Source organism: Microcaecilia unicolor, chromosome 1 (assembly GCF_901765095.1).
Source record: "Microcaecilia unicolor chromosome 1, aMicUni1.1, whole genome shotgun sequence".
NCBI lineage: Eukaryota > Metazoa > Chordata > Amphibia > Gymnophiona > Siphonopidae > Microcaecilia > Microcaecilia unicolor.
In genome coordinates, this window is record NC_044031.1 from 513,070,399 (window position 1) to 513,142,487 (window position 72,089).

The following is a 72,089-nucleotide window of genomic DNA, read 5'->3' on the forward strand; positions in this document are numbered from 1 at the left end:
GCAAGGGGCAGATTCAGGGGGGGGGGGGTGCAAAAAGTATAGAACAAAACAAATAATTTGTAATAAGAAAATGGGAAGATGTACGATGGGATTAAATGTTTCTTATTCGAGGATCTTGGAGACAAGGGTGGTCTCAGGTGCCCTATTAATGCTGTTTTCAGAGAGGAAAATGGACTTGTGAAATAAAACAAAACTGAATTCCACTCCAGTACTTAGGTTGAGTTGTGCTTTCTTTTACAATTCAGGTTTTTCAAGTCATCTACAAAGACAGGCATTTAAAAAAATCATTGTAAAGGCTTTTCATTTCAAAGCGAATTTCTCTGCAGACACAGAATGATAAACCCTAGGAAAATTAAGCAATTAGGGAATTATTCTTCTGGGAAACCTTGGCAGGTTTGGGATTCATAAAACGTATAGTTAATGGGAAACAGAGAACTTGTGAAGCCCACTTCTTATCTTACAATTCAACAATCTTTATTGATGTGAGAGGCAGCACTGGCAAACACACTTCACAGATGAATGTTCAAAAGTGGTACAGTAGGCAGACTTCAGACAACTCCTTCTATTTAAACCCTGCTATTCTTCCAACTGGTATCATTCTGTACCTCTAAGATCACCCAGGAGTTCAGGAAGAAGGATTATTTGCTTCAGATATTTCCAGATGCAGCTTTCACCACACAGTTATACAGGCAACAATTTCTTCAGTCGAAACCATGAGTGCCTGCAATAGCGGCAAGTTTCTTTCTAAGATTTCCATGTAAATGTCTGATAAAAATTTCTGATTTAAGTTATACTTTCTTTGATCCTACTCAATTGGAGTGGTTTTCGATAGATAAAGAAGTAAAATGATTACCTAGTATTATTGAAGTTGTGAGTTAGGTGAGAAATTGTAAATGAAAAAAAATATATATAATTATATAGGTGCAAATGTAGCTAAGTATTTTTGCTTACATTGCATTTTTCATTTTTTTTCTTATTGTCCATGACCTGGACTTGTTTCTTTTGCATATATGGATAAGTAATTTTGAAAAAAAAAAACTATAATTAAGTAAGTACATAAGTAATGCCACACTGGGAAAAGACCAAGGATCCATCGAGCCCAGCATCACCCAGGAGCAGGCAGGTTTTTAAGTCTTTCAAGACAGGTGCGGTGTCATTACATAGAAAAGTATCAAGCAAAACGATATGAAATTATCAGAGAATATAATCAGTGAGGTAGGCTATGCTCTCATTCTACACCATTCTTAGCTCAGTTTCCATATTTGACCAAAATAAGGTGGAAAATATCTGAATAGCTATGGACAATATTCTCTAACCAACTGGTTTTGATTAGCAGAACATAGAGATGGAGGGAGAAGCCAAATATGCAAGAACATTTTATAATCTTTCTTGAGAGCAGTTGGCAGCCTTTCCAGGTAGGTCATGTCTGAAAATCTCTTTGCAAACACTCCTGAAAAATAAATAGGTTGTCCAGCAATAGGAAGACTGATGAAAACAGTTCAATATGGTTAGCCACAGAAAATGTAAAAACGTCTGAACAGTAGAAAGCACTTTAAATGCCTGAGCTCCAAACAGACAGTAAAAAGGTGTTATTGTGCCTACGGTTAAACTTGTCCACCCAGCTAAGATGTGCAATAAAATCCGAGTAAAATACCGTATTTTTCGGACTATAAGATGCACTTTTTTCCCCCAAAATTTGGGAGGAAAATGGGGGGTGCGTCTTATAGTCCGAAGGTAGCGTTTTTGGACCTCCGTCCCATACTTACACGATTCCATGTTCCCTGGTGGTCTAGTGACGTCGGGGCAGGAAAGAGCCCCCTCTTTCCTGCCCATCGCGCTGCTCTCCATGCTCCTCAATGCTTTCTGACGGTCTCGGCGAGCCCCGACGTCACTAGACCACCAGGGAACATGGAATCGTGTAAGTACGGGACGGAGGTCCAAAACTCGGACAAGACGCACCGGAGCACCTAGGTTTTAGAGGAGGGAAAAAGGAAATTTTTTTTTTTCCTATTTCCCTCCTCTAAAACCTAGGTGCGTCTTATGGTCCGGTGCGTCTTATAGTCCGAAAAATACGGTAGTTCTTGAAAAGTGTTGGCTTTGATCAGCTTAATACTGGCAAACTTTGCACTGGTTAAAGACGCCTGATATGTTCACAGGTTCTATAGCCAGAGATCCATTGAACCAGGGGCGTAGCTGCTATGGGGCCATGGGGGCCTGGGCCCCTGTAGATTTGGCCCTGGACTTCCCTGCTGATGACCCTCTCAACCCCCCCCTCCCGCCGCCAACCTGCCGTCACCATCTGCTACCTTTGCTAACGGGGGACCCCAACCCCCACGTTGTACATGCAGGACGTCAGACTCAGAAACCAAATGAAGGAAGAAGACTTCGGCTGGCGGGGGTTGGGGTTCCCCGCCAGCAAAGGTAGGCAACGGCGGGTAGGGGCGGGTGGGGGGGTTGAGAAGGTTGTCGGCAGGGGGGGGTCAAAGTTGTTGGTGGTGGTGCTGGCGGCGGTGGGGGGTGTCAACAATGACTGCAGGGGGGGGGGCTAAAATGTGCCCCCTCACCTCAGGCTCTGGACCCCCCTCTCACCGAAGTCTGGCTACGCCCCTGCATTGAACGATGATCATTTTCACTGTTCAGTTCCAGTACTCGCTAGCAGTCAGCAGAAGACCCACTGGCCAGGTTCTGGACACTTTTGATCTTTAATTTTTGGGTCTCCATCTCTTTTTTGGCAATATTTTATGTGTATGACAGACCTGAAAAACAGACTCACCTGAAAAAAATGAGTCAAAAGCAAACGATGCTGCAAGGCCCTCTGCATGACCCTGGCTCATCATGGAACAATATTTTGTTGAATAAGGAGCAAAGCTGCTTATTTTAACATGAATGTGTGCGACTCCGAACCCAGCTTGCTGCTCTAATGGCTCACTGAGTTAGAGAGCAGCACTGGTTTGCAATTAAAAAAAAAAGTACACCTTTTATGAATAACCTTTCTTTAAAAAAAGACAGCAGCACTAGCTTGAGACAGCCATTTAATGTTATATTTTTTATTTTACATATATTCTGTTGATACCAGTACAACAGCTTACTTCAGAGGAGAACAACCCCTTACCTCTAACTGCAGGGGTTTGCTCTCCCCTTCTATATATCTGAATGAATAACATTTATAAAACATTATTTTAAAACTGGGAGGTGGGGGTTCTTGGTTTTCAGTCTAGGTAGATTTTTTTTAAGTGTGATGATGCCCAGGACTGTTGAACCTCTTTACTTACTTCTCCCTAGAAATGAAATAGGTTTTTTTGTTCTGAGACTATACAACACAAAACAAATAATTCTGACAAACAAAATCTCCTTTAGGAAATGTACAATTTACACTGTCACATAAAGCACCACAGAAGCTCTGTTGTATCAAAACAGTAAAGAAGGAAAATAAAATTCTTATAGAATATTTAGGTGTATATTATAGTCGGGACAAATATATTTAAAACACCTAGAGGGGCATAATCAAACAGGGTGCCCAGGTTTTCCTGAGGGTGTCCCCGCAGGATGGCCCCGTGAAGGGGCAGGGAAACCGCTATTATCGAATCAAGATGGGTGTCCATCTTTCGTTTCGATAATACGGTCGGGGATGGCCAAATCTCAACATTTAGGTCGACCTTAGAGATGGTCGACCTAAATATTGAGATGGTCGACCTTAGAGATGGTAGTCCCTGATTTTCGGCGATAATGAAAACCGAGGACACCCATCTCAAAAACGACCAAATCCAAGCCATTTGGTCGTGGGAGGAGCCAGCATTCATAGTGCACTGGTCCCCCTCACATGCCAGGACACCAACCGGACACCCTAGGTGTCACAAATTGCTCCCAAGTTCAGAGCTCCCTTACCTTCGGTGCTGAGCCCCCCAAAACCCACCCCCCACAACTGTACACCACTACCGTAGCCCTGTGAATGGGGGCACCTACATGTGGGTACAGTGGGTTTCAGGTGGGTTTTGAAGGGCTCACATTTACCAGCACAAGTGTAACAAGTAGGGGGGGATGGGCCTGGGTCCGCCTGCCTGAAGTGCACTGCACCCACTAAAACTGCTCCAGGGACCTGCAGACTGCTGTCATGGAGCTGGGTATGACATTTGAGGCTGGCATAGAGGCTGGAAAAAATGATTTTTATTTTGTTTTTTTGGGGTGGGAGGGGGTTGGTGACCACTGGGGGAGTAAGGGGAGGTCGTCACCGATTCCCTCCGGTGGTCATCTGGTCAGTTCGGGCACCTTTTTGAGGCTTGGTCGTGAAAAAAAAAAGGGACCAAGTAAAGTCGACCAAATGCTCGTCAGGGACACCCTTCCCTGGAGGAGTGGCCTAGTGGTTAGGGTGGTGGACTTTGGTCCTGGGGAACTGAGGAACTGAGTTCAATTCCCACTTCAGGCACAGGCAGCTCCTTGTGACTCTGGGCAAGTCACTTAACCCTCCATTGCCCCATGTAAGCCGCATTGAGCCTGCCATGAGTGGGAAAGCGCGGGGTACAAATGTAACAAAAAAATTATCGGCCGAGGATGCCCATCTCTTAAGCATGCCCTAGTCCTGCCTTTGCTACACCTCCGTCACACCCCTGTGAAATTTGGTTGTCCCCGAGACGGACTGCAGTTGAGGGCACCCAAAATCGGCTTTCGATTATGCCGATTTGGGCGACCCTGAGAGAAGGACGCTCATCTCCCGATTTGTGTCAGAAGATGGGTGCCCTTCTCTTTCGAAAATGCCCCTGCTAGTGGACTCCAAAGTGATCATAATATTTTTCGTACAACAATTTAATGAAAAGATAAACAAAAAAAGTGAGGAATTGATTCTACTATGTCCATTAATCAAAGTATCCAGCCTGGAGGAGACAGGTTATAACCATGACCCTGAAAAATGTGGGTTCATACACAGTTGGTACCTGTAGCCAACCCCAGGTGGACAGTGCCATGCTGCCAGTCTACATCCAGGATAGAGGTGAGCCAGGCTGGCTAGATGCTTTTGTGGAGCTGCATGTGGTACATGAACTCGTCCAGCTCAGGGAAGGTCTGGCAGCACAGAGCACAAGCCAGGCTCTGCTCCTTGGCATGGGTACGGCGCACGTGGCTGTCATGGGCAGCATGAGAAGCAAAGGCTTTGCCACAGTGCTTACACTTGAAGGGCTTCTCCCCGGAGTGCTGGCGGATATGAGTGCGCAAGATGCTGGAGGCGGTGAAGGCCTGCAAGAAGAGATGAGAAAGAGCTGTCTGCAAGCCAAGAACTTTGAAGCATAACAGAAGCCTCAGCCCCTCCCCTCCTGCTCCCCAACACACTCTCAGATATGACACAAGACTAGTAGCACTGTGTTCTCTACAATATACATATTTTTAAAAAACCTCCAACACATCTGCATGAGGTTTCTCATTCAAACTAGGCTGTACCCTGCACTACAACAGCAATACTAAATGTTAGAGGTTTTCTTTTCTGCATATCCACTAATGGGAATTATATCAACTTGTTTCACTCCTGCTTAGATATTAAGGCTAAAGAGGTTAGGGCTCTTCAGCTTGGAAAAAAAATGGATGAGGGGAGATATGATCCACTTCCCTAATTGCAAAGGCATAAAATACAAGGCGCTGCATGCATCAACCTTTTCTTACATAAGCACGCAATTCTGGAATATACTACCACGCAACTTGAAAATGATCCACGAACTAACCAACTTCCGCAAACTACTGAAGACTCATCTCTTTGACAAAATGTATTGTAAGGATCAATACACATGAAGTCCACACTCACTGCTTCAGAAATACACCAATACATTCTCTTCTGAACTCTCATCCCCCGTAATTTTATCACATTTATACCTTTACTCACAGAAAATGTTATACCAAATGTTCTTTTGCTAATGTTCTATTACCCAATCAATTTCCCGTTGTCTCTTTCCACTGTTCCATTGTTCTTTTTCTTGTCCTATTTCCTAACGATACTTTGACTTTGTCTTCGCTTAACTTCTCATAATGTAATCCATAACTGATTTGTAACAAATCGTATTTCCATTATTTACAATGTATTGTAAGCCACACTGAGCCCACAAATAGGTGGGAAAATGTGGGATACAAATGCAATAAAATAAATGATCGAGGTCTACCAAAATCCTAAGTGGTGTAGAATGGATAAAAGTGAATTGATTTTTCACTCTTTCAAAAAGTGCAAAGACTAGGAGACACTTAATGAAGTTACATGGAAATTATTTTGAATGAATTCATTCAAGGCGGTGTACAGTGAAAATAATCAAACATAGACAATTACAGCAGTAAAAATATTCAAATAATACAAAGTAAGGCATAGTATACTACTTACAATGTATATTAGTTGCCTTAACCACACCTTCTATAAACAAATTCCACAGCTTCATTATGCATACAAACTAAAATAAATAAATAAAATTCTATAACTTTTCAGTCTAATAAATAAACAAATAAACAAACAAACAAACCAGAAGGAAATATTTTTTTCACTCAAAGGATAGTTAAACTCTGGAACTCACTGCTGGAGGATATGATAACAGTGGCTAGCATATTTGGGTTTCAAAAAAGGTTTGGGCCAAGTTCATGGAGGAAAAGTACATAGTCTGTTATTAAGATAGACATGGGGGAAGCCACCGCTTGCCCTGAGATTGGTATCAAGGAATCTTGCTACTATTTGTGACCTGGATTGGCCACTGTTGGAAGCAAGATACTGGGACAGACGGACCATCTGACCCACTATGGCTATTCTTGTGTTCCTACAATATATATATAATTAATTTTTTTTTTAAATTGTAAATGCTACTTTCTTGGGGACAGTGTTGGAAAGGAAATATGAACACATACAGGGCATCTACTTCCTGTAACCTTGCTGACACCTATGTTTACTAAGGTGCGCAATGGGCGCGTTAGCATTTTTAATGTGCGTAAATGGTTTACGTGCATTAAATGCTAACAAGCCCATAGAAATGTATAGGCACATTAGCGTTTAACATGCCTTAAATTTAAGGGCACGTTAGAAATGCTAACGCACCTTAGTAAACCAGGGGCGTAGCTACGTGGGGCCACGGGGGCATGGGGCCCCATAGATTTGGCCCTGCCCCCCCCACCACCAACCCCTTCAACCCCCCTCCCCCGCCACTGCCATTGGGTACCTTTGCTGGTGGGGGTCCCGAACCCCGCCAGCCAAAGTCCTTTTCTCCTGCGTGGCCGCGTTGCTGATCTGCAAGGGCAGGCTTCTGTTTCTGTGACGTCAGACTCACAGAAACAGAAGCCTGCCCTTGCAGATCAGCAACGCGGCCGCGCAGGAGAAAAGGACTTCGTCTGGCGGGGGTTGGAGACATCAGACTCACAGACACAGAAGCCTGCCCTTACAGATCAGCAACGCGGCCGTGCCGGAGAAGAGGACTTCGGCTGGCGGGGGTTGGGGATCTCCGCCAGCAAAGGTACCTGATGGTGGCGGGGGAGGGTTGGTGGCAGCAGGAAGAGGGGGTCGCAAGGATTGGCGCTGGGAGGGGGGCTAAAATGTGCCCCCTCACCTCGGGCTCTGGACCCCCTTCCCGCCAAAATCTGGCTACGCCCCTGTAGTGAACATATGCCTCAAAAGCCAGGGCAGGAGTTAGTTAGGCCTCTGTTAGTAAAGAGGAGGTTCAACTTACCTTGTTACAGTAGACACATTTATAAGGCCTCTCCCCAGAGTGCACCCTCATGTGTTTATTCAGACTGGAAGACTGAGAAAAACTCTTCCCGCATACGGAACACTAAAAAGAAGACAATATTTACACACAGGATATCAAAAAGTGTTTATGTGAACAATGGGTAAACCAACAAGGGATGAAACTACAGAACAGACCATCCTGTCAAACAGAGACAAATCATGTCATAGGTGCCAGCTCCGTGGGTGCAATGTGGGCTTTGAGCACCTCCAGCATCAGGACAATACCTTCACTCATTTGCGTTGAGTGTAGCTCCCCCAATCATTTTGAAAATTTGACTCCTGTGCAGCTCTGTCTTTATATAAAGACTTGTCTGCCAAGCAGGGGCGTATCTGCGTGGGGCCACAGGGGCCTGGGGCCACAGGGGCCTGGGGCCACAGGGGCCTGGGCCCCCGCAGATTTCGCCCTGGCCCCCCTCCCCGCCGTCAACCCTCCCCCGCTGCTTACTTTTGCTGGCGGGGGGCCCCAACCCCCGCCAGCCGAGGTCCGACCCGCAATCTCCATATTTCGTCTTCCTCCGTGGCCATGTGCTTCAAGGAAGTAACGCTGCAGTGCTGATTCGTTGAATCCAGTTTGGCGTCTGACGTCATGTCAGACGCTGAACTGGATTCAACGAATCAGCACTGCAGCGTTACTTCCTTGAAGCACATGGCCACGGAGGAAGACGAAATATGGAGATTGCGGGTCGGACCTCGGCTGGCGGGGGTTGGGGCCCCCCGCCAGCAAAAGTAAGCAGCGGGGGAGGGTTGACGGCGGGGAGGGGGTGGAGAGAGGCGACGGCGGCGGGGGGGGTGGAGAGAGGCGGCGGCGGCGGGAGGCAGGCAGGCAAAAATGTGCCCCCCCTCTCTGGCTCTGGCCCCCCCCTACCGCCGGATTCCAGATACGCCCCTGCTGCCAAGTATAATGCCATGCTTAAAAGTTGTGAGGATTTAATTTAAGATATGAATTTATCATTGCACATAAAAACATACAATAGCACCCAAGGGATTGCAGACAAGGGTATATTAAAGAAAAAGAAAACGAAATCTCAATAGCCCAGGGTGCCTACATAGATGGATCACCTAGCTTAGCAGGACACTTATCACCAGTTTCAAACTACTCTCTGAAAACCAACTTCAGCGATAAAGAACTCCTCATAGGGAGAAAAACTCGCTGGAGAAAAAAAAACCAGAGAGAATAAGATAAGTTACACTGACTTAAAGGATTTCTACTGTGCATTGGGACCCAGTTTAGAGATTACTACTACTACCACTACTTAGCATTTCTATAGCGCTGCCAGGGTTACACAGCGCTGTACAAGTTTAAACATGGGGAAGGACAGTCCCTGCTCAAGAGAGCTTACAATCTAAAGGTAAAAACTATGTAGTCAGTGTAGGTATCAGGAATGGGAAGGTGGTTAGGCGGTGGTTAGATTACTAGTGGACATTGTGAAAGCACTGTAACCACCCGGGTAGAGAAGCAAAGTAGAATAAATCTCCGTTTTTTTGCTGTTTTTTGAAATTCGTTTGGACAGTTTTTGAGTATGTCTTTGTAGTCGCCAATACTAATCCTTGTGGAGATGTTGCAGCTTATCTTCTTCTCTCTGTTTTTTTTTTTCTCCAGCGAGTTTTTCTCCCTATGAGGAGTTCTTTATCGCTGAAGTTGGTTTTCAGAGAGTAGTTTGAAACTGGTGATAAGTGTCCTGCTAAGCTAGGTGATCCATCTATGTAGGCACCCTGGGCTATTGAGATTTTGTTTTCTTTAATACACCCTTGTCTGCAATCCCTTGGGTTACTATTGGGGTTTTTTATTTTAGTAATATTGAGTGCTATTATATTATTATTGTGTTGTACTACAGTTCTTTGATTTTTGAGTTTTCACATAAAAACATTTGCAATGAACACTAACCTCAATGTGTCAATGGAGTAACTGATGGCTTCATTCTCTTCCGGTTGCTCATGCGCTCCCTCTAAGCGGAGTGTGTGAGCGATTGCTCATACGTTTTATGAGCGTCGCTCACAGATTTTACATGGTTGCTCACAAAACTGTTTTTTTTTGTGTGTGTGTTATATACATACCCTCTTCTTTTTGAGCAGAATGCCAATAAATGTGCTAAATAGATGCCGATGTGTTAAAAGTTTCTCCTATTTTGTGTCCCTGGAGAAAATGCTTAGTACATCTGGCCCAAAATGTCACTTCTGTTTATGGTTTGTATGCAAAGCTTTTGCTACAGCTCAGATCTACTCAGGACATGCAATATTAATGCAGATCCATCTATTTCACAATGAATAGTTGAGTATTTCAGAATAAACTGAAAATTGCCAAGATACTCTACTGGTAGCTAAAACAAGTAAGCAGCACACAATTTTAGAAATTTATAAAGCTAGATACATATTTACAGGACTGTCCCGAGCTACTGCTGCGTCCTGTGCACCCCATCCCCCTACCCCACCCTCTTCACCAGTGAGAGGAGATGGTAGGCTAGGAGCAATCTTTGCATCCCCTCCATATTTGCACTCTGTGTTTCAGCACCACTCGCAGATCCCTTGGTACAGAGCTGCATATTTATCTTTTCAGGCACTCTACCCACTTAGTTTAGTGGAAATGGATTACTCAGATTTTAGCCCTATCTGAATGTCTTCCTGAAGCTTATCGTGATTGGTATAAAATGAATATCTGTTGTTAAATTCATTCTGAATGGTCTAACAACCACCTCTTTTCCCTCATGTGTCTTCTCTGTGGGCAATATCAGGAATCACTGTATAAGTTATGCATAAAATCACAAGCGTAGTTTGAGATTAATTTTCAAGAAAAAACTCAATTATATCATATTGATAATACTTACTGTAGTAGAATAGGCTTCTTCTATACAAAACCATTCACTATTTACCTAAAGCAGAGCTTCCCAAACTATGGGTCGGAACCCCAAATGGAGTAAAAAAAAAAAAAACACACACACATTGGGGGTCATGATCTAGGTGGGCTCTCCATAGGTGCATCATTATTCCACACCTCCATGGGGGCCACACAATTTTAATCAGTCATGATCATGGGGTGACAGCTACAAAAAGATTGATAGGCAGTAGCCTAAAATTTTATTTCTCCTTGCAAAGCCTGCTTTCATACAAACACTAATTTAGACATCAAAACTGAAGGGGTTAACTTCTGAGGTTCTAAGGTAATGGAGTGGAGGAGTGGCCTAGTGGTTAGAGCAGGGGTCTTGCAATCCAGAGGTGGCCAGTTCAAATCCAGCTGCTGCTCCTTGTGATCTTGGGCAAGTCACTTAACCCTCCATTGCCTCAGGTACAAACTTAGATTGTGAGCCCTCCTGGGACAGAGAAATATCCAGTGTACCTGAATGTAACTCACCTTGAGCTACTACTGAAAAAGGTGTGAGCAAAATCTAAATAAATAAATAATGACATAGCAGTGTGGAAGGGCAGTTACAACAACTGCCACTGAGATCTTGAAGAAAGGAGCTGACTAGGGACAGGAACGAACCTGCCAGAGAAGCACTTCAGTGATCTAAATCCATTCCTCAGATCAGTTGGCAAACAGCCCAGACAAAGGGGGTGAGAGATTAACAGAATCTCTGAACTGATCCATGAAACATACCCTCCAATATTCAAAAGCATTTAACTGTCATATCACATGATATAACCGGCTATCTGATGATTTTCAGTGCAAGTTTGATGGCCATATTTGGCTGCGTGAATACCAGGCCTATCTTTGGCCAGTTCAAACTTAACTGGCCAGCGCTGATTATCAGCTCAGACGGTTGTGTTTGAACTGGCCAAAAATAAACTAGATAGTCAATGCCGGTCACCAGAAATGGCCCAGCATTGAATTTCCAGGGTCAGCACTGACCGTGGGATTTAGGCCCGGGCTAACTCCCACAGTCTGAACATTGTGCCCATAGAGTTTAACTCTGGAGACAGGTCACTGTGAGATTTAGACAGTGGAATGAGGTGCACCATTGGAGCCACAGGCTGACCCATACTGGTGGAAAATCCGCACAGAAATCATTTTTGCCTAAGCATATTCTATTAGATTTAGGCACAGCAGTTAGAATATGCTTAGTTGATATCCCAGCGCCTAGAACTATGTTCATCCATTTACACCAATGAAAATGTGGTGTAAATCTCTGTGCATACATTTATGCAGACTGAGCCATATTCTATAACAATGTGTGCAAATTTGGAAATGCCCACGAAATGCCCATTTTGAACTGTGCGCTTTAGAATTTAGGTGTAGTTTATTACAGCGTACCCTTAGTGAGTTATGCATGTAAATTCTAATTATTGCTCATTAAGTCATTTAAGTTATATAAGTGCATTGCCGTGGAATATGCTTATATTTAGGCGCAATATATAGAATCTGGCAGATTGTGCCCAAAACAACATCAGCAACTCACTTTTTTCAATTTACTGGTTCTGCGTCTGAGTTGCCTAGAATCCCAGGTACGAGAAATAGTGTTTCGCAGTGAAAGATCGGCGGTTCTTTTTCTTTTCTAGGAATCTTGTGACCTCGGCTAGTGACTGATGCTGTAATACGTGCTCAGCTTTTGCACACAATTCTGTGTGCACCCTATGTAGAAATGAGTTTTGTGTGCGAGCAGTGTGCAAAGCAGGGACGTAGCCCGACTTCGGCGTGAAGGGGGGTCCAGAGCCCGAGGTGAGAGGGCACATTTTAGTCCCCCCGGTGCCGCCGCCACCGCCATCACCAACTTTGACCCGCCCCCGCCAATGACCCTCTTGACCCCCCTCACGCCGCCAACCCTCCCCAGCCGTCGCCTACCTTTGCTGGCAGGGGACCCCAACCCCCGCCAGCCGAGGTCCACTTCTTCCTTCATTCTGTTTCTGAGTCTGACGGAGGTGGTAGAATGTGGCGGGGGAGGGTCGGCGGCAGGGGGGTGAAAGGGGGGCCAGGGCTAAATCTGCGGGGGCCCATGCCCCCGTGGCTCCACCTAGCTATGCCCCGGGCATGTATAACATGAGATCACAGCATGCCATGCGGTTACCATTAGATCTAGTGGCGAAGTCCATTATGCACATACTAGACCCTCAGCCTTTTCAGCTGTGGAATGCACTTCCAAGACAAGTTTATTTGTGTGCTAATGTGCTGCAGTTTTAAAAAAACTATTGAAGACACAGCTGTATGTCGCAGCCTTTCTTTAAGACTGTAGTACTATGACTTTTGGTGTGGAGGAGCAGCATTACCTGTCTGGTGGTCCGTGTGGTTGTTTTTTAATTTTGTAATTTGTTTTTATTATGTATGGTTATTTGCAAACCGCCTAGGTTGTAGGCAGTGTATACATATTCAAAATAAATAAATACTTTTGTGTGTGTGTGTTTTACAATTAGCATAAGGGAAGAGGAATTTGATTTTTTTTTTTTTTTTGCTTGTAAGATAAAGCAGAAACAAGTCTACACTAGCTATCCCTTCACCTTCATTAGAATATTCAAAAAGGCAAACTAACAATGGAGGAAAAGGGGACAGAATTAAGGGATTTATGGAGACAATCTGCCTCAAGGCATGGAAATTAGCACAAACAAACAAACAAAAATACCATTAGAGAAAAGCTAATACAAACCATCAGGAAATTACTTTAACAAGATATAAATGCCTGCTACTATGTTTGGAAGCAGGATGGATTCTGCACAATGCACTAATTATTTCCAAATGGGGTACAATGAAGGCACATTTCTGACCATGCTGGAAGATGTGTTACACAAATTTTAGAAGTAATGGGCTGGCTCCTATTGTTTAATGAATATATCTAGATAGCACTACACAATCATTGGAAATTTTAGATACTGTTAATCTTCAATCATACTACTTTTTGAATACTAGGGTTTTTATTTTGGGGTTTTTTTTCTCGGGGGTCAAGGCTTCCACTTCTGTCAGAACCAGGGGAACCAGCGTCGTGGGCTCTCATTTGCAACTACCCAAGGGTATTTTCTCATATTTTACATCCCCTTCAACTCACCTAGCTCAGTTATTAATAGCCTTCCATGTGGGATCATGCATGCACCAGGGATCCTTCTGAATCCTGCAGTTGTGGACAAGCCCATCACTGGTCAAACTGGCAACAGTAGGCCCAAATGTGGGGATAGGGCCAGTCACAGGGGATGGTCCTCCTCAGGTGGCAAATCAGTTGCTGATACTTCATGGTGCTCTGGCATCCCATCCCTTTGAAAGGTACATTGCTGCTTCCCAGGTATGACACCTATGACAGTTACTAATACTACTACTACTATAAATCATTTCTATAGCACTACCAGTCGTACGCAGCACTTCACAAATGAACATGAAGAAAAAGTCCCTGCTCAAAAGAGCTTACAATCTAAATCAGGACAGACAGACAGGACCAATAAGGATAAGGGTAAGACAGACAGAAGGACACATAGGGAAAGGGACTATTGAAGAGAGGAGGACAAGATAAAAGCTACGAGTAAGTGACAAGTTAGGAGTCAAAAGCAGCATCAAACAGGTAGGCCTTAAGCCCGGATTTGAAGGCAGCCAGGGATGGAGCTTGTCGTAACGGCTCAGGAAGCCCATTCCAGGCATAAGGTGCGGTGAGACAAAAGGAACGGAGTCTGGAGTTAGCGATGGAGGAGAAGGGTGCAATTAGGAGAGATTTGCCTAGTGAACGGAGTTCCTGGGAAGGAGTGTAGGGAGAGATTAGGGTGGAGAGGTACTGAGGGGCTGCAGAGTGAATGCACTTATAAGTCAATAAGAGGAGCTTGAATTTTATATGGAAATGGATAGGGAGCCAGTGAAGTGACTTCAGGAGAGGGCTAATGTGTGCATAACAACTTTGGCGAAATATTAGTCGTGCAGCAGAATTTTTAACAGATTGAAGAGAGAGGTGGCTGACTAGAAGACCTGTGAGAAGCAAGTTGCAGGAATCTAAGCCAGAGGTGATGAGAGTGTGGATGAGGGTTCTGGTAGCATGTTCAGAAAGGAAAGGGCGAATTTTGGCGATATTATAAAGGAAGACAGTTGCCCATCTCAACCACTCTTTCTGAGAGCCTTGATCATGGGCCCTCAATCCAGTCTGAAGGTGGCACTGTTGCAGAATGACTGGGCCTCCCTTTCTCCCAGCAGATCCAAGAATCAAAGCCAGATCCAGTACTGTCCCTAAAGTTAGAGTTTCAATTTTCTTCAGTTAATTACATCTTGGAATTCTAGTGTGAGGGAGGGTAATTTGGTCAACTGTTCTGCAAATTAGTTCTATCCCAAAAATGACCTGAGGAGAATGGAGATGGATTTGTTAGGGCAGTCACAGAAGACTAAACTTTTGGAAATGGCATTGGCTGCTTTAGCTATGGACATGTTCCAACATATAGCTGAAACTGAAAAAGTGGCAGGCTTACGAAGGATAAGCACATTAACAAAAGTTCCAAAACAAAGCCAGTGATAGAGGTTACTTCTTTTTTCAAACAGTTTGCTAAGGGCTTATATATCCAGTGCAATTCTTGCTATATAATATTAAATCATAGGTCAATATACTTTTAATAGCCCAATATAATAATATTTACAACTGTGCCAAACTGTGTTATCTGTCATAGGGCCCATTTTATTCAATCAGACTCACGATAACACAGTAGAACAAGTTTTTACATGTTAGGCTGGTACATTTGATAGCTCTCTTTCCATAACCCAGCTCAAATCAAGTTACATACAGATATTTTCTAACCCAAGGTGGCTTCCAGTATAAGTTTTATACCTGAATAGATGGTTAAGCACCTTGCCCAAAGTCACAGGGAATGTCAGTGTGAGACATGGGATTTGAACCCTAGTTCCACTGGTTATCAGTCCACTGATCTAGATTACTCCTCCACTTCTCTCTTTCTGATATGGAAACCTACCAGTAAAAGTCTTAAACAGAAGCAGAACAGTTGCAGAATAGACAGAAAGACTAGATTTTATTTACCACATTGATGTAAATGGGGGGGAGTTAACTTAAAATATATTGTCCTCTAGTTCGTAACTGTGCCTAAATTGCATAGACCTTCAGTTTTCATTCCTAGCCATAAGAAAGGGCCACATACCCCCCCCCCCCCCCAATTCTATATTTGATGCCCAGATTTGCGATAACAAATTCATTGAGTAATGGGCCCTTAACTATCACCAAGAACACAACCAATTATTGAAGTTAATTGGCACTCATTAAACTTTGTGTGCGCCTCTGGCTGTGTGCTATTCTATAACTAGTGCATAACTCAAAAGGGGGTGTGGTCATGGGCGTATTGGGGTGTTCTCAGTGCATTTTCTGTAGTAAAAAAGGTGCTGGTAGTCAAATGTTAGGCCACCCTTCAAGGGTGGGGTGATCACTGAGGGACCCACTTCACAATAGCCAGGCCCCCTGCAACCAGTCACAGAGCCTATGACAAAGCAGATTGGTGTGTAGGGCCTGAGCTCTTTCATTAAAACTTGGGGACCATGGGTCAATTTTAGCAGACAGTGGAAAAGGAGCCGATACTCAGTACCCCCTCAAAAAAAGCCCTGGGTGTTCTGAGAAGTTGCATGCATAGTTATACAATACTGCCTCAGCATTCACAGTTTGATATACCACGTATGCCAAGGACTGACTTCTAAGCGGTTTACAAAAAACCAAGAATAGGTTGCTAGAAAGAGAGAGAAAAATTAGGAGTGGGTAGGGTAGACAAGGTTGAAAAGGTGGATTTTTAAGGCCACTTTAAACTTAAGTTAGGTGCCCAGCTGGCACTGTTCTATAACTTGGGTGCCCAAATTTGTGCACGTGTCAGAAATTTGGGTGTGCAACTTTATAGAATCTGGATGTGCAACTCTGAGTTCTGATAGTATTTTGCAAAGGAAAAATATATATATATATACTGTTGCTAGTACACATGTGTGTGTGTGTTTCCAGTATGCTTTCCCATTTTTTTAACACATTTTTTTTTGTGTGCAGCTTATTTGCATACTACTTGCTTACAGCATTGGGTGCAAAATGTGTTTGGAAACCGGGCACTGAGCCTCAGTGCTTAGCGCTAATGCAGAGCTTTCTATGCTGAGGCCTAACTGTTCACCTTAGGAAGGGGCAAATTGTTTAGAGAAGATAGTGTTTTAAATTTTACATTATAAAGAACTGCCAGAATGTAATCTGGTATGCAAATCATGCAATTTAATGCACTACCTGTATTAAAAAGTTAAAAACTAAATAAACTTTTTTTGGAACAAAAGTTTTTATAATAAAGTCTTACAAAACATCCTCATAAATGAAAAACTACGATGCATTCCTCACTCCGGCAAATGCCACCTATTCTTCCTATCCATTGTGTAAACGTATTCTACGCTACTACTGATCATTTAAGACTGAAATTTTGTCATCGTCTCTCTTGTACTATGTAAGCCACATTGAACCTTCCAAAGGGTGGGAAAATGTGGGATACAAATGATATCAAATGCGGTTTGAATACCATGGACTCTTGGGCTAATTCATTCCAACTGAAGTTGAACATGGAAAAAACACATTGCCTTATCCTCTCATCCCAACACAATAATTACAAACCCACAATCTTAAACACCCCTGACCACACCCTCCCTATTTCAGATAGCCTCAAAATTTTAGGTGTTACAATTGACCATACTCTGACACTTGAGAGCCAAGTAAACTCCACTATAAAGAAAATGTTTCAATCAATGTGGAAACTGAAATGTGTCAAACTTTTCTTCCCAAGGGAAACATTCCGTAACCTTATACTATCAATGATTCGCTGGTTCGGGCATCCTCTGGGGAACTTGGGGGGCATCATGAGAGTGGGCGACACCATTGTTCCTTGGGAAAGCATTTGCATGATAAAAGAATTTAGAATCAGCTCCATCATGTAGCTTGGAGGCTTGATATTGAAAAGTGTCAGCACAGGGTAGGGGGTGGAGGATGATCCCATGCAGGAGTGGGATTCTTCATCATCCTCTTCCTCCTCAGGTGAGGTTGGACTTCATGAGTCTGGTGCGGTTGCCGCAGGGGATGTCCCTACAGTTGTTTCTTCTGTTGCGCAGGTCTCTAGGCGGGGGCATACTTTGCCGGACATTGTGCCATTGGATTGTCAGATTTCACAAAAGAGAAAATTTTGAGGAAATATGTTGATTTGTTTTCTTTGTTGTTTAAAGAACAAAAGGGGATCAATAAGCAGAAGGATGAAGTGAAGGGTGAGACAACAAAGAAAAGAGGGTGTGGTCCTAGGACTATTTTTAATTGGCTCCTAGGGTTTAATATTTATGCTAGTGTTCTGGGTGAAGCTAAGCCTAGCTTGTATCCTGGTTTGCTGTGATATGCGGATATGATTTTAAGAGCCTATAGAACTTACAGGGGACGATCCTGGCTCAATTATGGTGAGCAATTCCATAGAGGGTTAGCTAAGGACAAATCAGATGCTTGGGGATACAGGGATGTGGATGCGTGGCTAGCAGAAATTACTTCTTCTAGGCTGTTGCCATTTCATCCCAGGCCTTCTCTGGTGGAAGAGTGGTTTCTGAATCGTCTGGTTGGGCATCCACAGATGGAGCAGGTTGATTTGCTGAAGCAGGTCTCAGTGGGGTCAGTCCTTCCATTCAGCCCCTGGTGGGGATGCCAGGGGCGTCCAGAGGTAATTTTTGCTTCCAGTTTAATGCAGGACGATGTGACCGGCCTGGTTGCCGTTACTGGCACCGGTGCAGTCAGTGAAGTGGAAACCATGCAGCCTTTTGTTCTTTTGGACTTGAGAGTGGGACTTGAGGGCAGTTTGGAAGAGGTGGGTTGCCCTTTTATGGGAGGGGAATTTCGTATGTCCCCATCTCCCATTAAGTTGCCTGCAATGTGGAGATGGTTGCAGGTTTATCCTGATGGCGAGGCTGCCCAGCTTTTATGGGGAGAGTTTTCCAAAGGGTTTTGCATTCTTTTTCGGGTCTGGTATTGAGTCATCATTGTCTTAATGCCCTGCTGTGAATGCTCTTCACCATGTTGTGCAGGAAACGTTGGATAAGGAGTTGAGTTTAGGCTATATTGCAGGTCCTTTTGTTGCTCCTCCTTGTCCAAATTTGGTTTTGTCGCCGCTTGGTATTGTGCCCAAGAAGGATCCTGGAAAATATAGTTTGAGCCACAATTTGTCCTCTCCTCTGGGTTTCAGTGTCAATTCTTTTATTGACCAGGAGCTTTGTTCAGTAGAGCATGCCTCATTTGACCAGGCAGTTGACATGGTGCAACTGGGTCCTGTGGCTCTCATGGCGAAGGCAGATATAGAATCTGCATTTTGACTTTTGCCTGTTTATCCAGAATCTTTTCGTTTTTGAGTTTTCATTTTGAAGGTTTATTTTATTTTGATAAATGTATGTCCAGGGCTATGCTGTCTTGTGTGCATATTTTGAGTCTTTTTCCTCTTTTTTGCATTGGGTGGTTTTGAGCAGGGCCGTGCCGATGCGGTAAGCGGGGTAAGCGCCGCAGGGGGGCGCTATCCTCTGGGGGGGCGCCACCGCTGCGTGCTTACCCTGCCCTCCCGCTCCCATGTAGGAACTGCCCGCCCTCTTCTCCCCCCCAAGATCCCTTCCTTGACGTCAGAAGAAGGCGGGGCAGTGAGCAGCGAACAAGGGAAGGCTAGAGACATCGGGACTGGGAGCGCCGCCTCCTTCACTGACGCTGCGCTGCCGGAGTAAGGTAAATTTAAAAGAAAAAAAAAGGAACGGGATCTTGGGGGGGAGAAGAGGGCGGGCAGTTCCTACATGGGAGCGGGAGGGCAGGGGAGAGAGGGGAATCGCTGCCTTGGAGCCAGGCAGGTGCGGGGGGGGGCGCCAACTGGTAGTCTGCAGGGGGGCGCCAGAGACACTTGGCACGGCCCTGGTTTTGAGGGTTTCTGGTTCTGATTCTATTGTCTGTTATTTGGATGATTTTTTATTTGGGGGTCCAGTAGCAAGTTCACAGTGTTTTCAGTTGGTAAGGGCATTTCAGTGTGTGTGTTCTGAAGTTGGGAATTCCTTTGGCGGAAGAGAGGTCTGAGGGGTCAGTCTCTTCTTTGGTGTTCTTAAGGATTGAGTTGGACACTATTCATATAGAGTCACATTTGCCTTCGGAGAAGGTGAAGGATCTAGCTGCTTTAATTTCTATGACCTGTGGACGTCAGCAATTGACTTTGCACAAGATTTAAACTTTGCAGCTAGTGTGATTCCCTTGGGAAGAGTATTTTCTCATCAGCTGTTTTTCTTAGTACGAATTTGCAGAAGAAACATCATCGTATTCACCTACCTAGGACGGTACATGATGAATTGTTGGTCTGGAGTTCTTTTTTGGCCCATTTTAATGGTGTGAAGGTCTGGCAGGGTGAACCGGTTTTGATTTGGGCCTTTTTACAATGCATCTGGTGGCATTGGTAGCATTGGTTTTGGTGCTTATTTTTCGGGGGGGGGGGGGGGGGGGGGGGGATGGAGTGCCCAGACGTGGCCACTGTGGTGGAGAGAGCGAGGTTGTAGCTTTCCTGGAATTGTTCCCAGTGTGAGTTACTTTAATTACTTGGGGCGAGAGATTGCGGAATAGATTTGTTGTTTTCTTTTCAGATAATGTGGCAGTTGTTCAGGCAATTAATTCCTTAACAGCTCATTGGACTTTGTTCGTCACTTTGTTGCGACTTCTTGTTCTGCACTGCTTGCATTTGAATAGTTCTCTTTCTGCTCAGCATGTTCCAGGAGGCGCTAATGATATCGCCGATGCTCTCTCTTGTTCACAGTGGACCTGTTTTTGAGCATTGGCACCTTCAGCAGATTGGATTTCTACATTTTATTATTAATTTGTTTATTGATTTTAAAGTTTTAACAAGCGTACACTTGTCTTATTCAATACAGCCAAGTAAATAACAAAAGAAAGGAAAATTACAAAAAGTTAAAAGAAATATTCTCATCAGAAAGTTGCACTAATAGAAAAAGATTACTTTCCATTTTATTACATATTGTTCTGCTTTCTTAGACCACAATATCCTGGGGGTGTTAAGAATTACTACTACTTATCATTTCTATAGCACTACAAAGATTAGATTACAAGGAATAACAGTTATGACAAAACAAAGCTGTGTGTCCCCCCTTCCAATTTAACAGATGTTATTTCAGTTGTTTCAAATTGAGAAAAGATTTCAGCTGATCAGGAACATAGAAAACATATTTTGTCTAACCTAACCTTACAATACATTTGCAGGGATAAGCGAGAAAAAAAGTTCCTCCCACTTCTACCGTCCTTGTTTTCATAGCCAAATAGGCTTTTCTTTTCTTTTCTTTTCTGTTGAGTCATCTTTGTCACATCAGGATTTCTACATTGATGCTGGAGGAGTTGTGGTGCAGTTTTCTGGAGCCTGTGGAGAGCTTTAACTCTTACCACTTGGAAGACTTATTTAGCTGGATGGCAGAGATTTTTATGGTTTTTTTTGGAGTGCTCTGGTTTGCGTTGTGAATTGCTGGTACCGGTTTCTGTCATAGTCTGAGAATTGGTCAACTGGCATTTGGGGGCAGACCATGGCTTGTATAGCCTTTTTCTCTAAATTGAAAGGTTTTCTTGTGATGAAACTAATGTGTGGTTGCGTTCAAAGTGTTAATTCTTCTTCTTCCCACTTTGTGTAGTTACCAGTTTTGTATGATGGGGTAGTGTCATTGTGTGGTGTGTTGTGAGGTTTTTCAGTCCCCTTGTGAAGTATTATTTCAGGTGACATTTTCGGTGTGCTTTTTTGGAGCTTTTAGGATTGGGGAGTTGGTTGCCCTAGCAAAGCACGCTTCGAGCATTACTAGGTTGCTTTTAGAGGATGTTATGTTGCAGCCTGGATGTTCATGTTTCCGTGTCTGGAGATCTAAAATGGATCAGCTGAGGTGGGGGTGCTGGGTCTACTTGAGGGCATCTCCAGGGTTAGCGGCTTGTCCTTTTTCCTGTGTCACTGCTTATATGAGTGAATGCCCAAAGGCAAATTGTTTTGGTTAATTCATGAAGATAGAACCCCATTATTGCGCTTTCAGTTTCAGGCAGTATTAAAGTTGGGTTTAAGGCAGTTGGGTTGTAATCCTTTGTATTATGGAACCCACTTCTTTCATATTGGAGTGGCTACTTATGCTGCTCAGTGGAAGGGATCACCTGATTTTATGTTTCAATAATTTTTATTAGAGAGATCACAATCAACATATCTAAACAGTGCTTAACTTCCTCTCTGTCTTGTAATATAAACAACAACATATCTTTACTAGCAAGCACATTGGTGATATCTATGCAGCCACTTATCTCCCCAGTAACTTTTTACATTTTCATCCCCTTCCCTCCCTCCTCCCTCCTCTCCCCCCTTCCCCCCCTACCCGTTGCTGTCACAGTCTCTTATTTCGCAGATCCCATATTCTAAATGCTCTAGAGCAATAGTCACATGTTCATTATTTGCCCCTTGGCTTGAGCTGTCAGCGTAAGCCAAAATGGGGTCCAACAGGCCCAGAATGTCCGAACAAGGGGGGGTCGTTGAGTTCTCAATCTTGTTCTCTCAGCGCGCAACAAATGAATCATCTGCCCTCTCCACTGAGCCACTGTGGGGACCTCCTCCGACAGCCATGTCCTCAAAATTGTTTTCTTGGCCACCATCACTGTACGCAGTACAAATGCTCGGCGTCCCCTAACCGGGGGCCCCGAAAACCGCAGGTGCCCGAAAAGGAGCTTTGCATCTAAAATCCAGTTTGAGAACCAAATAGTCCTTATCTGTCCACTCACGGCTTTCCAAACTTGTTTAATGCACGGGCAGCCCCAAAACATATGTCCCAGAGTTGCTCCTTCCGCTGCGCATTTGGGGCATGCTCCGTCTGGTGAAGCCCCCATATGGAACGCCCTCCGGGGTGGTATGTATGCTCTCAGCAGAAACTTAAATTGTAATTCCCAATAGTTTGCTTGATCTGTATTCCTGCGATATCCCAGGAGGTGTTCCCGGATCATTGTGGCAGTTATTTTAATCCCCAATTCTGTACTCCACAGGTTGGATAGTCTCTCAAAGTCTGGTTCTTTTGCCATGTCCTTTAAGTGTCTATGATGGTATGTTAGCGGCACTTTGTGTTGTGCTCCCAGCGAGAGTGCCAAGCCCAGCTCCTCCTGCACATCCTCCGCCAGAGCTTCCTGGGAGAGGCTCGCTATGTAATGTTGTAGCTGGTAACAATGGAACCAGTCCGCTGGATTCAACCTGAACCGGTCTCGGAGGCTTTCCCAGGATTTGACTGTTCCGTTTCTGTCTATTGCCTGGAGAACATATTCCAGCCCCTTGCCTTCCCATCGCTTGAACACCTCATAGAGTTGTCCCGGTTGAAAATCCGGGTTGCCGCATATCGGGAGGAATGGGGTGGTCCTAGGTGAGAAACGATGGTGCTGGCATAGCCAGCGCCAGGTTTCCTGCGCTGCTGGCAATAGCTGTGCTGGGACTAACAGGCTGGTCTCCGCTTTGTTTTTCTTGTGTAGTAAGTAGCTAATGTGCCTCTGTTCCGTCTCCTGCAGTTCAAGGTGGGAAGGAGTGAAATATTGTGTGCACCGCAGCCAATCGTTTAGGTGTCTCATCCCACTTGCTATAGTCATATAGCGCAAGTTCAGGAGCCCTAAGCCCCCGTATTCCACCGGCAGGTAAAGCGTGGACAGCGCCACTCTAGGTCTTTTCTTTGCCCACAGAAATGACTGTAAAGACTTGTTAAGCCTCTTTTCATCAGCCTTAGACAGATACAGTGGCAGGGTCTCGAACACATATAGCCACTTCGGTACGATCACCATGTTGTACAGAGCTATTCTCCCCATAAGTGATAAGGGGAGTCCCTGCCACAGTTGTAAGCTCATTCTCGTGTCATTCAAAAGCTTTCGCACATTCCAACCATACACTTGTGGGAGTTCCCGGGGTATAGTGACTCCCAAGTATTTTATAGTCTCTTCTTCCCACTCTATAGGGAGTGGTAATTTACTTTTTATGTTGTCCCCAGACACTATCTCTAAGGCTCTAGATTTCTGGATGTTCAATGTATAACCTGACAGGGCCCCATATTCCTGGATCAGCTTCAAAGCCCTAGGTACAGAGTGTTCAGGTTCTTGGGCCACCACCAGCAAATCATCTGCAAACGCGAGGGCCTTGACCGTACCTCCCTCCAGGTCCACCCCCCTTACCCCCTCATCTCCCCTCAAAGCTCTGAGCAAAGGCTCCATTGCCAAAACAAATAGGAGGTGCGAGAGAGGGCAGCCCTGCCTCATCCCCTGCCGAATGTGGAAGTGACCTCCCCGCACTCCATTCACTAACACAGCTGCCCGGGGGGAGTTGTATAAGGCCTCTACGGCAGCCCTGTACCATCCCTGGATTCCAATGTAATCTAGCAGCCCAAACAAATACCCCCAATCCACCTTATCAAATGCCTTTTCTGCATCCAAGCTAAGGATCAGTGTGGATCTCTGTTCCCTCTGACATTTTGCCATAGCCAATAGGAGACGCCTCACGTTACTGCCTGCTTGCCTGTTCTTAACGAAGCCCACCTGCTCCTCACCAACGAGCTCCGGCAGTAATGATCCTAAGCGTGTAGCCAGTATCCGGGCCAAGATCTTTATATCAACGTTAATCAATGAGATGGGCCGGTATGAGCCCGGGTGTATCTTATCTTTCCCGGGTTTCGGCAACAACGTGATCAGGGCTTCATTCGCATGTATGGGGAACTTTTTGTCTTCTATGGCTTGGTCTAAATAGTTCCCCAGTGCCCTTAGCCCCTCCCTTAGTAGGGATTTATAGTATTCTCCCATAAAGCCATCTGGCCCTGGGGCTGAGCTAAGAGCCAATGCTTTTATCGTCTCCTGTAATTCTTCCCCTGTAAGTGGTTGATTCAGCATGTCTATCTGTGGTTGCTGAAGCTTAGGGAGTCCCACCTGGTCTAAGTAACTGGCCAAGTTGCTCATGTCCCTTGTAGATGTTCCCTTATAAAGCACACTAAAATAATTGTGAAAGATCTGCTCTATGCCTCGCTTTTTGTTTTTATCACCCCTTGGGCATCCTGCAGTGTCGTGATCACCCTGACAGGACCTTCTGATTTTATCAATCTCGCTAAGAGTGTGCCTGACTTATTGCCAAATCTTTGCATCCGGCATTTGAAGTACATTAGGGACCTCATAGTTTGACCATGAATTAATGAGTTCAGGGTCACCTGGGCTGCCAGATATTGTTCCTTATTAGCTACTGTAGGAGATTTTATATATTTCTGTTTGGCTTTCTGGAGTTGAAACTCTAAGTTTAGAATCGCCTTAGCCTGTCTCTTTTTCCTCCTTTGCACATAAGCTATTATATCTCCCCGTATAACCGCTTTGGAGGCCATCCAATAAAGGCCGGGGTTATCCACATGCTGTTTATTAAACCTCTCATAGTCTTCCCATTTATCATTTAAATATCTTGTAAATTCTTTGTCTCCATATAAGTAACCCGGGTACCTCCAACCCCCTGTATATTGGTAGTGCTCTGGGGCCTCCAGCTCTGTCCACACAATCGCGTGATCTGATATCTCTGTAGGCCCTATGTCTGCTCCACACACCCATGAAAAGGCCTGTCTATCTATTAGTATATAATCTATTCTGGAGCTTGTGCCGTGCGCCCTAGATAAGTGTGTATAGTCTTTGGTTTCTGGGTGTAGGGCCCTCCAGGTGTCTACTAAATTTAGGGTACGCATGAATGTGGGAAGTGCTTTTTGTTTGCTACCCCCTTGAGGAGCTTCCCTGGGGTTTGTAGTATCAGCCTTGGGATCTGCAATTAAATTGAAATCCCCACAAACCAGCAACTTCAACGAAGCATGGGAGGCACAGTGTTTTATAATGGACTGAAAAAAGGATGGCGTATATTCATTCGGGCCATACGAGACCACCAAAAATTCTCTGTGTTGAAGCCAGAGGTGTATTATCACATATCTCCCTTGAGGATCTGCCTTAAGCAATTCGGCTTTGGCTGCTAACCCTTTCCGTATTAATATTGCTACGCCCCGCTTTCTTCCCTCCGCTGAGGCCGAATACACCTGCCCCACCCACAGTCTTTGTAACGTACGATGTTCAGCCTCCGTCAGTCTAGTCTCCTGGAGGCAAGCCACATCCGCTTTATGTCTTTTTAGGGCCTGTAATATTTTTGTCCTCTTAACTGGTGTTGCTATGCCCCCTACATTCCAGGATACCACTCGGGTTGTTTTTGTCATCTACGCTTATTATATTTAGTGTGGTTTGCTTTGGCTTTAAGAATGTTAGGTGGGGTTCGGGTGCCCAGCCTCACCCTCCCCCAAGTCTGAGTTTGCTCTGCTCATGTGTCTTTGCGACTTACACCAAAATATAAAGGGCCTGCAAATCCATGGTTGTAACATTTTCCCTTCCCTATAACCTCCCCCCTCACCTTACGTCTCCCCCTTTTGTCCCCCATCCTCCCTCCTAGTCTTATTCCCTCCCTATCCTCCCTTTACCTTAAGTTCCCCCTTCCTCCTCTATTCCTTTGGGATCCCCTAGTTGCCCTACTGTCGTAGTAGGTTGAGGCCGTGTGATTGCGGGCACCCCCTCTCATAGTCTAGCCTGTCTTCCTTCTGTTTCATAACCCTCTATGTGGTTCCCTTCCATTCCTCTCTTGTGCTCTTACCCCCCTCATACATTCATCCCAAATGATCCCCAAGTGTGACAGTCACCCTTCACTTACATTCCTCCCTCACCTTCCACTCCACCCCCATATAACTCAACTGTAACTTCAAAAACATACATACTTCTTTGATTATATCAGTTCTGTGCCATATGACCAGTCTCCGCTTCTATTCCAGGCGGTTAAACTTTTCCACCTGATCTTGTGCCTTCAGTTTGGAGGTGGCCACGCTCTTCAAGTGCCCTTTTCCCTGTCCGAGGGATCTCCAGTTTCTAATAGTTTTTGAGCTTCTTACGGGGTCTGAAAGGTTTTCCACCCTCCCTCCTTTAGGACTTTCAGCTGGGCCGGGTACAAAAGCATGGATCTTTGATTTTTCTTGGCCAGGTGGCGGCAAATGGGGCCAGAAGCTCTCCTGCGTTCCTGCAATGCCGCTGAGTAGTCTTGGAATATTTTGATTCCCGCGCCATCATAGGCCAAGGTGTCCCATTTTGCCCTCACTCCTCTCAAAATTTCGTCTTTGTGGAGGAAATTATGGACTTTTATTATGACTGCTCGGGGCCTATTTCCAGCCGCTGCCCTTCTTCCCAGCCTGTGTGCCCTCTCCAAGCACAGGGAGCCAAAACTATCTGAGAGTGCAAATTCCGTCTTTAGCCAGCTCTCCAACTGCGACAATAGCAAACGATCTGGCACTGTCTCTGGGATACCGATCAGGCGCAGATTCGATCTCCGGGAACGGTTCTCCATCTCGTCCAGGTGTTGCGCTTGCGTTTTCACTGTTCGCTGTAGCTCTTTTATCACCTTGTCCTTACTTGTTTCGAAGTCCTCCAGCTCGGACACCCAGACCTCCAACTCCCCCATCCGTCGCGTTGTGTCTCCAAGCGAAGACTCCACCGCCGCCAGCTGCTCTAATACTTTATTTAGTTGAGGTGCCAGTGCGGTCTTAACTGCCTCCACCAACTGCTGTAATTGTTTCGGGTGGAACTGCGGAGTTGGGTCGGATGCCGGTCCGGGCGCCATCTTGTTTTCCTCGGGTCCACGCTGCTTCTCTGCGCTCTTTTTGGCGAGCCTGCTCGGCATCGCCCTCATTTCTCAGGTCACAAATGGGTCCATAACGTCCCTCTGTTCTTTAGTATTCAGCAGGGTTGTTTTCACCAGGTTATTGCGGTCGTTTTTATCGCTCAGAGAGGGGGTAGCCTCGGAGAGATGGAAGACACGACTTCCTCCCTCAAACCATCACGTGACCACCCGATCACCTGATTTTATTAGGTGTTTAAGGCGATGGTGTTTGGATAGATACTTAGGGTATGTGTGTGTTCCCTATTCTCCTCATTATGATTGATTTTCTTTCCTAGTTTCTTAGTTTCTTTTGCAGGTCAGATGGTTCCTGACTTCTGTGTATGGTTATGTGGGCATTCGTATATATTCTGGGCCCAGAAGAGGGCAATAGAGTCCCAATGGAGAATAAATGTTGGATTGGCGGAGCAAGGCATTCATATCCACTGGCTTGGGATTCATGGCATGTGGTGGGATCAACTCACTACAACACTTCTTCAGGCGAAGCATTTTTCTTCGCCGGAACTCATATTGATTTATTTGGGTGGGAATGAGTCAAAGGGGTGGATTTAATTAGGCAAATGAAATAGGATTATTTGTTAATCAAATGTTATTTTCCTGCTGCCCGCCTTGTTTGGTGTAATATTATTCCTAGACTAGTGTGGAGGGGTGCACGGAAGGCTGAGGCGATTGAGAGACTTAGATGCAAGTTAAATTCTGACATTGCTAGGCTAGTAGTAAGTTTGAGGGGTATTGTTCTTACCCATGATTTGTTAACTAGTGACTGTGCGGGGATATATCGACTTGATGGGGTCCATCTGTCTGAGATTGGGTGCACTATATTTCCGAGTACCATTCAGGAATTATTGGAGGCAACTTTGGGTGGCAGATGGTCTGCAGTTTCTGTTTGTGTGGGGGACTGGTGACAAGCCATTGACTGTCACTGCTTGCGGCAGACGTTTTGGGTGATTAAGTGAAGTCTAATGAGTGAGGCGTATTGGGCTGAAGTTGAAGTTGAAGAAACAATCGAGCTTGTGTGCATCACTGCCACGAGCGTTTTTTGAAATTCTGCGCTACTGCAGACCTCGAGTGGGTGGGGATTAAACATTATATTCTAATTGTGGGAATGAGGCTAGTTCAGCACCAACTAGCCTTAAGTGGGGAATGACAAATTGTTAGGGTTTATTTGATTAATTGTGTTATATTGTGTTATAATATTCATAACCATATGTTTGAAGATTTTTGTTATAATAAAGCTGTGACCCAGCTGTTTTGCCATAATGAAATTATTTGTTATGTGATTAATTCTGGATGTTGTGATTGTGTGAAAACACAGTGTAGTGTGAGTGCTGATGTTAAGAGAGAGAGAGAGAGAGATTTTGAAGGGACACCCCTGCTCAAAAATCATGAAACACAGCAAATATAGGAGGGAAGTTATCAATTTGGGCTACTTTTAAGACATGCGATCTTACAGTTAACCCCAGTTATTAGTAACTAGGTCTCGTCACATAAAATGGCATGAGTTAGTGATAAATAGAGTGGCGGAGTGGCCTAGTGGTTAAAGCACCAGCCTGTTCAAATCCTACTGCTGCTCCTTGTGATCTTGGGCAAGTCACTCAACCCTCCATTGCCTCAGGTACAAACTTAGATTGTGAGCCCTCCTGGGATAGAGAAATATCCAGTGTACCTGAATGTAACTCACCTTGAGCTACTACTGAAAAAGGTGTGAGCAAAATCCAAATAAATAAAATAATAATGAAATCATACATAGGGTGGTATAAGGTCAACTGAAGAAATAAGAAAATATAAAGACCAAGATGCTTATAAGCATGTAAAGAATGCATGGGTAGTAAAACAGGAGGATAGTAAAGCAAAAATATTCATAAAATAATAGCTTCCAAAATGTAAGTATCTCAAACAAAACATAAAGGTTAGACCATGCTAACAATTTTAGTGTGTGCTAAGCATCCTATGTTATACCAAGAGGCCACATGGCACTTAACTCACACTAATGTCCATTAGTGTGGGCTAACCTTTAGTAAAAAAAAAATAGCCTTAAAATATACGGGGGGGGAAAAACTAAAACCTGACGTCCAAAACAAAGGGTGATGAATGCAAAGTTTACAAACACTGGCTAAAGTCCCCCAAGGTGGTAAACTGGCAAACTGTGCCTGCAGTCTGGAAAACTAACTGGCTCAACAGGTAACTTTTTCTCACTGATCAGCATTTTGCACAAAGACCAAAGCAAAGTCCTTCTCATTTAAAAGAACCTAATGGATGCTACCGGAGCAAAAACGCAGCAAGAACCTGTTAACGGAAAGAGCAGATGAACCATGCAAGAAGAAGAAGAATGGTATTTTGAATTTCTGAAGTTCATTCAAAGTGGATTGCAACAATAGAACTAGGATAATTCCCTTCTGAGAGGCAACTGGAGGTAAAGTGATTTGCCCCAGATCACAAAGAGATGGACTTTGAATTTAGACTTCCGTTTAACCACTGAGTCACTCCTTTGATGTCATAGTGCAGCAACAGAGGCTGTAGATTCTTGCTGCCTCCCCCACCCCTTGAACTACTGCTCTGGGGAAATTAATGATGTTGTCGGTGTTCTCTCTCTCTCTCTCTCTCAGTTAAAGTGTACTCACCTCTACAAATCTCTTCAGCTTTGTACAAAATTCAGCTCAAGCAGCAAAGGGTAAAGCCCTGCACCGGTGCTCCAGAAATAGACTCCTCCACAGCATGGTCACAAGGGGTGAAGGGGTTAATTCAGCTTCTCTCCACCTTCCATTCATGGACTGGACATCAGGTCTCATCATTTTATGTATTTTATTGTTGCTGTTTTTACGATGCTGCTGCTTTCCTGTCTCGTTAATGTTATGCAATTCCTCACAAGCTTACTTATATTTTTACCTTCGGTTCTTCTTACTTTTGTCGACCATATACCACGCCCTTCTTTGAGTTTGGCTTAACTCATTAACTTACTGTTTTCATTCTGGTTGCCTCCCTCCATCTCATTTTTTTCCAGATTCCTAAATTATCCGTGTCTTGACTAGGGTGGTACATGGGGTCTCCGGGATCTCGCCTGTCACATGTGGCGCTAAGGACTCCGTGCAGGGATTAGGGAAGCATCTGCTCAAAGCTGTACAATTTTTCTCTGCACATGTATTATGTTATGCATGGAAAGACAGGGCAAGCGGTTAACCAAAGCGGAGTTTTAAAGCGCTGTAGACCTTGTATTATGAACGCTGTAGTGCTGTTTGGAATTTTAAAGCTGCGCAGAGTAGGAACGAACCGGCTTACTCGCGATTTACAAGTCGTGAAGTCAGAAATGTATGTTTTTTCAAAATGTAATGTAGCCTGGCAGGACTGTCCAGGCCAAGAAAGATTTGTTGCCTGCCAGTTCTTTCCTGTGGGAAAATTATAAAAATCCATGAGGGCTGTCTTCAGACCTGCTGGTTTGAACAATTACCCTGCGCTTTAGCAACTGGGTATGGGGTGATTTTAAAAAAAAATCATCTCGGGCTGTGTCAGCAGCCATCCTCACCCCCAGTTTCCCATCAATAATTGTAATGCGGGAAATTATGAAATCTCCGTGAGTGAAGACCCTGTCACAATGGCAGAAAGACTTTTCAAAACAAGGGACCTTGGGATCAGATGTACTCAGGGCTTTCCCAACAGTATTTTTACAAGGGCAGTGCCCAGCCACTTGGCTCCAAAAATGATTTCCACTAAATATGTCGTTGATTTAATCCATCGGGTTTTCACACATAACCTTGAAATATAACCCAGATTAAAACAAGTAGGTGAGGGAAGCCAGAAAGCGGGGCCATTGCCAAGTTTACCTTGTGAGGTCTGTGCTTTTCGTGAACGTGCAGGATGTGGATCCTTAGCCGGTCCCTCTTTTCGAAGGAGCGTTTGCAGAGCTGGCAAGGAAACTTTCTGTCTCCCTGGTCCACACAGCGAGTGTATTTCAGGTGTTTGTCTCGGTAATATTTGTACGCGAAGACCTTGCCGCATCTTTCGCACTTATAACCTTCTCCGGATTCTGTGAAACACGAGGGGAGAATGAAAAAAACCATTGAAACGCTTCAGACGAGATTTCCAAACAGCAATCCCACACCAATCACCCCAGCATTTCTCCCTTGGGTGGCTGCACCCCCTACACATGGCAAGCAAGTGCTTCCAACCCCTGTTATACAGTGTCGATTCTTCCCAGATTTTGCTTTCCTCTGTATTACTACAGATAAAGCAGCCAGAATAGGAACGGAAATCAGGGACCCCCCATGGGAGGGGTTTCAATCGCCTAACGTACAACTTAATGCTCCCTCTATGCTTCCAACCTAACGGGAGAATATCATGATGGATTTTCATTGTTTGTATCATTTTTATAAGCTGTAAACCACTTGGACACTCATTTTATGAAGCAGCCTACATATTAACACAGAGATAAATACATTTTAAAAACCCATACATTTACAGCCAATATTCTGCCGCTGCCAGCTGGGTTATGTCTGGCCTAGGCATAAAATATCCGGTTTTAGAGTGGCTGCTAACATTTATGCGGTCAACTGCAATATTCAGCTCTTGACATCAGTGCTTCTTTGCTTACCATCACTGGCTAAATTACCTCCCAGAGCACTCCTGGCCTAATATTCAGCTGGGAATATATAAGACAGTTATGGGGGCCCTGATCCTCTAATTCTGGTCCCCAAGCCCCCTTATGCCCCCAACAAGGCCCCCTCCTTCCCTCCCTCTTTTCCAATCCATGGCCATCAACACCGCTTCCCTCCCCCAATCATTCCCCCACACCAACCTCCTCAAAGTTCTTTGTAGGCCCTCCAGGCCTACCTGTCTCCCTGATGGTCCAGCGGGGTCATTGGGGGCAGGAGCAAGGGGGCTGCACTCCTGCCCCCCCCCAACAACCCCTGCTGGACCACCAGGGAGACAGGTAGGCGGGGCCTATATAGATTTTGGAGGGGGTTGAGTGTGGGGGGCTGATTTAGGGGAGGGGAGGGGTATTGATGGTCATGGTCTGGGGAGAGGGGAGGAAAGGCAGGGGCTTTGTCAAGTGTGGGAAGAGCTCAAGAGACCACAGTTTTAAAAAACCCTATATAGGTGCCAGCCCAATAAGCTTTTGATCTGTCCTAAATTAGGCAGCTGAGCAATGGCACAGAATATTGCTGCACCCACTTAAATCCGGGTCCTCTTTTTTGGTGAGCGGTCACAGATAATATTCAGTGGTACTGCCCGGATTAATGCCGCTGAATATCGGCAGTTAGGCAGCTCAGAGGGAGTTAAGCGGGTGGAGCCTATCCCGCCTACTTAAGTTGCTCTGAATATCACAGACAAGCCACTTAAGTGATACCAATAGAGTAGTATCTCAGAATCCAGAAAGGTTTTGAAAATGAAAATGCCCTTCACATAACACCAGACCCATCTCTATTTTCAACATCTACCTCTGTCTATATAGATATTTACACGGACACTCTATAAACCTAACCATAACCCTCTCCATTCCTGAGATGCTCAAACCCTTGCTTCACAAAAATGGCAATTAGAAAGTCATTTGCAGTCTGCGGCCACCGATTAACCCCACAGGGTGATGAACAAGGTCCTACGGAGGAAAACAGCTCTGCACTGCAGTATACACTGCAGCCGGGGAAAGGAAGGGATTTGAGATTTAGGTGCACTCCTTTTTCAGAGATACCTCAAGGCACATTCAGATAAAGTGGGTAGATAGACAACCACATTTTGAAAACAGGGGTAGGGGGAAGAGGAAATGTTTGAAATTCGACTTGGGAGTGTTATTTTTTTTTATCTAGCAATGCGCTTTTTACACATTTGATTACTTAATTTCTGTACATTATTGCAAAATGTTAATTACTTGAATTCAAGAGCTGCAGCATAAGCATTTCATCCAATTAATTAACGAAAATGGATTGTCTTAAATGAACAGAAACAGCATAGGTTCTTAATACACATATAAAGTGATCATCCTACTAAACCAACAAGCCTTTCAAAAAACATTGTAAAACTGGACCAGATCAGTATGTATCAGTGGCTTCCTTGGATTTTCACAATTTTAAGAATTGCATATAACCCACTACCTTTGTGATTTTTAGTTCTTTCCCGTATGCTTTAATCACCTACATCAGTAAATCTAAATTTCAAAATATTCAGTATGCAACAGGCCAGCACCAATTCTTAAATGCATCCAGAAATAGAAGAAACAAAAAGCAACAGCCCATATTTAGGACTCGATTTAAAATACGGGAAACTAACTTGATTACTTAAGTATTGCTTGATGAATCAAATCTCAATGTTTTTCCCCTGCAGGTTTAAGACTATCTGGCATTTGATATTAAGATTTCCCCAGTAGACAATAATATACGGATTTACTTTCTTTTCAAGCCAAAAATCGTTTTCCTCCTAGGAAAACACACCCAAAACAGACGGGATAGAGAATATAAGAGCAAGGGCGTTTTCAAAACTTTACATAAAACCTGTTAAGGAATCGACCAAGGTGTGAAAGGTGATCAAATGTACATTTGGATGGGAAGGAAGCAGCAGAAATAAAGTTAACTCAGGGCATACTTTAGACTTACTTTTAAAACAGCCGTGCATGTATCTAAGACTGAAGCCACCTAAGTTTTTTCTGCTCAAGAAACACTATCAAATGGTAGCTTCTTTTTAGGACATAATGGCATCCAGAGAAATGATGGATAACAAGAATTATCTGCTCGCAGTCACATCGATAGGGCTTCTAGTCTTAAGTATTTCTACATTGTAAATTTAGGAGTTCATTTTCCTTTTTTTTTTTTAAAGGATATTTTATTGAAATTTTTGTTAGGTAAGAGGGATACATAAAAGGAAATAGTGGAAATATGCTTTCAAAAGATGTTGTCTTACAATTTCTGATAAGTTATGCAAAGTGATAACCATTAACATATTATCATAAATTTTTCAAACTTAACTTTTTATAATTATTTTTAGATTTAAGTAACTATCATTAAAATAGAAAATGCATAGTATGTAAAGGGAGAATGATAAATGATAAGGATTATTGGAAAAAGAAAGATAGGAGGAAAGGGAGAAGGAGACATGGGGAGAGTAGTAATAGCTGATGACTTTAAATGATATAAATACAATGGACCTGGAGTTGATTTTCCAGCTAATTACGGGTTCATCCAGGGTACAAGAATTTGGTGTTTTCAGAACACAGGTTCTATTATCGGTTACTTTTTTTTTTTTTCTCAAGTGGAATGAAATACTAGGTGTGTGTCATTTAGGAGTCATCAGTGCAGGAAAGGACAAAAAAACTGAGTGGAGGATACAAGACAATCCAGGAGAGGGGAGAGAATATTAGGACAAGTAGTATTTTTTCAGCGTTTACACCATTTTTTTTCCTTTGGGGGGGGAGGGGTATTATGTAACTGTGGTAGCTTATTTGTGTTTATCGTTAAAACGTAACATCAGGAGCCCTATATAGAGATCTCCAGTGGTGTAGGAAGGGGGGGCGGTGGGGCAATCCGCCCCCGGTGCACGCTGCTGGTGGGGTGTTGTCTCCGTTGGTTCCTTGCTCCCTCTGCCCCGGAACAGGTTACTTCCTGTTCCGGAGCAGAGAGAACAAGGAACCAATGGAGCCGACGCAGCTCCCAGCGACGTGGGCTCGGGGGCGGATCGGCCCTCCCGCCCGCCCCTCGCTGCCAAAGTAAGGTACAATGCTCTCCGGGGGGGAGGGTGTGCGCCGGAGGAGGGGGCGTGCACCGAGGGGGGGCGCTGCGCTGCACCCGGGGGGTGCGCGGCGGCGACCCGCCCCGGGTGCCAGCTGCCCCCGCTACGGCACTGGAGACCTCATTTCTGGTGGGTTTGCATTCTGGTACTGCCGATCTTGGTTGCGAGTATGCAGTTTATATACATCGTATTGTCAAAATACACCCCTGCTAATAATTTTAGACAGAGGACCAGCACTGCAAACCATTCCTAGGGTAGCTACCTTCCGACTGTAATTGTGTGTTCTTCCCTGCGGCCGTTTTTTTCAGGCTGATGGGGATCCCAAGAAACTGCTGGTAACAATCTCCATACCACACCAAGAGCTCCTGATTCGGTAAAATTTCTTTGCAGCTTTCATAATAGATTTGGTTCTCGCACTGAATGGCCGTCAGGTTTTGTTCTTCGGGAAATCTGGCGCAGTTTACCAGAGTCATCCAGTTACCCGAGGCTCCTCTGCCATCTATGAAATGACTCAGCTGACCATCTTCGAAAATCTTAAAAGAAAGTGAGTTGGGAGGGGAGAGAGACATAGGTTTATCATAATTCAACAATATTTCCAACTTAAAAGCTCTATTTTGTTCATAAAGGGTACTTCAGGTTTCAAGGGATGGAATCGTATGTTTACCATTTGCTAATAAAGTAAAGCCCTGTTGTAGCATAATAACAAAACACACACACACAAACAGCAACAACAATAACAAAATATGCCAAGATCAGCACTTGGACTCAGGTCATTATAACATAACTGCAAATCACCTTTATTGATACCTTTATTAGTATCTTTTAGATTCTGGACTTCAAATAAGCAGTTTGTGAATTTCTGTACTAGTCACAATGGATGCTTTTCTGTTCTGCTATATTGTTAAATAGCAAGTTGTAAAGTTTAAGAAAAAAAATATCAATAAAAAGATTAAAAAAAGAAAATATTTAGTAGTAAAAATAATGGATATGCAGAATTCAACACGGTACCTCCCACATTAAAGAATTGTCACCGTATGTTTTGATTTCACTTGTGTTCACCACTTTGCCTCCAAACGGTCCAAAGATGACGCCTTTGGGGATGATATTTATGCAGAACACGCCAGAATGAGGGGCTCCTCCATATGTGGTTTGCAATACGGACAAACCTGAAGAGAAAACACACACACGTAAGGCGAAGGGTCTGTTAAGTATTTCGTACGGTCCTATGTGAGCAGCTTCCCAGCCCACCTCTCACCTTCCGGTAACTGGAGCGAGTCTCTGTCCAGAGCCGGAGAATCGGATCCTGCAATATACAACAGCAGCAAAGTCAATTCTAAGCCGGGGTTAAAGTTCCCCGATCGCTTCTGTTTCAGAGGAGAATTACTTATTTCATCGACTCAAGCAACAGTCATAATCGTGGAGCTCAAGAAGAGAACATAAACCGAAAAGGCTTGAACATGCAATTTTTTTTAAATTTATTGTTCATTCTAAAGATTTTTTTCAATTCTACTACTAACTGCGCGTCTATTTGCTATCTACGTCTCCAGAGTTGAAAATATTTAAATATTATGTTATATTCCTTTGTGAGTCGATCTACTCCAAAAAAAAATGAACTTAAGTGTCCCTGATGCTTTCCAGTGACGGTGGATAAAGGCAATACCTGCAAGATTCAAAGGGATTCTTAAGCCAGAGACAGCATGGTTTGGAGCTTGAAGTTGGTGTCTGCTGTTATTGGGACGGATCGTGCCAAACAGGACGGTGTGAAGGTCTTCTTCGGTGAACTGGTACCGGCAGGCAGATTCCGCCTCGAGGTTCGACAAGCTGACGGGGGCAGTTCTGCCCTTCCTGGGAGACCTGGAAGAGCATGGTGGCTTTAGGCTTGCAGGGCTGCCGGGCTGGGATCCTGGAGCACATGGCTGTTCGGGGAACTTGATAGCAAGATCTTCCTGCCTTGGGAAAGACGTGAAGGAAGAGGAAGGGTGCATTTTGTTATAAAAGGGGATGGAGTTGGGAAAGATGCTGTAGAGAGATTCATTGGGCGTCGAGTTCTGACTGAGAAAGGAAGGGATGCTGTTGAAACTGAAGGGCACCAGAGGGGGAGAGCTGGGAAGTAGTCTTCCGAGGGGAGAACTGGGAAGTAGTCTTCCGAGAGAATTGAGAGGATGCAACATAGGCGAGTTTCCAACAGCTTCAAGGTATTGTCCGTGGGGAAGAATAGTCGTGTAACAGGCGGGCATCCTCCCAGGACTGCTCCTTACGGGTTCCAAGGAAACACCTTTGTCTTTGGGACTAGAGCGTGCAGTAAGGGGCAAAGCCATGGTCGGGCGAGGGGCACTTGCCCACAAGCGAGATCAGGGTTTAGTCAAGACAACCACCAGGCGCCACCACCTGTGAAAAACAAGCACATGAAGAAAAGAGCATCAGAAAATAGAGACTAAACAATGCACCTACAACTATTTTGTCATGAATATTTGGGGTGTGACAGTTTAACTTTACCCGGAGAAGGAGTTAGGTGTTGTAACATCTGCCTTACCTCTTCCCCTTCTAATCATACTACTACTACTTATCATTTCTATAGCGCTACTAGATGTACGCAGCGCTGTACACTTGAACATGATGAGACAGTCCCTGATCGCCAGAGCTTACAATCTAATTAAGACAGACAAACAGGACAAATACCACCTTTCTGTGGTTACAACAAAGTGGTTTACATATTATATACAGGTACTTGGTGAATTTCTACATACTAAATTCAGTATCTGCAGCAAAGCGTCCCAAACTATGGATGGGAAACCCAGATTTTTAGCATTTCGTTAAAACATAACCGGTTCTGTCTTTTTCTTGTGTATCGATTAATGTTTACAGTAAGATCATGGCAACAAAACTATTCTTCTACGGTTCCTATGTGGCTGTAATATAATATGTAATCGAAAACTCACTGTTTGCTATAGTAAAATTGCACAATATTTTCTAAAAATGTATAAAAATGTTCAACCAACACAATAGCTTGGAACAATCGGCTACAATGAATGTATTTACAGAATCTTTGTGATGCCTATAATTTGCAGCCCATCACCGAAACCCTCAGCATAAAAAGTTATTTTGCTTTCATTTCACTTCATTTGTGTAATGTATTCCTGTTCTAATTCCAAATAAATAAAAAAAAATCAGACTCTACAAACATTATTTGCCCTTGCCCGGGATAAATCTGAGGTGGTTATCTCCGCAATTGGATCTCTGGCCCTACAGCTCTCTAAGAGAAAGCTTCGTGTTTAGATAAAGCAATTAAAGTGATTGAGCTCACACACAAACAAAAAAGCAACCGCCTAGGGCTATTTCCCAAATCAGTCAAGAAGAGAAACAAAAGGAGAGAGAGGAAAAGACAACAGCTGAAATCTTCGGGAAATGTGAAGCAATTTGCAGCTAAATCTACTTTAACGAGGAGAGTTATCCCTCCTCGAGAGCCCATTGAGCACTGAAGCGGCAGGGCCGGCTCAGTAAAGTGTCCCAGACTCATTCCCACTTGAGGCCACTTTGGAAACATTAACCACTGCTGTCCCCCCCTCCAACACACCCTCTCTAACAAAAGCACAAGACAGACACGGGCGATATCACCCAAACGCGTGGAGAGCAGGCAGTCTCTAACTGCTGCCAGTCCCCTTTGCTCATTTTTGTTTTATTACCGAGAGGAATTCTCCCCTTATGGGTTTTTTTTCCCGGATTCAAATAATTTACACGGCTGTAGATTATTTAATCCCCAAACTGGACCTGGTTATGAAACCATGAAAGGGACGTGAATGGGGAGGGGGACACCTACCTGCTCCCCCTTAGAAATAAACCTGCTTCTCCCAGCTGAAGTTTCTTTTTCCTTATCCTTAGTTAAAAATAGCACAAAGATAAAATTAGGTAGAGGACTATTTAGTCCTCTAGGTAGTACCTGCTCCCCCTTAGAAATAAACCTGCTTCTCCCAGCTGAAGTTTCTTTTTTCTTATCCTTAGTTAAAAATAGCACAAAGATAAAATTAGGTAGAGGACTATTTATTCCTCTAGGTAGTTTCTAACACTACCTTCCCTAGAGCAGAGGAAAAAAAAAAAAAACCAAAGGTTAAAATTATCAACACATTGTAAAGCAGTGGAAAGCCCTCGCTCCTAGTAACACGTCCTAGATCGCCCCTCCCGTCTTAAACTAACTTTTCGAATGAGCAAGAAACCCCAATCTAAACAATTGCTTTAGAGAAAGTAGCTTAAGACCTAATGAATCTGATATAATGGGCAGGATCAATAGGCACCAATAAATGAAAACAAAACAAGGTCCTGACACGTAAATGAATGAACATGAGGTCAGTGGTAAAGGTCAGCAGTAATGAACGCATCTCCCCAAATCAAGAAGGCATTTAATCCCCGCCTAGTCCGTTTATGGCTTTTTAACATTGTCCTTGCAAGCGACTAAAGCTTTGGAACGGGAATTAAGTCCAAATCCCGCCCGTGTAAAAAACATTTCTGGCATAAAAGCAAGGCAGAATGGTATCAGCAGTGATTGATGAGATCTAGGGTACTTGCATGCTGCCGCTACGTACCGAGATCTGTCACACTTGCTTCTGCGAGTTAAACCCGGCTCAAAACTACTCTCCAGTCATTTCTCCTCAGGACCGGAATCTGCATGGCTCTTCTCCATCCAGTCTGTTGCTCGCCATTTGCTTAGAGCCTCGGGGAAAATGCGGATGTGGACAGTTGAAAGCAGATGGCGTTAAAGGGGGACCTGTGGGCTGCCCCTAAGCCCCAACCTCCTGCCCTCCCAGCAGCAGCCATTGGCCGGGGCTCAGCTCATCCCTCAGGGCCACTGGGGACCCTCACTTTAAACTACCTGCCAGCACAAACCAGAGAGAGACCGAGACTAGACTGCACAATGTGCTTTACAGGACGTGAGAAAATCACCTACCATTCCCTAACCTCCCCACCTCAATGTACCTTCCTTTTTAAAGATACAAGTTGGATTTTTAATCCCTTTTATTCAAAGATCCCAAAGCGCTGTACAGTTGCTTCAGATTCAAAATCATGACACAGCCAGCTGGGCTACTGCAGCTGTAGGACTATCTTTGCAGAGAGTAAGAGAAAGCGTTTTAATACTTTTTTTGGACGGGGGAGGGGATTGCCTATTATCATCTAACCAAGCATCAAAAATGATTTATTGCTTTCCCCTTATTTTGTTAATTTCATGGAAGTCCAGATTAAAATATTTCGCATTCTAAAATACCACTTTCCATTATCGAAACTCCAGCCTCTACACACACACCAGGAAGAATTTCAGCCTTAGACAAGGCTTCCTTATGTAAATTACCTTTCTCCATAGTTTTTTCAACATTTCACGACATTCTCTCGGCGAATTTTATAACTATTTGATTTCTTTATTTGAGAAGACAAAATTCTGCAGGCCTGCATTTCTCTTTTTATATTTATCTATGGATTTCTTATCATAAAAATTTTGAGATGTAGCTGAAGTTTGCACCTGGTAACATTAATTGGTCACCGAACGTTTGTTTGAAACTATTCCTGCACAAATTTTGCTTGTCTAATCGCTCTTTGGGTATGTTTATTTTTTATTCTTTTCCTGAGCATGGGCGAGAATGTGGTGGAGGAGGGCTGGAAGGGTATCATGGCTCCATTTTAATTATAGCTTGAAATGTACAAAAGTAGTTAAAGTTAATGAATTACTGAATTTATTGCCCCAGGTACAAATAAGTACCTGTATATAATATGTAAGTCCATTGAACCTGCTATGAGTGGGAAAGCACAGGGTACAAATGTAAGAAAAGTAAAAAAATAATTAAAGGCTTCTAGGACTATGAAGGAGGAAAAACAATTTTCCCATAATAACAAGATTTTGAAAATATTATTCAAGAATAAAAGAATTACAAATTACTTTAAAATTCAGGAAGGCTTTATTTATTTTCAAATTTGTTTATTAAGTTTCACAGAAAGTTACAAAACATGGAGTGCAAGGGTCTCTAGACAAATGGCACTCCTATTATAAACAAAATATCTACAATTTCCACTTTACACTTACATTATATCTGATATAAACCTCTGGTCTACAAGATTTCTAATTTTCAGGATTCGTCCTCTACCCCCCAAGGGAATGGTCTGCCAGAAAGGAATCCAAATCCGGCAGAAATCTATGTAGTATGTAGAAATCTTTTTCTGTAAATCTTCTTTCTCCTTTACAGTCTGCCATTCTCTTTTCAAACCTCATGTAATCATCATCAAACCACGCCACTGCTGTAAGTTTGGAGTTTTATTTGTAATCCACTCAGTAAGAATAGCCTTTTTAGCAGCCATTATGGCTCTGTGGGTGAACCCCTTAAACCCCGCTGGAATCGGGCGCACCAACATGGGTTTTCCAAATAGCATCTGTGGTCCCCTCTTACAAGTAGCACCCCACATCCGTGAAATCAACTGAGTAAATATGGTCCAAAATTTTTGGATGTTGGGGCAGGCCCAAAACATATGTCTGAGTGTTGCTCCCTGTGCCCCACACTTAGGTTATCTTATTATCTATCAATCTGGGTTTTTTAAAATGTTTTTGTGAACCACTTTGATTCCTTGGTCGATTTAAGCAGTATATAAGCAATGGAATACAGTGTTATTTGGTTTGCAAGAGTGGGAAAACTTTCTGATGTGCCAACCTAATTTTTCTGTCCAAAATTTAAACCAAAGTGAGCGCCTTTCAATAGGTAGAGGGTGCAGGAGCACAGGAATCTTACCTCAGCTCCTGAGTCCCCATTGGCTCTGGGCTTCCTCATGATCCCACCCTGTGGCAAGCTAGGCCTGCACTGAGCCTGCCTTGATCACCAAGGTCACAGTGCTGGGGGTGATGCTCCCGCTCCCATTAAAAATTGGGCTCCAGACTAGCTGATCACTGTTGGGACTACCATCTAAACTATTGAGCAACATTATAACTGCACTACTTGCAATTGCGGTACAAAAAAAAAAGCAAAGAGTAGCACAACCCCCCCCCCCCCCCAGGACTACCTTACAATGCCTGGTACTCTAGTGGTGTAGTCAGGACAGAAGCAATGCTCCAGTCATGGCAGCCATCTTGAGAGCAGAATTGGTATGGGCAGGAGTAACTGGAACCTGTAAGATAAGCCCATAGGAGCACGTGGTTGAAGGGGAGGCACTTGAGCGGGGTGTCCAGGAGGAGGGGCAACTCCTGTTCAGACGGAGGGAGATTGACAAAGCACTAATTCTTTAGTTTCCACAGAAAACACATGGCAGCCAATTTTCAAAGTGATTTAAGTGGGCAGAAGTCTCTCCTGCCTGCTTAAATCACATACTGCCACCTAAGTGGGGATAGTCAATGGGACTTGGCCCCAGTCAACAAAAAGTATGCAGCACTGTTGGTGGGATTGGGGAGGAGCCAGGAGCTATGTGGGTGCTGGCAATATTCAGTGGCAGCACCTGCATATCTAAGTGGGTGAATTTAGGACAGCTCAGAAGCTGTTCAAACTGTACCTGAATATCAGCTGGGACCTGCATAACTAAGTGGGCCTTTTACAAAGGTGCACCAGTGTTTTTAGCCTGCACTAAATGCTAGACACCCATATATTCCTGTGGGCGTCTCTAGTATTTAGTGCACACTAATCAGCATGTGCTAAAAACCACCCTGCCTTTGTAAAAGACCCCCTAAATTTAAACATAAAAGTCCTCCTGATCCCCCTCCCTTTACCCTTGAGAAGCAAATCAAAGTCCTTCCCCCCTCCCAGGCATACCTCCATCCCTTTGTGGAGCGGTGGAGACAGGAGTAAAGCCCACTCACTCCTGTTCCTTGCAGCTGCCTGGGTAAAATGGTTGCTACCAGTGGCATAGCTACGTGGGGCCACGGGAGCCTGGGCCCCCATAGATTTGGCCCTGGACCCCCCTGCCGATGATCCTCTTGACCCCCCTCCTGCCGCCAACCCGCTGTCACCGTCACCTACCTTTGCTGGCGGGGGACCCCAACCCCCGCCAGCTGAGGTCCTCTTCTTCCGAGGTCCTCTGCCAGCAAAGGTAGGCGACAGCAACGGCGGGTTGGTGGCAGGAGGGGGGTCGAGAGGGTCGTCAGCAGGGGGGGGTCAAAGTTGTTGTTGGTGGTGGTGGCGGCAGCAGGGGGGGCGGAAATGGCGGGGGGGGGGGGTCGGTGGCGTCGGGGGGAGGGCTAAAATGTGCCCCCTCACCTCGGGATCTGGACCCCCCTCCTGCCAAAGTCTGGCTACGCCCCTGGTTGCCACACTTGTGGTACTACACTAAATCATTTTTGGCTGAAACCAAAACATGACTGAAGATTAAATTAACCTTTTGGCTGAAACTGAAACCAGGCAGAAAAAGGATTTGGGGCCTATATCAGCAAAATTCAGTCTGCTTCCAGGTCTTGGCACTGAGAGTTGGCAAAAATCTCATGCTAAATGTTGGCAATCTCACTCTATATATCCTTTGAGGTAAGGTTGATGTTTTAGAGATTGTTTTTTCTCTCCCTATAATTTTTTTATTTAGCTCACACCTTTTTCAGTAGTAGCTCAAGGTGATTTACATTTAGGTATACTGGGTATTTCCCTGTCCCTAGAAGGCTCACAATGTAAACTTGTAGCTGAGGAAATGGAGGGTTAAGTGACTTGCCCAAGATCACAAGGAGCAGCAGTGGGATTTGAACTGGCCACCTCTGGATGTCAAGAGGGGTGCTCTAACCACCAAGCCATTCCTCCACAATTTACTGAGGTGTGCAAATTAAACGTGGCAACAGTGAGATCTCATAAATACAGCTAAAATATTTATAAAGGCCTTGCAGAATTAAATTTGGGGAAGTATTCTTAAACTTCAACACATTTTCTAGATCTTTATTTTTTCAAAAAAGTAGTTGGTATTAGAAACGGCAGCTTTGTTCTCCTGAATTCCATTTTCTTATGAACAGTTGAGCAAAGTTTCTTTTGAGATCTTAAATTTCAGAACACCCTATATTTTCCAGTGATTGCAAATTCAATCTAGTTTTCCTCTTCCAGGGTATTCGAGCAGCTTTGCACTGGAGATGGAGAGGGGAAAGGAGCAAGCCCTGTATACGCTTGCTCCAGAGGTGAAGCCATATGTCTAGTCAATGCAAATAAAACAACAAACAAATAAAACCTTCCAACTGTTTGTTGGTCCTCCAATGACCAGGAAAACACCCAAATTGTCCTGAAATTCCATTCCAGAGTTAGCTGTTTATAATATATCTCCAGAAAGTTGCTCCAATCTGCTCAGGGCTGAAGAATTTTGTAGAAGACAAGCCAGAGACAGAAGGGGGAGAGGGAAGGAGTCCTGCAGACAGAGCCAGCCTAACCATTAGTCAAGACTAGGTGGTGACCTAGTACAACAGCTTTTGGGGGTGGGGGAAGCAAAAGTAGCTGCAGTCAAACCAAAACAATAAGTGCTGATAGTTCTTTGAGGTAATATAGCTATCAGCACCCTCCTACATTTACTACTAAACAAAGTTTAATATTTAAAAGTATGATGTTCAATTAAGCTTCTTTTTTTTTTTTTACATAGATTTGTGGTAGGATTATCCTGGAGGCAGAAGCCCATGAGTTAGGGACCTAATAATAATCAGGGGGGGTGAGGGCTAAGGATGAAGGTTTACCCAGGGTGCCCAATACCCCTGGCACCAACCCTGCATGCACAAAACAAAAGCCCTAAGGGGGTCTTTCACTAAAGCTTAGCTCCAGTTATCTGCAGCAGGGCCCATAGTAATAAATAGGCCTTGCTGCAGATAACCAGGTGAGCTTTAGTAAAAGACCCCCTAAACACCTTACTGGGCCGACTGTAGGCCAATTGTGTTTTTATTTGCTGTTACTAGGACTTATTTAAAAGGAGGGAGGTTCTACCTATGTAAAAACATTGGAAGTTGATTATTTATTTTGGAAGGCTTCAGGTGATATGTCGCTACAAAGTACTTTGTCCAGAGCAAATAAAGAATCTAATTATCTTCTTACCAAAAATCTCAACTACAAATATCTTTTTAACCCAAGAGGAGTAGATTGTCTTCCATATATTAGAGTGCTTTGATTTCTCCCTCTTCACTTGTACCTAAGGAATCTGGTCTCTAGCAGCAGCTCAAGGATTCATTCTACCTCACATACATACATTTGAGTGTACATTTTATTTATTTAGATTTTGCTCTCACCTTTTTCACTAGTAGCTCATGGTGAGTTACATTCAGGAACACTGGATATTTCTCTGTCCCAGGAGGGCTCACAATCTAAGTTTGTACCTGAGGCAATGGAGGGTTAAGTGACTTGCCCAAGATCACAAGCAGCAGCAGTGGGATTTGAACTGGCCATCTCTGGATTGCAAGACCAGTGCTCTAACCACTAGGCTACTCCTCCACTAGCAACAGTCCATGTAGAAGCCTGCCCTAGCAGATCAGCAACACGGCTGCGCAGGCTTCTGTTTCTGTGAGTCTGACGTCCTGCACGAACATGCAGGATGTCGGATGTCAGACTCACAGAAACAGAAGCCTGCGCAGCCATGTTGCTGATCTGCTAGGGCAGGCTTCTACATGGACTGTTGCTAGTGGAATAGCAACATTCCATGTAGACTCTCCAATAGTAGCAACATTCCATCTAGAATCTCATATATTTAATTAGATTTTGCTCACACCTTTTTCAGTAGTAGCTCAAGGTGACTTACATTCAGGTACACTGGGTATTTCTCTGTCCCAGGAGGGCTCACAATCTAAGTTTATACCTGAGGCAATGGAGGGTTAAGTGACTTGCCCTAGATCACAAGGAGCAGCAGTGGGATTTGAACTGGCCACCTCTAGATTGCAAGACCAGTGCTCTAACCACTAGACCACTCCTCCATTTTATAAAACACAAGATGCTAAGTAGTAAGCACCCCTATAGACAGAAAAGGAGAACATACTACCTAGGATCCTAAGAACTGGCAAAGGCAATTTTTATTTGAAAAGTTTCCAATCTTTATTGTGTACCTCTGATTCATTTCTCTTGTTCCATTTCCTCCCTTGATTGTAGTTCTCTCTCTTTTCTAAAATTTATTTTTCTCTTTTCTCCTCTCTCCTGTCTCTTATTATCTCCACTTTTTCTTCAGCCCTCCTTCCCATTCATTTTCCTGATCCCTTTCCTCCGAGATTTCATAATAACAAGTTGTTCTCTACAGCATCCTAAGTTCCTTCCTAAGGTGGTGTCGGAGTTCCATTTTAATCAGTCAGTCATCCTACCAACATTTGGAGCACGTCTGTGATCATTTAGGGAATGGAGGGCGTGGCAAAGTGAATAGGGAATCATGAGGGAGGATAGGTAAGGTGGAAAACCCGTCCTGTGCATCTTAAAAGTGAGCATGAGCAATTTGAAGAGAATGCATTGTTCGATTGGAAGACAGTGATTAGATGCAAATAATAGGGAAATGTGATTAAAACAGGGAGTGTGGCAAAGGAATCTTAAGGCAATATTTTGGACGGACTGTAACTTTTTAAAAAGAGAACAACTAAATGTCTCCCTTCCTGCCAGTGTGTGAGTGGTGATTGGGTCACATACTGACAGGAAGGGGAACATGTTTAAAAAAAAAAAAAAAAGAAAGCTTCCAGGTCTGCATCCCCCCTCCCCAATATCACAAAAGCTTCCAAAAGCCCTGGAAGTCTAACAGCCCCCTTCCCACACCCCTGAGATATGAAGAAATGCCGGTTACCATATGGCTCCAGAAAAAGGAGGACGGATTGAGCCAGCCAGGTTTTACTTCCATTGCTTTCAATGGAAGTAAAACCCGGCTGGCTCAATCCGTCCTCCTTTTTCTGGAGCCATATGGTAACCCGCCTGGCAGTCTATCAGCCCCAGCCCTTTACTTAACCTCCCCTATCCTGAAAACAGAATAAAACCCTGGCAGTTTAGTGTACACCCCTCCCCTCCCCAACTGTCCCCATCCCCTCAAAAAATCAAAAGGTAGGAATGATGCCCATTCACTCCTGCATAAGGTGTTTGCTATCATTCAAAATGGTGGCATATGACCCTAGTGGTGATTTACCACTAGAGGTCAGTCTTCCACCATATTTCATAGACTGCCCCTGGCAATGCATCAGGATGCTTCACCAGGGGCAAATATTGCCCTTTTTGATAGACTTAACCCCTAGTGGTGCATTGGAGCTAAGGGTCAGCCAACACCATTTTAAATAACAATATTGCCAGAAGCAGGAGTGAGTGGACATCACTCCTGCCTTTGACTTTTTGAGGTCGGAAGAGAAGGTCCAGGGGTATTCTAACCAAGAAAGGCTAAAGAGGTTAGGGCTCTTCAACTTGGAAAAGAGACAGCTGAGAAGGAATATGATTGAGGTCTATGAAATCCTGAGTGGTGTAGAATGGGTAAAAGTACATTGATTTTTCACTCTTTCAAAAAGTACAAAGACCAGGGGACACAATAAAATTACATGGAAATACTTTTAAAACAAATATGAGGAAATACTTTTTCACTCAAAGAATTGTTAAGCTCTGAAACTCGCTGCCAGAAGTAACAGCGGTACCTGGGTTTTAAAAAGGTTTAGACAAGTTCCTGAAGAAAAAGTCCATAGTTTGTAATTGAGATGGACAAAGGGAAAGCCAGTGCTTGTCTCGGGATTGGTAGCAAAGAATGTTGGGTGTCTTCCAGGTCAGTGGCGATCCTAGCTGGCATGACACCCGGGGCGGATCTCCGATGGGCCCCCCTCCCCGGGTGCAGCGCGGCTCCCCCCCCCCCCCCCCCCGCAAAATGACACCCCCCCAGGTGCACGCCGCTGGGGGGGGGGGGTGCCGCGGCGTACGCCTGTCAGCTGAGTTCGCTGACTTCGCTAACTTCGCTGCAGCTCCCTCTGCCCCGGCCGGAACAGGAAGTAACCTGTTCCGGGGCAGAGGGAGCTGCAGCAAAGTTAGCGAAGTCAGCGAACTCAGCTGACAGGCGCGTGCCATGGCACCCCCCCAGCGGCGTGCACCCGGGGCGGACCGCCCCCACCGCCCCCCCTTGGTACGCCACTGTTCCAGGTACTTGTGACCTGTACTGGCCAGAAGCGGAGCCAGGTTGACGGTGCAGGGGGAGCGAAAGCGGCACAAGAGCGGACATCCACTGGCACCAGGGCACATTTTCAATGCAACACGTTGAGAAAAAAATAGGCGCCAGCACTGGCGGAACTCTGTTTGGGGGAGTGGCCACTCCCCTGGCGCCCCCTAGCTACGCCACTGGTACTGGCCACTGTTGGAAGCAGGATACTGGGCTAGATAGACCATTGGTCTCACCCTGTATGGCTGTTCTTATGAGAAATAAGGGATTAAGGAGTATAATTATTAACGGAATGATTAAAATGACATGGGTAATGAACAGGTGGTTAAAGGGTTAGGAACTAAAAGCAGCCTCAAAAAAAGTGGACTCTTAACCTAAACTTGAATAGAGCCAGAGATAGAGCATAACATAATGACTCAAGAAATGTATTCCAGGGCTACAGTGCAGCAACAAGATGGAAGGAATGGAGTCTGGAGCTGACAGTGGAGCAGAAGGGTACAGACAAGAGTAATTTACCTGATGAACAGTTCCTAGGAAGGGATGCAGGGAGAGATTGTGTGTTGAATCTACACTGCCAGAGACTTAATTCAATCAATTTTGGTTATATAGCATCTGGTGGCTCATAGCTCTGGAGGAGGGGCAATTTTGTTTTGAGCTGGATAGTAGAATCTAAGCTTACCTTGTGAGCTAGGAGCTGCACTGGGCATTTTCAGACTTGGTTTGATTGGTAACTGAGGGTACTCGTGTCCTGCTCTTAATATCTTCCTGATAAACTATTGACTCCTTTATTCTATCCTATTAACACACACACACAAAAAAAACCTATCCTTTCACTTGCAGAGGGTCTGACCTCTATAAGTTCCTTATCTGTCTCTATCCTATTGCCTATATTGCACTGTGATTTCATCTTTTTATGCTGGAATTGTCTTAAAGGTGTTTTCACTGGAACTGAGTTTTAACATCTGCCAAGTGTTTTAAACCCGTGACTTAATCTGGTTACATTGAATCTGGTGTCTGTTTTCATTAGAATTGTGTGTTGAATCTACACTGCCAGAGACTTAATTCAATCAATTTTGGTTACATAGCATCTGGTGACTCAGGAGGGGCAATTTTGTTTTGAGCTGGGTAGTAGAACCTAAGTGTACCTTGTGAGCTGGGAGCTGCGCTGGGCATTTTCAGACTTGGTTTGATTGGTAACTGAGGTTACCTGAGTCCTAGTCCCACCCACCCCTTGGTAAAATCCAAGGGCAATCAAGGGACAAGTATCTCCATTAAACTTAATTGGTCAATCCTAATTCTTGTTATTCCCTCTCATAGTTCACCTTTTCACACTTGTGAATCACATCATTATGACCTTCATTCAGTGCAATATATGTTCTGCTTTAATCCTAAGGCAAACTATCTGGAACCTTAGAGCTTGTCTTATCTGTCTCCAAATATCAGCCTTGAAAGAAGAGATCAACAAACTCAAGAAAGAATGAACTACAATTAAAGAAGCGTCCAGGATTACTCATTTCCAAGCTAATTTAGGACCACCACTGCCTCAGAGAATGAAACATCAGAGGAATTGATGGGTCACAGTAGGCTCTGGTAGACTAAGATCTGTGACACAGAAACACTCGCCCTTCCAAGCTTTGCCTCTGTCAAATTCTTTTGCAGCGTTGCTTCATTATGATGGCGAAAAAAGAAGTACTGTGGTAGAACCAGAGGCAATGAAAATAGCACAACCCCAGAAACATCCCCCAACTAATGACAGAATTGTGAAAAGCAGAAAATTATTACTGTTTGGAGACTCCATTATCAGAGGCATTAACTTAGGAGCACAGTTCAGGGGTTCCAACGTAGTGAAATGTCTTCCAGGATCTTCAGCTACAAGATGTACAGACCAAATACTGAAAGTGATCCGAGAATAGAGCGAGGCTTCTAACGCTGATGTTGTAATTCACCTGGGGACAAATGACCTGGCCAACAATAGCAAGTTTACAGCACAGAGAGTGTTCCAGAAGTTTGGGGAGGGACTTTTTCTGAAGTAATTCCTACGTTGGGGGGGGGGGGGGAGAGGAAAGACTACACAAAACAGAGGAATTCAATAAGTGGCTTGAGAGTCTTGGTGTAAAGAAGGTTTTAGACACATTGGAGAATGGGGTAATACATGGAAAAATAACAGGCTGAACTGTAATGGTGGGCTACATCTTTCTGTGATGGGAAAAAGGATCCTTGGGGAGAAATTCAGACAGTATGTTTCTAGACATTTAAACTTGAGGGTGGGGGTGACAAAAGGAAACCTGTGATTTTGGAAAGTCACCGCCCAGAATAAACATGATGGCAGAGGGAAAGGTCATGTAAATATAAAAAAACACCCAAACTCACTAAGCACATGGAAAGCTATGTGCACAAATGCTCGTGGTCTAACTAAAAAGGTTCAAGACTTGCAAACCCTGATATTTGAAGAAAACTTGAATATTGTTGCTATTACGGAGACGTGGTTCAACGATTCTCATGAATGGGATGTGACCGTACCAGGCCGAAGAGGAGGAGTGGCTCTGTATGTGAGAGAGAATATCAGAGCGGCTGAAATGCGGGGAACCTGGGGAAAAGAAGAAGCTTTATGGATCGTCCTGAAAAGAGAACACGGAACCTGTATCCACATGGGAGTTATCTACAGACCACCTGCGCAAACGGAGAAGTTAGACAACGATCTGATAGAAGATATTCAAAAGATTGGTATAAAAGGGAAGGTGCAGGGCCATGCCAACATGGTAAGCGCGGGAAGTGCCGCAGGGGGGCGCCTGCCTTCAAGGGCGCCGCACCGTCGAGTTGTATTTTTTAAAATAAACTTACTCCTCCACTCCATCCCCGATTCCACGGTGCTTTAAATTTACCTCGCTCTGCCTCCTACGTCTGCGCAGCATCAGTGAAAGCGCTGCCTGTCTGACGTCTCTCCACCAGCCTTCCCTTCGCTCGTTCATTCCGTCTGTGTCCTGCCCTCAAGGAAATGACATCAGAAGAAGGCGGGACACAGAGGGAACGAACGAGCGAAGGGAAAGCTGGTGGAGAGACATCAGACAGGCAGCGCATTCACTGACGCTGCGCAGACGTCGGAGGCGGAGAGAGGTAAATTTAAAGCACCGGGGAATCGGGGATGGAGCGGAGGAGGCTCAGGCTGAATGAGAAATATGCTCAGAGCCTCCTCTGCAGGCCAAACCCAGCCATTTCCTCCAAGACGCCTCAGACGGCAGCTTGGGGAAGCAGCACTCGGCTCTTTGGCACCGCCCAGATCCGGGGGGGGGGGGGGCGCGTGCGCCAACTGATACTCTGCAGGGGCGGCACCAACTGATGGTCTGCAGGGGGGCGCCAGAGACCCTAGGCATGGCCCTGGGGAGGTGCTACTGTTGGGAGATTTCAATTTGTCGGACGTGGATTGGAACATCCCGTCTGCAGAATCGGAAAGAAGTATGGAGATTCTGGATGCCTGTCAAAGTGCCTTGCTCAGACAAATGGTGACGGAACCCACAAGGGAAGGGTCGATGCTGGATCTAGTGCTCACTAATGGAGGTAGTGTTTCCAATATCCGGGTGGGTGCCCACCTATGTAATAGTGATCATCACACCATATGAAGGCGGAGTATGGACGCACAAAACTCAAAGTACTGGATTTCAGACATACTGATTTTGATAAAATGGGGGAATACCTGAAGAAGGAGCTGTTGGCATAGGAAGGCGTACATAAGTATTGCCATACTGGGAAAGACCAAAGGTCCATCAAGCCCAGCATCCTGTTTCCAACAGTGGCCAATCCAGGTCACAAATACCTGGCAAGATCCCACCTGGCATAGGAGAAGTGGAAAAACAGTGGTCCAAGCTAAAGGCTGCTATAAATATGGTGACTGATCTTTTTGTGAGGAAAGTAAACAAAAACAAGAGAAGCAGGAAGCCTATATGGTTTTCCAAACAAGTAGCTGAAAAAATAAGAGCAATGTTCAAGAAATACAAAAGAACGCAACGAGAGGATCATGGAAAAGATTATCAGATTAAACTGAAAGAAGCGAAGAGGGAAATACGGCTAGCGAAAGCGCGAGCAGAAGAAAAAATGGCTAAAGATGTAAAGAGAGGTGACAAGATTTTTTTCAGATATATTGGAGAAAGGAGAAGAGATAGGAATGGAATTGCGAGACTAAAAGATAATGAGAATGGCTATGTGGAGAGTGATAAAGGTAAAGAGGGGCATAATCGAACGGTGCCTGCCAAATAGCTGGCCGGCCATCTTCGAGGCTGGCGCAGCAAGGGGGCGCAGCCAACCGTATTTTCGAAATACAGTTGGGGCCGGCTAAAACGATCGCCAGGTGTAGAGGAGATGGCCGCTTCGTTTTTCAGCCATAATGGAAACCGGGCCCGGCTATCTCAAACCCAGCGAAATGCAAGGCATTTGGTCATGGGAGGAGCCAGCATTTGTAGTGCACTGGCCCCCCTCACATGCCAGGACACCAACCGGGCACCCTAGGAGGCACTTCTAAAAATAAAAATAATAATAAAAATAGCTCCTGGGTACATAGCTCCCTTACCTTGTGTGCTGAGCCCCCCAAATCCCCCCAAAACCCACTACTCACAACTTTACAACACTACCATAGCGCTAAGGGGTGAAGGGGGCACCTACATGTGGGTACAGTGGGTTTCGGGGGGGGGGGAATAGAGGTCTCCCATTTACCACCACAAGTGTAACAGGTAGGGGGGGATGGGCCTGGGTCCACCTGCCTGAAGTGCACAGCACCCACTTAAAACTGTTCCAGGGACTTGCATACTGCTGTCAGGGAGCTGGGTATGACATTTGAGGCTGGCATAGAGGCTGGCAAAAAAGTTTTGTTTTTTTTTGGGGTGGGAGGGGGTTGGTGACCACTGGGGGAGTAAGGAGAGGTGATCCCCGATTCCTTCCGGTGGTCATTTGGTCAGTTGGGGCTCCTTTGTGAAGCTTGGTCGTGAAAAAAAAGGGACCAAGTAAAGCCGGCGAAATGCTCATGAAGCCTGGCTTTTTTTTTCCATTATCGGGCAAAGCCGGCCATCTCGTAAACACGCCCCTGTCCCTCCCCTGTCCCGCCCCCTCCTGCCTTCACTACCCTACTGACACGCCCCCTTGAAATTTCGCCGGCTCCGTGACGGAAAGCAGTTGGCGCCAGCCAAAATCGGCTTTCGATTATACCGATTTGGCCGGGTTCAGGAGATCGTCGGCCATCTCCCGATTTGTGTTGGAAGATGGCTGGGGATCTCTTTCGAAAATGAGCTGGAAAGTGAACGTGCTAAATTTCTCTTCGGTGTTCACGGAGGAAAATCCTGGAGAAGGACCGCGGTCTGGGAATGGAGTGAATACTGCGCTGTTTACAGAAGAAAGAGTTTATAAACAGCTGGAGAATCTGAAGGTGAACAAAGCTATGGGGCTGGATGGGATATATCCCAGGATACTGAAGGATCTCAGAGAGGTCCTGGCAGGACCTCTTAAAGATTTATTTAATAGATCTTTAGAGACGGGAGAGGTTCCGCAAGATTGGAGATGAGCGGATGTGGTCCCTCTTCACAAAAGTGGAGACAGGGAAGAAGTGGGAAACTACAGACCGGTAAGTCTCATGTCGGTGGTAGGAAAAATAATGGAGTCGCTGCTGAAAGAAAGGATAGTTAACTTTCTAGAAGCTGACAGGTTACAGGACCCGAGGCAACATGGCTTTTACCAAAGGAAAATCCTGCCAAACTAATCTTATTGACTTTTTTGACTGGGTGACTAAAGAATTAGATGAGGGACGTGCGCTAGATGTAATCTACTTGGACTTCAGCAAAGCCTTTGATACGGTCCCACACAGAAGACTCGTGAATAAGCTGAAAGGGTTGAACTTAGGACCTAAAGTGGTGAACTGGATAAGAAACTGGTTGACCGACAGGTGGCAGAGGGAGGTGGTAAATGGAATCCACTCGGAGGAAAGGAAGATGAGCAATGGAGTTCCTCAGGGATCGGTGCTGGGGCCTATTCTGTTTAATATATTTGTGGGAGATATTGCTGAAGGGTTGGAAGGAAAGGTGTGCCTTTTTGTGGATGGCACGAAAATAGCCAATAGAATGGATACCCTGTAGGGAGTAGAAATGATGAGAAGGGATCTCCAAACATTAGAAGAATGGTCGAGGGTCTAGCAGTTAAAATTTAATACCTATATCAAGAAACCTCTTAGCATTCAAACCTAACTATACCTTATCCCAGTGTACTGTGTATAACTAATTTTTTTATTTTTAAATACTGTATGCTGTGCTCAGTGGAGGGGGTATCGTCCACAGGACTCACGTGCAATCTTCACTGCTTCGACCCCTTGTTGAACATCATTGCACACCTCCTTCCTACCCTAATCTCACAGTTTTTAACGTGCAACATATGATCAATATAGCATGGACATCCAACATATTTGTAATAGATGTTACTACTTAGCTTCTTCCGGAGCCAACACTGCTCAAATCCGTTGATGTTAATGTCCTGTGGGGATCCCCATCCTTGGTGAAGTTAAAAATGAAGTCATGGTTCACTATTCCCTTAGTGCGGGACTGAAATTCTCACTCAAAGCCGATTTTCCTGGTTCCCTGGGGAGGGGAGGTTTTCTAAGTTTAAGAAAAGAGGTCTGTTATTTTTTTAACACAACCCTTGCTGTTTTTAGTTTTGTTATTATGGATGAGATATGAGCGGCTTAAGGCTTGTGAAAACATACTGAATTTACTCAAATTGAAAATCAAGACCCCTGAGGCAGGCGTTCTTCAACGCCGAAACACGGCTTGTGTTGGGTCATTTATCAATAAAATACTCCTGTTGTCTCAGTCTTGAAAGCCCAGTGTTGCTCCTTTTTGCTTGTATACTTTCTATGTATGCTGGTTACCCTCTCTGTTTGGCTTGTTCAGTACAATAGGAAATTAATTTGTTTTTATTTCTTCAGTTTTGTGGTACATGCCAAATTGTAACTTCTTGGGGTTACCCATTTAATGTTTGTTTTCATATTTCTATTTCTAATTTCTGACCTGTATTCAGTGATGGTCATTTCAAAATGATTGGGGTGCCAGACAATACAAATAACCCCTCCCTGGACACAATGAAGGAGCTTGCTCAATATTAGAGGTGTTCAGCACCCACTGGATCCACAGAGCTGGCTCCTATGTGCCTGTGTTTTACCTGTGACTGAGGTGCATGTTGTTTGTGGAGAGAGCTGTAAAAGTTCCACTTGTTGTGCCTAACCAATAGTAGGTGCATTGGTGTTCTAGGGCCCAGTGTTTTATTTATAGTGCTGCCTATTCATAGGTAGAGTTCTTGCTATTTGAATCATAGGAACTAGTGCTACCGTTATATGACAGATTTGCTACATGCATTACTTCTGGGGGAATTCTGTGCAGCTCAAGAATTTGCGCAGAATTCCCCACCCCCTCAGAACATGCAGAATTCTGTGAAGGTGCTACCATTGGGTCTGTCCTCAGGATCTATCCACATCCATTGCAGAGATCGCACAGCAGAAGGAGGAGTAGGAAGTGAATCGCTGCACATAAGGTCACTTCCTCCTCCTCTGCCAGCTTGCACATGACTGTTTAGGTGAACAGAGAGGGGGGGGGGGTCTCCCTACAGTGCTGTGGTTCAACTAAACAGTTAGGTCTAAGCCAGCAGAGGAGGAGGAAGTACAGTGGTCCATTTCCTCCTCCTTCTGCTGTGCACTCTCTGCAAGGGAGGGGGAGAGAGCAGCTGATACTGAGTGTGCCATGAGGAGGGTGGGAGGGGTGCTTACAGAGCAAGGTGGGTATGCCATGGGTGAGGAAAGAAGAGTAAGTGAATATGCCATGGTGGGGGGGGGGGGGGGCAGAGCGAATGAATGTGCAGGGGGAAGGAAGGTGGGGGGAGAGCAAGCTGACAGTGTGACATGGGGATAATGGGAGGGAAGCAGAGTAAAGGGGAGTATGCCATGGGGAGGGTGTGGGAACCTGGATCCTGATGAGGGATTTACAGGCAAACATTACAAACAACACAGACTTTTGCAGAATTTTTAAATATTGTGCACAGAATTTTCAAATATTTTGTACAGAACTCCTCCAGGAGTAATGTATGTTGAATTGGGATTTTTTTTTTTTTTTTTAGGGTTTTGTATTTCACAATGTACTTGGTAGAGGAGATATTTGTGTTGCTATTGTTCAGATGACATGAGAATCAGAATATTTTTTGTATGGTGACTTCCAAGGAGAAGTGTCCTACATTTTGTTGGGGATGGGTTGGATTTTTGTGGTGCAGAATATGTTTAAACTCATAAGAACTGCTGTATATATACAGTGCAATCCGCTTAAGTGCAAGGGTCTGGGACCAAAGAAATACATGCAGTTAACCGGAGCGTGCACTTAACCGTTGTGACCCAAAGAAGCTTGACATCTGATAAACATATGTACAGTACTGTTTATTATACGTACAGTATACAGTCTCCGTTAACTGACGTTAGGCTTACTTGAAGTAATCAGTCATAGTCCTCATTACACTCTTGTGTCTGTGAGTTCCATAGACTATATCTGCCAGACAGTAAAAACTGTCATAGCACTGACATCCAGTGGCCTCCAGATAGGCCCGCACGGTGTTGAGACTCTCCAGTGCTCTTGCAAAAGTGACAGGAGGTTGTTGAATTTCGTTAGCATGTGCCTCGCTGCTCATTTCATCATCTGTTTCATCATCAGCCGTTGCCTGCGTGTAGGCGCATATCTGGACATCAGTGCTGTCGTCTTGGTATAACTTTTGGGATGCTCTTAAGGCATTTATCAGAGGGGAAATAATAACATTTACAGCCTCTAGAAATAAAGAATTAAACAAAGAAATACTGGATTTAGAAAATACAATAAAATCCTTAGAACTAGCACATATAAGTGATACAATTTACTCATATTAGAAGAGCTTAAAGCATCCAAACTCAAATACAATACTTTATTAGGTACTAAAGCCAGCAAAGATATTTTCAATAACAATGCATTATATTATTATGAAGGTAATAAAGCAGGACACCTTCTAGCCAATTACCTGAAAGCTCGTAAAGCGAAAAACTCCATCCCTTTAATCAAAGATGAGAACAGTGTTCCCTTAACAAACAATATAAATATAGCAAATAGATTCCAATCCTTCTATAAAGATTTATATACCTCTGACATTGATGTTGAGTCATTAAACTTTGATTTTTTAGAAAAATTGGATCATCCCACTATCTCAGAAGAAGATAACGTGATGTTCTCAAAAAGGATCACAGTTGATGACATTAACATTGCTATTCAAAGCATGGTGACAAAAAAAGGCTCCCAGACCAGACGGACTACCGATTGAATTTTATGCAGCGTTTAAATCCATATTATCCCCAATTCTATGTGATTATTTCAACTACATGTTAGAAACTGGTAATATCAGGGGCTCTTTCACCGAAGCCAATATTATAGTGTTATTAAAACCTGATAAGGATCCCAGTTTAGTGCAAAATTATAGACCACTATCCTTAATAAATTTAGACGCCAAGATATTCGCCAAAATTATTGCAGAGAGATTACAACATTTCTTATCTAAAATCATACACCCAGACCAAACTGGTTTTATGAATGGGAGATCCTCTTCAGATAACAAAAGAATTTTCTCTAATATATTAATACATGGTCAAGAAACCTCAGATCCTTTGGTTGCAATAGGACTAGATGCTGAAAAAGCATTTGACCGTGTAGAATGGCCATATCTGTTTAAAGTACTGCAATGGTATAGGTTTTCGGAAGACTCAATTAATATAATTAAGGTCTTGTATACTTCCCCAACTACATATTTACAAATAAATGATGTAATATCTAAACCTTTTATACCAACTAGAGGCACCAGACAGGGTTGCCGTCTATCACCATTATTATTTAATCTAGCTCTTGAACCATTATTAACAGCTATTTGTCAACATCCCTTTATTCATGGTGTTAAAATCAATCAACGAAACATTAAATTAGCAGCATATGTGGACGACGTTCTATTATTCATCTCTCCCTCGTCAATACCTCACATCCTGTGTTTAATATCTAAATATGCTGAAATATCCGGTTTTAAATTAAACACCGCAAAAACTGAACTTCTGCCCATAAACTGTGTTCATCTGAAACATGTTATTAAACAATATAACTTTCAATGGAATGAGAATCAAATCAAATACCTGGGTGTTCTTTTCGGTCCCACTATTGAAGATACTATTAAATATAACTCTGATAATATAATTAATATTGCTGAAACATGAACTCAAAAATGGTCCCCTTTGAGACTTAACTGGTGGGGTAGATTAGAAACTATAAAAATGATGATAGTGCCAAAAATTAATTACATTCTTAGCATGCTCCCTGTGTTACTAAATCCCTCAACGTATAAGAAAGTTGAAGCCAAATTAATAACATTTCTATGGCGTAATAAAACACCTAGAATTTCTGTTAAAAAATTGAAAGCCTGCTCACTAAAAAGTGGAGTCAATTTTCCTAGTTTCTATGAATACCACATATCTTTTCTCTTTAAACAAAACTCAGCATTTATGTATGATAAGGAACAACACAGCACTTCATCATGGTTCCATTTTGAAATACTAAAGCAACCAGACACACCTACACATTTCTTTCCTTGGTCTCAGCAGACTAAAGTCTCTTCCAATGTTTTGTTCAAAACTCTTAAAACTGTTTTCAAAGGACTTGATTCAGTTGTTACACATCCTTAACACATTCAATATACATTCCAATTTGGAATAATCCAAAATTCAAAATTAACAATTCTTGTATTGGACTACTTGGGAAAAGGCTGGCATTTGGTCCCTCAATGACATCATAAAATATCACTCTTGGCTTCCCTTTTCCCAATTATGTACAAAATATGGTATCAGAAATTCTCAACATTTTAAATGGATTCAACTCAAACATTGTGTAACTAACACCTTAGATATAAGTAAATTAACCACTGAATTCCCCACCTGCTGGCAACTTTGTAAGTCTCTTATGTCTTCCAAAAAAGTCGTATCTAAATGGTACAAAATACTTCAATTAGCTAAATTTAGTTCACCAACTAATACCATGCAATCTTGGGAACACGATCTAAACGCCCAACTAAATGAAAAAGCATGGGAAAAATTTTGGTACAAAACTACTCACACCTCCAAATCAGCGTCCATCTCCCAATCCATGTTTTACTTGGCACACAGGGCTTTATGGGCTCCAGCTAAACTCGCCAAGTTGAACACGACAAAAACAAAAAACAATATGAATAAATGTTGGACACGTGAAATGGATGTTGGAAATCTTAAACACATTATTTACTCTTGTTCATTTATTCAAGAACTAGTAAAAAAAAGGCCCGTTTCTGACACAAATGAAACGGGCGCTAGCAAGGTTTTCCTCGGAGTGTGTATGTTTGAGAGAGTGTATGTGAGAGTGACTGTGTGTGAGAGAGTGTATGTGAGAGTGACTGTGTGAGAGAGAGAGAATGAATGTGCGAGTGTGTGTGTGTGTGTGTGTGTGTGTGTGAGAGAGAGAGTGAGTCTGGGTGCAAGTGTGTCTGTGAGAGAGAGTGTGTGTGTGAGAATGAGAGTGTGTGCAAGTGCGTATGTGAGACACAGTGTGAGAGAGAGAGTGTGTTTCACACAGATACAGTGTGTGTGAGAGAGAGAGTGTGTGTGAGAGAGAGAATGTGTGTGAGACACAGACTCTCTGTGAGCCTGAGTGTGTGAGTGACTGTGTGACACATAGAGAGTGAAAGTGATAGTGTGAGACATAGAGTGTGTGAGAGACAGTGTGTGAGAGTGAGAGAGAGAAAGACATTGACTGTGAGAGAGAAAGAGTGTGTGAGAGAGAGATTGTGTGTGTGACATAGATACCTCCCCCTCCTCTCTGGTGTCAGGCCCCCCCTCCCTCCCTCTCTCTGGTGTCATGCTCCCCCTCTCTCTCTGTCTGGTGTCTGAGCGCTACTGTGCAGGACGCTGAGCTCTGGCTGTGCTTCAAGGAACTGACCAATCCTATTTAATAGAATGCACCTCCAACATTCTCGTGTGGTTGGTCACTTCTGCTTGTGACAAACCCAGAAGTACGTGATGTCAATTTAGGAGATGGATACAGAGAGCAAGAATGCCTCAGCCATGCAGTCAGCTTCAGAATGTTGGAGGTGCGTTTTATTATATAGGATATTGGAACTCTGTATGGGACTCAATATCATCTGTCCTGAATAACCAAGACGTTTTATCATATGATATAGTCATATTTGGATCCCTAGTAATAAAATCACCACTAGACAAATATCAAGCACAACTATTGGACACACTGTTACATCAAACCTTAAGAACCCTTTTCTTCTGTTGGAAAGACCTTACCAAAGTAACTTATATAAATTGGTGGAATTCTGTGTGTATATTAGCTAAATATGAATATGCTGCAGCAGAAAAATATAACTCACTTTTTAAGTACAAAAAAGTATGGACTTCTTTACTAGAACAACTACACAACAACCTCTCTTAGAGTTGAACTTATGTATTACTCCTGTGATGACTATGATTTGTAATTGCAACAATTTGTGTCTAATCTTAACTTGAACATGTATGCTGATGCTTTGTTATTGTTAATTTGTATTGTTGGCTAATTGTATTTATTTTAGCCATTCTGTTATTGTCTATAAAACACAATAAAAAATATTGGAACTAAAAAAAAAAAATCCAGACTAAAAAGGATCTTATAAAAGTATTGGACTGAGCATCTAAATGGCAGATTAAACTGAATGTGGGCAAGTGTAAGATGATATGATTCCAAATTACTCCATTAACTCCTACGCAAGTAGTGAATACAAATATAAGGTATAAGCAGGGAAAAATAATCTCAACTATAAACACAAAAATGCTGAGTTCTGAGTTAGAAGTACGGCCTAAGAACGAAATATTATGGACAATATTTTGAAACTTTCAGCCCCCTATGCTGTGGCTGCCAGAAACGCAAATAGAATGTTAGGTATTATTTGTAAAGGAATGAAAAAAATATCAGAAGTCATCATTCTGCCTCTGTAGAGGTCCATGGTGTGACAGCACCTTACATTATTAGTCAAGTCAATTTAAGACAGTCATTAGGCATTCCTTGAAATGAGCTATGAAAAATTTGATCTACATTTTGGGATCTGCTGGGTACTTGGGACCCAGTGTTCAGTGGACCCCAGCCAGAGCATAGGTGACCACTTAGAAAGGGTACCCTTGACTGCACTAAAGAGTACTATCCCATAAGAATAACCATACTGGGTCAGACCAATGGTCCATCTAGCCCAGTATCCTTTTTCTAAAAGTAGCCAATCCAGGTCACAAGTACCTGGCTGAAATCCAAATAGTAACAACATTCTATGCTACAAATCCCAGGGCAAACAGTGGCTTCCCCATGTCAGTCTCAACAGCAGACTATGGACTTTTTCTTCAGGAACTTGTCCAAACCTTTTTTAAACCCAGATACACTAACCACTGTAACTACGCCCGGCAATGAATTCCAGAGCTTAACTATTGAGTTAAAAAATATTTCCTCCTATTTGTTTTACAAATATTTCTATGCAATTTAATTGAGTGTCCCTTGGTCTTTGTACTTTTTTAAAGAGTGAAAAATCAATTCACTTCTACTTGTTCTACACCACTCAGGATTTTGTAGACCTCAATCATATCTCCCCTCAGCCGTCTCTTTTTCAAGCTGAAGAGCCCTAACCTCTTTAGCCTTTTCTCATATGAGAGGGGTTCCATCCCATTTATCATTTTGGTCTCCCTTCTTTGAACCTTTTCTAATTCCATTACATTTTTGAGATAAAGCAACCAGAACTGAATGCAATGCTCAAGTTGAGGTCAAACCATGGAGTGATACAGAGGCATTATAGCTTTCTCAATCTTATTTACCATCCCTTTCCTAATAATTCCTAGCATCCTTTTTTGGCCGCCGCCTCACACTAGGCAGAAGATTTCAGCGTATTGTCTACAACATCACCTAGATCTTTTTCTTGGGTACTGACCCTCAAAGTGGATCCTAGCATCAGGTAACTATAATTTGGATTATTCTTCCCAATGTGCATCACTTTGCATTTGTCCACATTAAATTTGATCTGCTGTTTGGATGCCCAGTCTTCCAATTTCCTAAGGGCTTCCTGCAATTTTTCACAGTCCGCATGTGTTTTAACAACCTTGAATAGTTTTGTGTCATCTATAAATTTAATTACCTCACTTGTCATTCCAATTTCCAGATCATTTATAAATATGTTAATTAGCACTGGTCCCAATACAGATCCCTGCAGCACTCCACTATTCACCCTCCTCCATTGAGAGAAATGGTCATTTAACCCTACCCCTCTACTTTCTGTCCAATAACCAACTCCTAATCCACAACAGTACATTACCTCCTACCCCATGACTGTTTCAGTTTCTCAGGAGTCTCTCATGAGGAACTTTGTCAAAATGCAGGTTTAAGGCAAGTTTAATAGCACTATGAACTGAGAAAAAGATTTGAAAACAGGTAGCATTGCCATAAGTAAATCAAAAAGGGTAAGAGTGTATATAAGTACATAAGTACATAAGTAGTGCCATACTGGGAAAGACCAAAGGTCCATCTAGCCCAGCATCCTGTCACCGACAGTGGCCAATCCAGGTCAAGGGCACCTGGCACGCTCCCCAAACGTAAAAACATTCCAGACAAGTTATACCTAAAAATGCGGAATTTTTCCAAGTCCATTTAATAGCGGTCTATGGACTTGTTCTTTAGGAATCTATCTAACCCCTTTTTAAACTCCGTCAAGCTAACCGCCCGTACCACGTTCTCCGGCAACGAATTCCAGAGTCTAATTACACGTTGGGTGAAGAAAAATTTTCTCCGATTCGTTTTAAATTTACCACACTGTAGCTTCAACTCATGCCCTCTAGTCCTAGTATTTTTGGATAGCTTGAACAGTCGCTTCACATCCACCCGATCCATTCCACTCATTATTTTATACACTTCTATCATATCTCCCCTCAGCCGTCTCTTCTCCAAGCTGAAAAGCCCTAGCCTTCTCAGCCTCTCTTCATAGGAAAGTCGTCCCATCCCCACTATCATTTTCGTCGCCCTTCGCTGTACCTTTTCCAATTCTACTATATCTTTTTTGAGATACGGAGACCAGTACTGAACACAATATTCCAGGTGCGGTCGCACCATGGAGCGATACAATGGCATTATAACATCCGCGCACCTGGACTCCATACCCTTCCTAATAACACCCAACATTCTATTCGCTTTCCTAGCCGCAGCAGCACACTGAGCAGAAGGTTTCAGCGTATCATCGACGACGACACCCAGATCCCTTTCTTGATCCGTAACTCCTAACGCGGAACCTTGTGAGGTTGCAACATCTCAGAGCACCAAGAAACAAGTTGATATTCCAATACAATTTTACCCTGTTTACTAAGCTGCACTAGCGTCTGTTGATGCGGCTGTGGGTGTGCCTGGCTTAGTAAACAGGGGGATTAAAGCCTAAAAGGACTGTTTTATTTGCAATCAATACATCTTGGGTAGATCACATGACCTTTGACACCCGATTTTTCTAGAATGCAAATTCACTTTAGTCATAGCAGAATACAAGAGAAACTTTTTAGTTGCCCACTAAAATATATGCTAAAGTAAAAATAAAAATAGAGCATGTTTTTGAGTATGGAATTTCCCACCTAAAAATCAATGAGTGATAGGTTATTTTAAAAAATACTCACAACAGACTATGATTTTTTTTCCCTCCTTTTTGTATTAACAGTGGCATTAAGACATAACAGTACATGTATTGCTTGACATTTATAACACTTTGTGGGTGGAGTCATTTGGTTGCAAGACTCATGCCACATAATGCACAAGAGACATATTATAGCCAAGACCAGCATCGTTTCCCATGTTTAATGCATAATGATATAGCAATAGATTATACAGTATTCTATGAGTAACCAGTCTTGGCTCTTGATGGGAAAGCTGGAAAGCTGCCATCATCTAAAGAACTCCAACATTCTCTATAACCATTATGTCAGAACACAGCTCAGTGATAATCTAAAGTCATTCCAGTGTTGCATCCCAGCGCTGAACCACATCATTTAAGAAATCTTTTCCAGGAACCTTGGTGTCTGTTTCCAAACAGAATTTTACAATACATTTCACAGCAGCGCAAAAGATAGTTGAATTACAGATTTAGCTAATATTCCAAACTGCAAAATCTTGACATCTTCACAAACACTTCAATACATCTATTGTTGTTAGCAATAGATATCAATTACGGCTCAGGAACATGTATTCCGAAATGCTGCACCTCTGACAATGCTTGTTTAGAACATAAACATGTATAGTCAACAGATAAATCCATTTGAGTGATTTTTATTTCCATAGAACCTGATTATATAATACCATAAATTGTGCCCTGACTTAAACAAATGTAATCCTCTTAAAACAGATTTTGTACTATATAGGTCCTAGTAATGGAACTGCTAAAATAAGGAGCGAGAATCCCAGATAGAAATTTTGTAAGATATGACCTCAATTTGCTGCTCTTTAAAGAGAAAGCAGATCTGTCCTATAAAGTGTATGCACATGAGAAATACTGAACTAGTTTCTAATCATGTTTGTTGAACTGAAGTTACTTACCTTTAGCAAGTTTTCTTCACACAGCCCTGCACATATTCTCAGGATTGGATGACATCATCAGTCCAAGCCCTGCCACTGCATGGTGACTTCCAAGGTGACTTTCAGTGGCAAGAAGATTCTCAAAGCCTTTGACAATGCCCCCATCATGCAAATGTGGTGCGTTCTCGCTCAACATGAACATGCAGGACCAGCACTATAATAAAAAAACTGAAGGAATACAACTCTTTAGGGAGATGGAGGGGATGTGAGAATATGTGCCCTGCTGTCCTTGGAGAACACCTGCTACAGGTGAGTAACTTCTTTTTCTCTGAAGACACAGAAGAAGTGATTTTCTCACAAATGGAAATACCTAGCTACCAGGCTCACAAGAAACAATAACTTATGGACAACAGTGGCTTGCAACAGGCCAGACCAAAATAAACCGATCAACCTACAACTTATGTACATTGCTGTTGTAAGGGTGCAGCCTGGAACAGAACAAAAATGGGGCTAGGAGGGTGGAGTTGGATTCTAGACTCCAAACAAATTCTGCAGATCTGTCTGACTGAACCAACTGTCGTGTCGGTAATTCTGATCAAGGCAGCAATAAATGAACGTGTGGACTGAAGACCACATTGCAGCCTTGAAAACCTCCTCAATAGAGGCTGATCTTAAGTGGGCTAAATTTGCAGCCATAGCTCAAACACTGTGAGCTGTGACATTACCCTCCAGATTTGGTCCAGCCTGGGTGTAAGTGAAGGAGATGCAATCTGCTAGCCAGTTGGTTAAAGTGCATTTACTGCCCTCATCCTGTTTGGGTCAAAAGAAACAAAATTCTGGGTGGACTTGTCTATGGGCTTTAGTCTGCTCCAGATAGAAGGCTATGGCTTGCTTGCAGTCCAAGATGTGCAGTGTGCTTTCGCCAGGATTGACTAATTAAGTTGGAATTCTGACACCACCTTTGGAAGGAAATTAGGATGCATGCGGAGAACCACTCTATTATGATGGAATCATTTGTAAGGTGGATCAGTTACTAGGGCCTGAAGCTCCCTGACCCTGTGTACTGAAGTGGCCGCCACCAGAAATAGAACCTTCCAGGTCAACAGCCTCAGATGACAAGTTTCAAGGAGCTTTCATCAGTTGGGTGAGGACTATGATGAGATCCTATGACACCACCGTAGGAGGTTTGATAGGGGGCTTAGAAAAAGACAACCCTCTCATAAATTGAATAACTAAAGGCTGTACAGAGATGGACTTGCCTTCTACATGATGATTTTTTTCAATAATTTTTGTTAATATTTATAAAATAGAAAATATAGAAAGAAAAACAAAATACATATGATCAGTAAAATCAAAAGGCAAACTGATCAAAGAATCCATAACTATTATAACCAGATGGTGTAATAATACAAAAAACTAATAATCTCAGTCAGAAAAGGAAAAAGTATCATAACTCAAATAATAAAGAAAATGTTCCGGGATGCAAAATGAATTGAACATATGAGAGACTAACTATAGCACAAAAGGGCTACTTTTAAGCAAAATACACAATATACAACATACAACTATGCAAGCGAATCTTAATGTGACTCTATAAAAGTAATCATAGATGACCATCAGGCTTATTTTTGAAAGAGAAAGACTTCCATCAAACATATAAATGGCAAGTGACCGACTCACCTGCAAATGCGCAGTAGAGACTTCCCTCTCTGTCCCGCCCTCGCGTCAAGACATAATGACATCAGAGGGCGGAACAGAGAGGGAAACGGAGTCAGAGTCACTGTCAGATGCTGCTTCCTGGAAACGAACATCGCGCGCACCAACCTCCCCCCTCCCCCCATCCCCATCGCCGCTCCCACCCTCCTCCGTATTGGGCCCCCTGCACTGACCTGACAGCGCCTCTCACCTCCGTGTGGAAGCGCTGCAGGCAGCAGCAGATCGATCTGCTGCTGCCTGCAGCGCTTTCACAAGGAGGTGAGAGGCGCTGTCAGGTCAGTGCAGGGGGCCCGGCACGGAGGGGGGAGGGAGCGGCGGTGAGGAGGGTAGCTGGAAACCTCGCCCGTTTTAATGGGCTTAACGGCAAGTCTTTCAACATAAATCGGAAGACGGACGTTCATCTCCCAGAGACGTCCAAATCGGTAAAATCGAAACCCGATTTTGGATGTCTCCAACTGTAGTCCGTTGCAAGGATGTCCAAATTTCAAGGGGGCATGTCGGAGGTGTAGCGAAGGTGGGACTTGGGTGTGCCTAACACTTGGACGTCTTTGACCCATAATCGAAAAAAGCAAGGACGTCCCTGACCAACACTTGGATGTTTTCACCCGGATGTGGTTTTTTAAACAAATAAGGTACAAAAAGGTGCCCGAAATGACCAGATGACCACCGGACGAAATTGGGGATGACCTCCCGTTACTCCCCCAGTGGTCATTAACCCACTCCCACCCTCAAAAACATCTTTAAAAATATTTTGTGCCAGCCTCAGATGCCATAATCAGGTCCATGACAGTGCATGCAGGTCCCAGGAGCAGTTTTAGTGGGTACTGCAGTGCACTTCAGACAGGCGGACCCAGGCCCATACCCCCCTACCTGTTACATTTGTGGAGGAAACAGCGAGCCCTCCAAAACCCACCACAAACCCACTGTACCCACATGTAGGTGCCCCCCTTCACCTGTAAGGGCTATGGTAGTGGTGTACAGTTGTGGGTAGTGGGTTTTGGGGGGCTCATCAAGAAGGTAAGGGAGCTATGTTCCTGAGAGCATTTTATGAACTCCACTGCAGTGCCCCCTAGGGTGCCCGGTTGGTGTCCTGGCATGTTAGGGGGACCAGTGCACTACAAATGCTGGCTCCTCCCACGTCCAAATGGCTTGCATTTGGACGTTTTTGACATGGACGTTTTTGGTTTTGAAAATCGCCGAAGTCAAAGACGTCGAAATCTAGAGACATCAAAATTTAAGGACGTCCTTGGATTTCGACGTCTCTGACGGTATTTTCGAAACAAAAGATGGACATCCATCTTGGTTCGAAAATATGGTTTTCCCCGCCCCCGGATTTCGATGTTTTGCAAAGAAGTCCAAATCACAACTTGGACATTTCTTTCGAAAATGCCCCTCCATGTGTCACATTTCTGATAACTCCCTAATTTTTCATATGCAAAGGATTCATATTTATATATGACACACTGAAGCCCACCACATATGAACATAGAGTTTATTCAATGACTTCTAATTTCTTAAAATATCTTGGATAGCACCTGCAATCAAAATACAAAATAAATGTTGTTTTCCATACGTCAAAGAAGCAGATGACCAAAGAAAGATATTCTCATATGTCAAGGGTTCTCTGATGCACAACACCTGCTGGATCTTTTCCTATACTAGAGACCATAAATTATGAGTGTGTGTACAAGAAAACAGGAGCTGATCCATAGTTCCTGGAGAAGATTGGCAAGACCAGCAGAGGTTTGATTATATTAACTTGAGTCTAAAAAATTTGACAAGAGTCCAAATGACACAATGCATTACAAAAAAATAAAAGATTGTGTAATTGAAATAGAAGCAGAGCATCTGACCAGAATAGGCCAAGTTTGATTCCATTGTGAAGGAAAAATGGATGCTTGGGTTTCATTAATCCAAATGGAAGACAATCTAGAGAAGATATCTGAATGATCACAATGATGTATTTGTTTGTAAATCCCAGAAGGCGAAAGCATTTGTGAGGAAAAGGAAGAACAAAAATCCAATGAAGGTGATGATGAAGCAAGAATAGTAATATTCAACTTCCCCACCTTTATAATATGCATAAATTTAAGTCACTTGAAGCATTGGGAGAAAGGAAGACAAAATCTTATCCTAAGTTCAGTAAAAGAGTGCAAACAATTTTGCTCTATTACCTGATCCAAAGTCTAAATACTTTTATCTTTCCAACATTGCCAGGAATCATGACGCGTTTCAACCTTGAAGAGAGGATGCCACCATAACGGAATATGAACCGTGGACAGAATTTTTGTTTGAAACGAATTGTCCAAAATCTGCAGTGCTAAAAGAGTTGATGCCAGAATAGCAACGTGGAGGCCAAGCTCCTCCTAGCATTTACTGTAATCTCATAGGCGCTACCAAGTCCTTTTCAAGGTGAAGCCAGGAGGGCAATAAGCAAGAGGAAGTGTTGTGCAACCAAAGAACTCCTTGCTTGAGAACAAAAGCCGAATGATACTTTAAAAATTGGGGGAAGTTAACACCTCCCTTGTTTGTTTGTTTTTTCCAATTGGAGAGTAAGCAAAGCAATATGGGGTCACTTACCTCTCCATAAAAATGTTGAAAGAGTTTTATCAACTGCTTTATAAAAACAGGATGGGAAATAAATTGGAATCATGGACACATGGTACATAATAATGGGTGCTATAGACATTTTTATAGTTTCCAGCCTTCCCCACCAGCTGAGCTGGAGTGGAGACCAAGAGGGGCATAATCGAAAGGGGCACCCAAGTTTTCCTGAGGACGTCCTCTACTGTTTGTCAGGGACACCCTTCTTTTTCCCATTATCAGTCGATGACACCCATGTGTTAGGCACGCCCCAGTCTCGCCTTCACTACACCTCTGACATGCCCCCGTGAACTTTGGTAGTCCCCGCAACAGAAAGCAGTTGAGGATGCACAAAATCGGCTTTCGATTATGCCGATTTGGGCGACCCTGTGAGAAGGACGCCCATCTTCTGTTTTGTGTTGAAAGATGGGCGTCCTTCTCTCAAAAATAAGCCTGCAATTGTCACATAATTTGGAAATCTTTGACAAAATTTGAGATTCATTATATTTAATAACATCAGCAATATCAGGAAATAATAAAATGCATAGATATTTAACCCCTTTAGTTGACCATAAAAATAGAAATTGTGTAAACAGGTCTCTAGTAGCAAATACATTCATAGGCCTAAGTTCAGATTTTGTCCAATTTGCTTTATACCCAGTAAAAGCTCCATATGTATCTATTAAGGATAATAAAGCTGGAAGTGAAATAAGGGGGTCTATAAAATACAGTATAACATCACCCACTTATGCAGACAATTTATACTCCTTTCCCTCATAAGGAACACCCTTTATATCTGGTGACTGTCTGATAGGACATGAGGGGCTCCAGGGCAAGATGAAAAAGGAGAGGGGAAAGGGGGCAACCGTCCCTCTATGTAGGTGATACGGCTTAGATATCGTATTGTTAATGTACAATCTAGCCAAAGGATTTGAATATAAAATATGAATCATAGAGATAAAGGTGGGTCCAAAGTCATACCATTTGAGGACTGAAAACATGTAAGACCATTCTACCCGGTCAAAAGCCTTCTCTGCGTCAAGTGCCATGGAGAAGACAGGACAAAGCAGAGACTTGGCAACTTGTAAGAGCTGAAGGCATAATCTAGAAATATTAGAGGAATGATGGTTATGAATGAATCCTGATTAGTCAGTAGATATTAGTTGTTCCATTAAAGTTACAAGTCTAGCAGCTAATACCTTAGCATATATTTCAGCATGTACATTTTTTAACGAAATGGGTCTGTAATTGATAACTTCTAAAGATAAGACAACTGTGAGAGATTCGGTAATTGAGGGGTCCTTTTACTAAGGTGTGCTGAGAAATGACTTGCGGTAATATAGGCGCAGGTTTTGGGTGTGCACCAATCCATTTTTCAGTGTGCCTGTAAAAAAGGCCTTTTTTAAATTTTTGCCGAAAATGGATATGTGGCAAAAACAAAATTGCTGCACATCCATTTTGGGTTTGCAATCTTACCGCAAGCCATTGACCTAGCGGTAAATACTCATGTGGTAAGCGGGAGGTAACTCCATTTTGGCGCACTTTGGGCACTCATAGACGCCTATGTGGCTTAGTAAAAGGGCCCCTGAATCTTCATTTCTCCCTGACTCATAAATGTTTGAAAAAGTTCAAACTGCTGCTTTTGGCTCCTAGCCATTACTCATTTGCCTCCCCCTTGTTCCTTCTCACCCAGTACTTCCCTCCCCTTATTGTCTTGTCCGTTTGTATTATTTTTCAATTGTAAGCTCTATTGAGCAGGGACTGTCTCTTTATGTCAGGTGTTCAGCGCTGCGTGCGTCTGGTAGCGCTATACAAATGCTAATAATTAGGTCCACTTGAAAAGTTTTTGAAAAATTCGCAGTGAAACCATCCACGCCAGGTGTTTTGTTATTTTTGAAAGATTTCAAGGCCTCCTGTACTTCCTTACCAGTAATAGGAAATTCTAATTTTTCTCTAAACACATCAGACAGCACAGGTCTCTGGAGACTAGAAAGGAAGAATTCCATATCTTTAACAGACCTTTCTGCCTCAGACATATACGGGGAAGTGTAATATTCATAGAAACACTTTATTATAAGTTCTGGAGAGGTAATTGTGAAGCCAGCATGGTCTTTAATGGCTGATATCATTGCTTCATCCTTTCAGATAGGATGCTAGTAATTCACCTGCCCTATTACCTGCAACATATCTATTAGAGCCCTGAAGAAAAATTTCTCCTCTGGCTCCCTCACTTAGAATTTTATTATATTCAAATTTGACTTGGTTTAGTTTTTGAAGGACCAATTTATCCCAACAATGAAACAATTTAGTTTCCAACTGAGCAATGTCACATTCAAGGGCAGTTAAAGAACTCTTATGTTGTTTAATTGAGCAGTAAAGTTATGCCCCTAAGGGTAGCTTTCATAGCATCCCATTTTAAATGTTGAGGGACAGGTGCTGTTTCATTAAAATGAAAATACCCCTTAATGGAGGCACTCATGAGCCCTTTTACAAAGCTGCAGGAGGGCTAATGCATGGGTAGCACATGCACCCAGCAGTAATTCCGAGTTTGCTCCAACTCCTCCTTCAGACTGGCCCAGAGCCATTCCTCAGACAGGCAATAGTAAAGGAGGGGCTGGAGGGTAGGCGATAGCCTACAGCATACAAAGATGCTGAAGCCAAATCGAAGGCTAGTCCCTGCATCGAGAAAACTGATGTATCAGCTCTGATGCTTCTCAGGTACCAGCGGTGTTGTTGATCTGGAGCTCCTGGTACCGTGCTTCAAGGGGGATTGATGTCTGTGCTGCTTCGCCTTTGCTCAAAGCACATCGGGATCCTGATGAGGACAATATTGAATCCCAACAAGTCCTTGGTGTCGTCCAATGCAGGTTGGTCCAATGAAGCCTTACCAGTGTCTGGTATCAAGACAGAGGGAGACCTCCTCAATGTCTGTGCACCTCTGCCAGCCATAGGGACCGATGTCTCTGATGCCAATATCGATGAAC

At 43.6% G+C, this 72,089-nt stretch overlaps 1 protein-coding gene across 1 annotated transcript; it reads right to left on the reverse strand.

Annotated features, from left to right (window-relative positions):
• Window positions 1-4,998: 4,998 nt before the first annotated feature.
• On the reverse strand, window positions 4,999-37,422 carry PRDM14 (PR/SET domain 14). The gene is made up of 7 exons (XM_030189647.1): window positions 36,765-37,422; window positions 36,360-36,407; window positions 36,113-36,270; window positions 35,367-35,637; window positions 31,213-31,415; window positions 7,674-7,775; window positions 4,999-5,226 (listed from the first exon to the last, which is right to left on the reverse strand). The coding sequence occupies exons 1-7, from the start codon at window positions 37,420-37,422 to the stop codon at window positions 4,999-5,001; spliced, it is 1,668 nt and encodes a 555-aa protein (XP_030045507.1).
• Between the last annotated feature and the right edge of the window lie 34,667 nt (window positions 37,423-72,089).

Excerpts from the sequence above, each read along its gene's own strand:
- PRDM14 (XM_030189647.1), bottom strand. The coding sequence starts at position 37,422 with ATGGCTTTGCCCCTTACTGCACGCTCTAGTCCCAAAGACAAAGGTGTT. Across the intron at positions 36,408-36,764 it reads AATCCCTTTGAATCTTGCAG|GATCCGATTCTCCGGCTCTG; the intron begins GTATTGCCTTTA and ends TGTATATTGCAG. Across the intron at positions 31,416-35,366 it reads CACACAATTACAGTCGGAAG|AATCCGGAGAAGGTTATAAG; the intron begins GTAGCTACCCTA and ends CGTGTTTCACAG.